The sequence below is a fragment of the Leucopleurus acutus genome (genome assembly GCF_964270905.1).
Source record: "Leucopleurus acutus genome assembly, chromosome: 4".
In the NCBI taxonomy this organism is placed as follows: Eukaryota; Metazoa; Chordata; class Mammalia; order Artiodactyla; family Delphinidae; genus Leucopleurus; species Leucopleurus acutus.
The window spans coordinates 20,339,821-20,411,909 of record NC_139146.1 but is presented as its reverse complement, the minus strand read 5'-3'; the positions used below and the strand labels follow the sequence as shown (position 1 = coordinate 20,411,909).

The 72,089-nt window shown below is 38.4% G+C and overlaps 2 protein-coding genes across 5 annotated transcripts; both read right to left on the bottom strand.

The window, feature by feature from the left end:
- Positions 1-1,168: 1,168 nt before the first annotated feature.
- On the bottom strand, positions 1,169-1,468 carry LOC309961029 (NADH dehydrogenase [ubiquinone] 1 subunit C1, mitochondrial-like; the record flags this gene model as incomplete). Its single annotated transcript, XM_082838060.1, has 1 exon — positions 1,169-1,468. The coding sequence occupies one exon, from the start codon at positions 1,466-1,468 to the stop codon at positions 1,238-1,240; it is 231 nt and encodes a 76-aa protein (XP_082694186.1). The 3' UTR covers positions 1,169-1,237.
- Positions 1,469-19,206: 17,738 nt separating this feature from the next.
- On the bottom strand, positions 19,207-54,986 carry TNIP3 (TNFAIP3 interacting protein 3). Of its 4 annotated transcripts, none has more exons than XM_082838222.1 (12): positions 54,737-54,986; positions 51,227-51,307; positions 49,236-49,301; positions 47,711-47,818; positions 45,536-45,664; positions 40,908-41,027; positions 37,891-38,016; positions 33,775-33,825; positions 32,544-32,657; positions 29,592-29,652; positions 20,665-20,760; positions 19,207-20,469 (listed from the first exon to the last, which is right to left on the bottom strand). In XM_082838222.1, the coding sequence occupies exons 1-12, from the start codon at positions 54,770-54,772 to the stop codon at positions 20,438-20,440; spliced, it is 1,020 nt and encodes a 339-aa protein (XP_082694348.1). In that variant the 5' UTR covers positions 54,773-54,986; the 3' UTR covers positions 19,207-20,437. The 4 variants fall into 4 exon arrangements, with proteins under 4 accessions (XP_082694348.1, XP_082694349.1, XP_082694351.1 ...); XM_082838223.1 differs by having other exon boundaries at positions 32,544-32,642; XM_082838225.1 differs by lacking the exon at positions 20,665-20,760.
- Positions 54,987-72,089: the final 17,103 nt, after the last annotated feature.

The window sequence follows — 72,089 nt, the reverse complement described above, 5'->3', positions numbered from 1 at the left end:
GCATGGGATAGACTTCCTGGTGATGTCCACAGGCAGGTCTGGGAGCCCATAAGCATCTTAACTCAAAAGAGCCACCACTGAGATTCAGCTGCAACTCACGCGTGCGTCATTTAAACACGCTTAGATTGAGTGGCTTATCTGGCCCCAAATAAATCACTGAAATAATTGGAAGCAGAAAGAGCTTTTGTACACTGTCCTTCTTTCTTTGATCACTGGACTCATCTCTTCAATGAACAGGTTTCACCCAACAAAATGATACGTGGTTTGGAACTACTGTGGAATAAGCTCAGATTGGTGAACCAACAGCCCTGTTGGTTCCGAAAATAAAATTGTGCAGGCACTGAATAAGTATCACAGGAAAACATTACCAAGTCTTATTAGGAATACTGTTGGAAGTAGCTGTGATGGGAGGGTGGGGCCCAGTTCCTTTAAGAGGAAGGTTGGGACTATTGAGTTCGCTCTCAGCTCCTCTCATTAAAAGGGACTTAAATGAAGACTCCTGACTGTGAAGGGGAGGCCAGCCAGGCTGGGTGAAGGAGGAGGCTTCTGCTAACAAGCCTGGTATGGGGCCTTACACAGAAAATCAGCACAATTGACATCTTTTGTTGTTTCTATGTGGACTGATGTGTGGGAGAGAAGGCCCTGTTGGGTTAGTTAGGGATATCCTTTTTGAGGGAGCCCTGGAAAAGGAGCCAGATGGTGAAATAAAGACTAGCTGAGATCAATGTGACAGAGCCTTCGCAGCACCTTTAGTTATGGCTCTGTTATACTGGGAAAAAACAGTTGTTCCCCTTCTAGTTACATGCTTTGCTTCTGTGGTGTGAGTGTCTTGAATGTGCTCTATAAATGCAAGACGCCAAGACCAATATAGAGTGTTGTTTTAAACTGTACACACAAAGGCTCCTCAGTTAGACCTCTTCCCATGGTGTAAGTATTTTGATGGTTGCCATTTTGCACTCTGCCCATGGGGTAGAGCCAGGTAACCGTAAATCCCAGATGGGCTGATCAGCAAAGACTCACTCTAACCCACTTCAGTCAAGCAGCTCATGTTCTTTTAAGCACTTCTTCTTCTTTTTTTTAATACAGAAGTATTTTTTAATTTAATTATGTGAAACACAAAATGCTGACTTGACATATATTCACACGTAACTCTTTCTCTCACGTTTACAGCTCAACAGATTGGTGAATCCAGAGGAACTGCTATAAACACTATATACTGTATCGGTATTTCAAAAGTTTATTCCAACCCATTTCTTCTTTTATACTCTAAAACATCTTCATTATGCTGTTGGATGAGACAGATCCACAAGAAGACGGAGGTGCCCAAGGTCAGTCCAACCTTCAGCCAGTCAGGCCTGCCAAGTGGCGATTCCCGAATGTAGAACTTTGACCGCGCTGAAAAGCTGCTCGGGAGCCTGGCCGAGGCCACCAGCTTGGACAAAGGGCGCAACAAGGCGGACGGCACCATCTTGCCGGGCTGGGCTCCGCCTCCTCCAGCCCCGCCGCTCCCGGGGGTCGGTGTCCAGCCGAGCGCACCCTGGCGGGCGGAGGTGCAGAACTGCGGGCGCTGACCCCCTCTTTGAAGCACTTCTGACACGCTCAGCACCCTTATGTCCTCAGCGCTTGTGAGTATTTGGGCTTTCCCAACAAGGAGGATGACCTGGTCCCTACAGTTTATTCCCTACTGCTTGGCCTTCGGACAGTGTGCTCACCGTAAATGAATCCAAGGAAAAGATCGGATTCAAGATCAGATTCAAAGTTAAGTGGAATTTGATTTGATAAGGAAATATATTTACCTCTTAAATGTTAGATTCATATGCATTAGAGCAAATTAAAATTAACTTTAATATTACTAATATTAATAATAATGTTCAACACTACCATGTTTAATGCCATGGTGGTAATGTAGTTACTGAGGCTTTGCTGAAACATGACAACTGCTAATAACTGCTGCTTTTTGAATGCCTACTATGTGCCAGGGGATTTATGTACATTATTAGTCTTCCAAAAACTCTGTCAGATGTGTAAACCTTGTAATTAAGATATAGGGACTCTGGCAAAAAAAAAAAAAGAAAAAAAAAGCCCAAGTAAATTGCTTAAGATTGCCCAAGTAGTAAGTGGGAGAGATGGGCTCTAACTTAGGTCTGTCTGACTCCAAATCCCATGAGTTTCCACAACAATGTGTTATCATTTTGGTGTTTTTCTCTAAGAAGAAGGAAAATTATTTTAATATATTTGGAAACAATATTATCTTTTTATTTTAAGATTTTGCAAGGCAGAATAGGAACATAATCTATCATAAAAGTACGTTTGGTATCGCAAACTCCAGGAAAATAATGGACGCCTTTCTAAAGGATGCAGCAATTCTCCCCCACTGATTTCGCATAGCATTCATCTACAGAATTTAACTTTTTCTAGATTCCTGGAGGAAAAATCCCTCCTTACATGATAAAATTAAAGGCATATTCATAACCAAAAATTCCTCTAAGCAGAATTGAATTTTAAAACTTCCAGCAAAAAGAGACTGACGTCTCAGCAGAAGGTAAATAAAGATACTTTCTGCATCTTCTACATTAATTGACACTCATTTTAAAATATACTAATTAGTTGATGGACAGTGAACTAAGGAATTTTCACCTTCTAGTAAATTATGTGAAGTAGTGGCACCTACAGACAATGTACGATATTGCAGTCTAGCATCATTAGAAAGAAATTCTAAAGACTTTAATATAGGAAGAACCTGTTTTGTCAGGTTTTAATTTATATTTATTTATTTTAAAATTTATTTATTTTTTACTTTTTAAAATTTTTGGCTGCGTTGGGTCTTTGTTGCCGTGTGCGGGCTTTCTCTGGTTGCAGCGAGGGGGGCTACCCTTCGTTGTGGTGCGCAGGCTTCTCATTGCAGTGGCTTCTCTTGTGGCGGAGCACGGGCTCTAGGCACACAGGCTTCAGTAGTTGTGGCATGCGGGCTCAGTAGTTGTGGCACGCGAGCTCTAGAGCACAGGCTCAGTAGTTGCAGCAGACAGGCTTACTTACTCTGTGGCATGTGCGATCTTCCTGTGCCAGGGCTTCAACCCGTGTTCCCTGCACTGGCAGGCAGATTCTTAACCACTGCACCACCAGGGAAGCCCCTGTTTTGTCAGGTTTTTAAAATTACAGAATGCATCTTCCTGGAAAAATACACTATGTCTGGAGTATAAGTAGTTACAGAATATGCACGGCACATTTTTCTGACATCTCAATTTTATTCGACATTTATATATGAAAATAAATGTTTATTGTGACTTAGATGGCACAATTAGCCTGATTTTTTTTTTTTATCTATGATGAAAATCTTCCAAAAGTGTCTCTGTTTCAAACGCATTCATTTTCGTCTTGCTATTAGAGGTTCTTCAGTGGAAAACTTTTAGAAATATTGGATCTAGCTCATTCCCTTTGTTTGAAAGATGAGAAAAGTCATGTGCCAGCTTGTGTCTAGGCTCAGAGAAAAGTTCAGGGAAGACAGACTTACAGACTCTTATTCTTCATTCTTTCCATCTGAATTTACCACAGGGTCCCCGTTTGTATGGTAGATAGTCAATCCAAATAGAAAAAAAATGTTCACTTTGGGGAATCACAAACACGTGGTCAAAAGAATTTGGGGAACGTGAGAAGTTCTATAACCTCGGAATCACTGAAAATTGGTAGCAATGCTACAATAAAAATCTCCCATGGGAGAAATTCTGCAAGTTCTCAAAGGACTGTGAGTGACGTCGAGCAACTCCAACAGCAAGCACGTCTTCTTGCTGATCGTCAGTCTCTTTTTGCTGGAAGTTTTAAAATTCAATTCTGCTTAGAGGAATTTTTGGTTATGAATATGCCTTTAATTTTATCATGTAAGACAGCAATTAAATTACCAGCATTAGCTTTATAGCACAGTTAACATTCTGAAACACATCTATTCCATATAATGAAAGATACTCAAATTTAGGCCAAATTTTTAAGTTCAAAGAATAGCTTTAAAATAAGACTGACAATGAGTGTTTATTGTTTGATGTGCAGCTAGTTAGATATCCAGATTTTTGGGGTCATACATGTCTTTGTGTTCTACTTTGCTTTATCAGAAAGCAAAAGGACTTAGATGTGGCTAACAGTAGACAGATAACTTCAAAATTTCCAAATGATACTTCAAAATGAAATCATAGACTGAGGTTGGCAAAAATAAGAACTGAAAATGTGTAAGGATCATTACTACAGCTGATAGCCAAGCCAGGCTCACATGGTTGCAAATTAGCTGTTACCATATTGCTGAAGAGGCACGCATTTGGCTTTTAGTCAAAGCGACGTGGTCAACATGGAAACATTGTTGCGCGTAGCTAGTGTTTCAGATGTAGGGAGCCTCCAGGGTTTGTTAATTCAGCAACTTAAGAAAGCCGTTAAATACCCAGAATTACTCTTTTTCTTCTATCAGCCTTGCCATCTGGGATAGGCCCTTTCATGCTCGCAAAATGATTCTATCTGCAAACTTTACATCTTCACACATCAATGTCCAGAGGAAAAACAAACTCAAGAGCCCTCTCTCACATGTCTTTCTTAAGAGCTTAGATAGAATCTTTCTCCAGGAGTTATTCCAACAGATTTCCACTCATGCCTTATTAGATTGGGATCAGGTATCTCTTTCCAGCTCAATCTCAAAATGGAAAGGGAAATTGAACTACTGTGTTATGATTGGTTGAAGGCAATCAGGATTCTTGGGGCTGTGACTGGGGCAGGACTAATCTTTCCTGAGCCCTGATACCTGCATCAAATATGGGTTCTACAGAAGGAAAAAGGGCTCTTGGCAAAAAACCAAGTGTCTCCTACACAGCACATCATAAAGCAACAGAAATTAACATCCCCAAGGATCGATGGGCAGAAACTTTTAGCATGTAAGGTACCTTGATATAAAATAGAATGTATAGGGACTTCCCTGGTGGTGCAGTGGTTAAGAATCTGCTTGCCAATGCAGGAGACATGGGTTTGAGCCCTGGTCCGGGAATATCCCATATGCCATGGAGCAACTAAGCCCGTGTGCCACAGCTACTGAGCTTGTGCTCTAGAGCCCGTGAGCCACAACTACTGAGCCCGCATGCTGCAACTACTAAAGCCCCTGCACCTAGAGCCCGAGCTCTGCGACAAGAGAAGCCACTGCAATGAGAAGCCCACACACTGTAACGAAGAGTAGTAGCAGTGGCAACTAGAGAAAGCCCGTGCACAGCAACGAAGACCCAACACGGTCAAAAAATAAATTAATAAATAAATTAATTTAAAAAAATAGAATGTATAAGTGAAAGATATGCTTAGAGGACTTAAAGAAAGGAAAACACATTAGGTCGGTGTTTCCATCTATCCCTTCTGCTATCTGGGAATTTTATCTCTGACTCCTAATCACCAAAGGCAAAGGCAGACTACATCTTAAGGCTACTTTTCTCAGCTAGTATGTATACAAAGTACAAGAAGGATAATGACTTGTCTTGCAAAATACTGGGACAGCAAAAGGGTTTTGGTCCGGCTGCCTCTTTCCCTAGCACAACTCCATGGGTTCTTTGGGCTTACACACACACACAAATTCATAAAGGCTGTTTCTAGCATTGCTGAGTGCCTGATCTTGGGTTGTGGCATCCTGTGGGAGAAGGGGCACAGGAGATGAAAAGGAAGGTGTTTGTTCTCAGGAAGAATTCAATGTGAGGGTCCTGTCAAACAATGTAGATTATGTAGATAATATAATGGAAGTTTATGTTGATAATTTCATTTACAGTGCATATTCTTATCATGTTCTACATTATGGTTACAGAGTAGATTATAGGATTTTTTTCCTCAAACAAGATTGAAAAGTTCAAAGGGATGTTATTTTAATAAATCTCTGAGCCAGAATCACATAACAGTATCATTTGAAGAAGAATTCTTAACCTTCTCTGTGGAAACTTGAAAAACATTAAAGAAAGGCAAGCCTCAAGACTTTCTACTAAAGAAAACTGGTTATAAACATTTTTTAGCATAAAAGAAAATTGTACTTGGATATCCTATCTAATAGCGATTAATGTCCTAAAATTATATTTAGCTAAACCATATTTAGCTGTACTAAAGAAAGCTCAGGCTCTTTTCAGATCTAATATGATTCCAAGAATTCTAAGATTTTATGTATTACTTAATGTTGTTGTTCTTTTTGTTACTGAGTATTTGAAAACTACACAGATTCATACATTTAACAACTATTTATTCAGTAACTCATACACGCCAGGCACTGTTCGGAGTGCTTGGGATACATTTGTGAACAAAAGTAGACAAAAGATTGAAGCCCTTGTGAGCTAATATTCTAGTGAGGAAAAGAGAGACCACGAATGATAAACGTAACAGATTAACAGATATACTATGATAGAAGGTAATAAGTGCAATGGGGGAATACAGAGCAGGGTGAGAAAATCTAGAGCATAAGAGACATTGCCTCTTTTTTTATGTTTTTTTAAAATTAATTTTTATTGGAGTATAGTTGCTTTACAATGTTGTGTTAGCTTCTACTTCACAGCAGACGTTGCCTTTTTAAATGAGGTGGATAGGGTAGACCTCATGGTGAAAGATGTATGTATATCTTATAAAGTATGTGTATATATAATATAATATGTATTTACATGAGTACATAAATACAAGCTACGTTAAAATTAAATATTAACTATATGTATGTTTCTACACTGAAAGTCTATTAATATATTTCCCACTAATTTAAAATTTGCGATTAATTCAAACACTACATTGGTTAAAAATTTACCTTTGTGTTTTCCATGAAGAGCTTTTAATAGCATAAAATGACTTCAAAGAATGTTTTTATAATATTTTTTGTTTTTCTTGATTCTAACAGCTTGCTTATTTTAGGAAATTCAGAATATTAAAAAGAAAGAAAACAAAAATCACCCATAATCCCACTGCTCATAGATAAATACTAATATTTTAGAAAAATTCCTCCCTTTCTTCATACCTGTCCTTTTTCCTCTTTCCTCCCTCCCTCTCCCCTTCCTCCTTCACTTCCTTCCTTCCAATCTTCCTTTTATCCACCTAGATAGAATTAAAAATAATTATATAAATGCATAGGTTTTTTTTTTTTTTTTTAATTGAGGCTATGCATAGGTCTTCAATCCCTTATCTGAAAACTCTGGAATCAAAATGTGCTTGAGAATTGATTGGGTATAAAAAGGTAATTTTATATAAACTGTACATTACATAATATCCCTAGTGTGGTCTGGGGCAGGACCCTGCAATCAAATACATTAATAGTGAAATGTTTGTTCATAATACATGAGATTAATAAAGACCATAAACAGCCTCATATGAGTTACAGTCATATTTTGCTATTAATTGACTCACAGTTCATCACAAATAGTCTCTTGTTTTTCTGAGCTTATTAGATTTCAGAATTGCAGATAATGAATTGTGAACCTAAGCACATTTTTTTAAATGGTGTCGTTTCTTAAAGTTATATTTTAGAAAAAATTTAGAAATTTTTTTAAAAAAAGAACTTTTTTAAAAGTTATGTTAACATTCTATCATGTTAAGGTTTTATAAACAATTTTGATAGTGACAAAATAGCTTACATATTAAAAATGTATTAAATATATTTTAAGCATGTTAGCCAATTGTTCACCATATTTGATGTATATGTTTTTCTAGTTTATCTATTAATGTTGTTTTTAAAAATATTTACAGATATTACATGTATCAATAAATACCACATATGATACTTGTGGTGTCATCATACTCATGGCTGCATCTGTAGACCAAATCTGTAGATTCTTTTTTGTTTGTTTCACCTTAGGGTTCACTTTAATGAAGTGAATAGTGTTGCACATTCTATGGGTCTGGACAAAAGTATGATGACATATATCAATCATAATGTCAAAGTATTTTCACTGCTCATAAAAACTTCTGGAATCTGTATTCCTCTCCCCTCTCCCCCCAAACTACTGACAACCACTGATCTTTTTATTGTTTCCACAGCTTTGCCTTTTCCAGAATGGCATATAGAATCTATTTTTCTTTTTTCTTCTCCTTGAAAAGAGAGCTTCAAAGCCTTTATGTCTATAAGACCACTCATGGCCCGCCCATGCGTGGACTGGACAGGCTCCAGGTGGCAAACTCCCCCACTAAATACTGTAGCTTTTCTTCCAATATTGAGCCCTGTCCCACTGGTCCTGCCCAGCAGCCACGTGGAGGACGTGTGTTGGGTATTTGTTGGGTATATTGTGCCCCTTGTCACAATGAGCCCAGATTCCTGTCAAGTGTGTTGTAAACAGACGAGCCATTTCTTCACGCTCCCTACTCTGAGCACACCCCTATAAGATGTTTTCAGTTATGTCTTTCTTTTAAGATTTTATATTTTCCTTTTTACCCCTCAATCCATCTAGAATAAACTCTTCAGCTACAATGTAACTTCTAAACAAAAACATTTTAAAGATACATTATAGCTATATAGATATTATAGATATATAGTTTATATATATATAGATATATATAAACATGAGCATTTGCACATGGTATAAGATTTTGACAGGTACTTTCTGAGGATCCTCTCTGACTTTTGGGAGCCATCTGGCTCAGAGAGCTGCTCTCAACCACGTGGAAGGTTTAGGATTAGAGCCCTGACCCTGTCAGTAGGGACCACGTGGTCCAACACTGCAGGTGCTGGGTCAGTATGAGGAAGGTTCTTAGTCAAGAATTATCTTCAAAAAATCAAAGACAGTGATATCCAAGTGGATGAAAAAGTGAAGAAAGAAAAGCAGCTTTTTTCTTAAGAAAGTTCGTGAAGAGTGGAAAAAGAAAACCCAGTGATTTCAGTGAATGCCAGTATAGCAGAAGAGAGGCAGCCTCTTTCTGCACGAGCTAACAGGATGCTAGTCAAGAACACAGAGAAATGTCTTAGACCGTGAACTGTGTGCGAAGATTCAGAAACTCCAGAAAAGAACTTGATGATTCTTATTCCATAAAGAGCCATAACAGATGGCCTTTCTCAGAAAAGTGTTCTCTGCTGGCCTGGTTGATAATCGTAATGTGGTTTTGTAGTGGCTACTAATTAACCAAAGATGACCTCAATGCTTCAGACATTGACACTTAAGTATAAAGGAACTTCTGGCCGTAATGTTCCTGCGGTTCCCAGTGAAGAGAAGCTGATTGGTTTTGCTCCTGGAGTGTCAGATGATGGATGTTCTTTGATGTCGTCCTTTCTCCATTACACTAATAAACCCTCAGCCTTTCCTCTTTCTGCCAACTGCCTCCTTCCCCTTACAAAAGCTTAGTAATATCAGAAGATTGTGATGAGGTCAATTTAGATGAGAATGGGAGAATAATTTTTTAAAGTTTACCACACTCTGAGTTCTGCTTCTTATTCTAGCAATCCTCAATCCAAGAACATGTAAATGCCACACTGGCTTGACTGTTGCTAACTTTTACAAGCTGCAATGTAACATCCTTCGCAATCAGTTTGGACTTCGCTTATAAAGAATTTGAAATGTACTCAGGTGGTATGTTTATTGGTGCCAAAAAACTTTCAGAAAGTCATCAGAAGAAAAAAAATTTTATCAGAACTTTAGTTTTTCTTTTATTGTTAATTTTTTGTTGGATTATTGTCCATCAGACTATTTAATTCTGTACTTAATATATATATATATATATATAAAATTTAACATATATATCATATATAAATTGTTTTTACATATTATCTATAAAGGGAAAACACCTGGCATATATGTTTCTTGCCATTAATTTCCTTTTTTACTTAAACAAATAGCTTCAGGTGTATCTTTGGCGTATCTGTACTTCCAGTTTTTGAAATAATCTAATTAGGAACTAGGAGGCATATTCTATTGAAACTAATCGACAATCTGATTGTCTTTTGGAAACTGGAGTTGTCTTGCAGACATGAACATCAAGAGTGTGCCTGAAGCTGGAATATTGCCATTTTGGATCTCCAAAATGGCTCTATATAAAGTGACATATGTAAGTTCAGCTTGCAAACTAGGCTATAACATAAAAAGTCCTCATTCTGCAAATTGCTAACCCCATATCCACACCTGTGATTTAGCTTCTCCTTGAGTGATATGATTTGTTTTTCTAAAGAAGGTAAATGTGAAAACTGGAATCTGAGTTTAACTTGAAATTCCTCAGAACTGCAAGATAGAATAAAAATTATGAAAAGAATTTTGTGTAATAGCCAAAATGTAAAATGCTCTTAGGTTTTAAAAGTAAACACTTCTGGCTCATGTAGCCCTTGGCTTTGAACTGTGGCCTATATATAATGAAACTAATAACTTTCAGATTTTTAAACAGAAAGATAAACTCTCAGGGAGGCGGGCTCTTTGCATGGGACCATTGCTACATTCTAACTAACCCTAGATATGGGAGCACTTTAATGTATTTTTTAAAATGAAAATATATACTACTAAGAAATAAGGTATTTATAATCACTTTACCATAAATTAAGACATTATAAAGCCATTTATATAAAATGTAATGTAATTTAATTTTTGTGTATTATTTATACAAGGATACCCCTGAAAGATGACGAAAAGATAAATGAAAAATGAAAGTATAACGCCAAAAAAATGACAAGTGTTTCTCCATTATCTCCTTGTATGTCAAGTTGTCCAGCATTGGTTGGTATTCCCTCTACAGTTCCTTTGTAGACCAACTGATTTTTTTAGTTTAGAAACTTGTATGAGAATTTTTTTAAGTTTATGATTATTATTTTTGTAATACAAATAGTTTTTTCAGAGTGTGTCTGTATAGTCTTTATTTTAGTTCATTCTGTCTGGATCAAGATGAGCTCTTTTAATTTGCATGCTTTGATCCATTTTCAGTTGCTTTCAAATTGAACATTGTTATCACTCCTTGTTGGGTTTTCCTGGGGCTTACATCTTGATTGGTCTGCCCCTCTGTCTATCACCATCGACCTGGAACGTCCCACCCATTCTTCCCATCGTCTGCAGCTGTGTCTTCCTCAACTGGGTCTATACCACCCACCCTATGGGTGTGCTGTACTTCCTTTCCTGTACTTCTAGCCTGTCACAGCCACTGAAGTTAACCCTATGTCTTTGAGTGGTATGTGATAGGATAACCCTTTCTGTGTTTGAGCCACTCTTTTAATAAGCATAATATATCTAAACTTAACAGAGAATAATCACTTTTTATGCTTTTGTCTTGCAGAGATAATCTTTGGATGGCATCTGATTTTTGTGTTAATTCTATTTATGGTATCTTTATCAACATGACTTAAATTCTCCACAAGCTGGGAACAGTTCACAGAGTGAGTTTCCTAACTTGCAATTTCACATGAAAAGATCTGAGAACTCCTACAGTAAAAGCTGGGTTGGACAAAGCATTTCTTACGTTTATGAGGAAATCCTTTCCTGCACAGCTCCTATTTTTCCTCCTATCAAGCACATTTTGGGAAATGTTACCCAAGAGAAATTTCTTTAACTGTCACAGTAAGCAAAGGGAGCTAACATATGATGAAAACCACCCAACTGCCAAACATCACATATTTGATATCATTTAACTTTTTACAAAAATCTGAGATTGTTTTCTTGTCATTTTTCAGTTATGAGAACTGAGGTTTATTAACATCAGACACACTTGCTCACATTCATACCTGTGCAATCAGGGCCAGAATCTGTACCTGACTCCAAATCCCGGGCTCTTCCTACAAAATTTTCTACAAAACTTACTCATTCATTACATTCTTATTTGATAGAAGTGAATCTCTTGAAGATCTCAGATAAAAGCTCTTAAATTATCTCAACTATTCCTATTGGGAAAAAAACTCCTATTTTTACCTGATGATTTTTTCATTTTACTGGAAAGCAATCAGTGGAGGGTGAAGGCAATAGATGCTAAATAATTTGGTAATGAAGCAAGAATTAATGTCTAAAGGTAAATTAAAAGTTTGCTAAACATTGTTAGTGGTAATTTCTTTTGAAAAACATATGACAAACTGGAAAAAAATTAAATTTATGAATATAAATATAAATTTATGTCAGAAACATTGGCCTACCACTTCCTTATATTAAAAAAATTCATTTTAACTTTGTTCATAAAGTTTCTTAGTGATTAATCTATGTCCTGGGATTAACTTTAATGTTTTATGGGGAAGATAGATTTCTGCCATACTGTTGGAACCTATTGAACTAGGAGTAATAATAAATTAAAGAAAAAATTAAAGGCTAGTTTTTCTTTTGGGGAAAATGGATCTACATTTTGCTAATTAATTAAATAATACATTTTGATAAAAAACTGACAAAGTTTTGCTAGAATATTTGAATATTATAATAGTTTGCTCACTTTAAATTGCCAAATTTTGACCGATTGCCTCCTGTGATTTATAGAAGGAAGATAATACTTCTAGAGACATTGAAAGACCGAGGAATAGGTTGGAAATTAAAAGGAGATTCAATCTCCCCTGGCTTCAATTCATTCTCCCCACAGCTGCTAGAATACTTTTCCTTAGACATTAGAAAGAATAGGAACTGCCTCTCTTTGGTATCACCCACGCATCATGCCACACAAGGTACAGCTTTATGCAAATAAAAGAAATTTCCAATAAAATGACAATGACAAATAATAATCCCAAATAGATAATTGATCAAGATGAGAGTTACGATATGTGTAGAATTGGCCAAATGTCCAAAAATGTATTGGTTTACAAGAAATTTTTAAGCCATCAGAAATTTTACCTTAACTTCTTATTGAGGAGCTGCTCTGTATTTGAATTCACATTTTGCTGCAGATTAATCTGAAGTTTATAATGCTAGAGTTTAACTTTGCTGGAAAGTAACACCACCATCTCACTGATTTTTAAAGCAGAACTCATTTGGTATAGTTCTTTCACAAAGGAATTCTATTACCTATGATTTATTTATTAACAACGTATTAAAATGTAGATCATCAGTTACATGCAAGTAGGCACTTCATTGAAAGAAATAAGGAAATTAGACGTGGGCTTTGGTGGTTTTATTTCACTGGAACTTTTCCCAAAGTTGCTTCATGAAAATATTTTCTTAAGGAGCTTTGTCAGGTTTTGGAGGAGATTCAAATGAATAATTGTATTTTATTTTTATTATGAAGTTTTCCACTTTAAAATATATTTGCGTGTGCTGTGCAATGATCCACGGTAATATTTTGTCAGACTTGCAAGCATAGCATTTGAATTGTTTAACTCATCTGATTATATTGGATCTGATTGTATTATTATAAAGCTACCATCAGTCCTACTTTCCATTTTCAGAGCTATAATAAAGAAAAAAATGTGTATATTGTATGTGTACATATATTCTTCACAAGACCCTTGACCTAAACTCTGAGCTTTAACTACCACATTTGTGATTAAGATTCATTTGTTTCAAACTAGAGACACTTAACTCTGACTGACTTAAACAACTGATTGGAGAGATACTGGGTTACTCACATGAGTAAGAGGGAAGTTGTAGAACATGGTCAATCTTAAGGGGCCAAGGTAGCAACCACGATCCCCTCAAGGCACTCTGTTGCCTTGAAGTTCAAATTCCAGCAAGGGAAAGTCCAACCGGCCTGGTTTGGATCACATGGTTGTCCCTTGCCTAGGAGAGGACAGGACACTTTAGATCAAACTAGGTCCAGTGGGGAAAAAGATAATTTTCCTAAAGGATATTAAGGTGCTATTCCGAAAAGAAGATGGAATGGATGTTTGGAAATCAAGAAAGCAACAGTCTCTCAAATACCTTTAATAAAGTATTATGCTAGAGTAACTTTGCTCAGAGAACCAGGAAATCTTATGTGTATTTTTTATCATTCTTTTGAGTATGCACATGCAAAGATATATAAGGAATAATATTGCCTAATAATTGACCTTAAAGCATATAATTGATAAGAGGTATTGAGCTATGTCTAAGATTGAGTTAATTGGAAGTATCCCATTTTATAAATGAGGTAGTTACCATATATGTAACCCAAGTTTTACCTCCGAGCTTGTATAGATAGAGAAATTTGTTACAGCATTTAGAAAACTGGTGATTTTATTCACATATATCTGTTGGGAGAGAATCCTCCTGTGGGATATCCCATTTCTTTACATCTCGCAAGCAGAGACACTGATTGCCTTAGTTCTGGATTATCTTTTCAAAGATATTTTTCAGGGGCTTCCCTGGTGGCGCAGTGGTTAAGAATCCACTTGCCAATGCAAGGAACACAGGTTTGAGCTCTGGTCCAGGAAGATCCCACATGCTGCGGAGCAACTAAGCCTGTGTGCCACAACTACTGAGCCTGCACTCTAGAGCCCGCGAGCCACAACTACTGAGCCCGTGTGCCACAACTACTGAAGCCTACGCGCCTACAGCCCGTGCTCTGCAACAAGAGAAGCCACCGCAATGAGAAGCCCGTGCACCGCAATGAAGAGTAGCCCCCGCTCACGGCAACTAGAGAAAGCCCGCATGCAGCAATGAAGACCCAACACAGCCAAAAATTTAAAAAAAAATATATATATATATATATTTTTTTTTTCAGAAGATAGAGGAAGTATCTCCTTCTGGAGTAGGTGGCAGACAGGTTTGCTGCCCAATATAATAAAGATAATGTCTCTTTCCAAAGCAACAGTCAGGCAGGATTACTGCCCATCATAAAAGGCTTGGGTTCTCTAAATTTAGGGTTCCTTTCCTGTAATGTGGCCACTGCCTGTGTAGGTGTCACCTGGCCCTCTTCACTTTGCCCTGTGGGAATCAGGCTCAGATAACGGGCACAAGGAAATGCTGATACTGTGGCTACTGCTATTGCTGGGAGTAATGAAGTCTTCTGTCTCTGACCCAGGAATCTTGTGTCTTCTGCTAGCATTCCTGAAACTATGGCAGCTGACTTATGTATTTCAGACTTTTACAGCTCTTGACAATAGCAGCCTTTATCAACATTGACATTTTTCTTTATAGATATTGAAACCAAGGAATTTATTGAGTCCCTACCATGTACCAGCCACTGTGTTAAGCTCTTCATATACATAATTTAATCCTTAAATAATCCCATAAATTGATAACTATTTTCTTCATTTTGTGCCTTAGCACTTAGAGAATTCATTAGAATTCTTTTCAGAGAGAGCCTTGCCATTTGTCTGTCTGTCTGTTTGTTTTGGTGACACAATACATTGATAATACTCTTGGGTAGAGGGTAATACCTCAAGGACACATTTGAAAAATAAATGACTGTCATTATATTTATGACAAAGGGGTAAATGTTTGTTGCTACTGAAAGAAGGGAAAGAGTTGGAAGTTAGAGAAAATGTCAAAGACTGAATACTAAGTGGAAAAAGGCAGAAGAGAGAGTAAAAATAAAAATAACAAGGCAATAAAGCTGTGGTAGAGGGCAAGGCAGGGTACACAAATACTAGATGGGAGCCTGTAGTGGGATGCTAGGAATGCAATCCCCGTGATCCCACAAATATTTAGGACGGACTGTACAAACCGTGAGAAACTCATTTCAGGGATTAGATTACTTGCAGATCCGCTGGAAGGTTCCGAATTTCACATCCAGGTTTACATCCAGGGTGACATGAGGTTTGGAGGTCATGGTGAGATGGCAAAACAGAGATGGCAAAACAGAGATGGCAAGCCAGAAGTCCTTGACGCCCCCAAATTCTATGTGGGATACTATTCAAGGAAAACCTGATGCTCATAGAGGTTGAGTATTTTGGTCAAACTCCCAGAGTTATTGTGCTGCGTGGCAGAGGTTTTAAAAACCGGACATTTTCATTATGTTTAAGTAGAGAATCGCAGAAGTACAGCCAAGAAGGTTTTTTTCACTTAATTTATGTGGAACCCAAATATCAAAGCAATGAACATAACCAAGCTGGTGCAAATGATTTTCCATGCTTGATTCAGATATTTTGAGTATGTCGGCTATCTCCTGCGTGGTATAACAATGATTGCTCTCAAGTAATGTCTTGATTTGATCGCTAGCAACTTCAACTGTTCTACCCGACCGTGGAGCATCGATCAGCTAGAAATCTCCAGCACGAAACGTCGCAGACCACTTTAGACATGTTTGATCAGTCACAGCACCTTCTCCATACACTGCACAAATCTTTTTTTGTGTTTCAGTTGCATTTTTACCTTTCTCGAAATAGTAAAGCATAATATGCCGAAAATGTTGCTTTGCTGCTGTTTCAAAGGTCTCTGGTTTATGGGACTAGATGAATGACAATTCTGTAGATGAAAATAGGAAATAGACAGAGTGGGTTTAGAAGGGACGATGGCATCCATCACAGTTTGGGACACACTGAGCTCTTTATTAGGAATCAGGAGAGGGGTCTGGATTAAGTAAAAGGAATCTGGAGACCCCCGTGTAAGTTACCACATCTGAGAGAACTTGAGATCATACTGTTTACATTCATGCTAGCATCCATCTTGCCTTTTTGAAACTTCCATTACTTAAAAGGAACATGAGAAAAGTCTGAGAAAAGGAAACAGAAGGGAAAGACATGTTTTTGGTTGGCATTCAGGAGTGGTCAGGAAGCAGGAAGACATTAGGGTCTCCAGCCAGGAACAGAGAGAAAGAACCTATGGAAGTTAAACAGAATCAAAGGAGGAGAGGCTTAAGTCTCATTCTTTACATGCTAAATCCTGCTCAATGCTGTAACCCCTCGTGAGAAATGTGGAGTATCATCTCAGCCTAGGCCGGACCCTGCGATATCGCACATGTGTTCCCTCAGCCCCCCCTTCCCAGGGCGGATGGAAATGGCCCGAGTGTGGCAAATGCACGCGAAGCGACACACTGAGCAGCTTCCCCAGCACAAAGCCAGCCTCTCGGCCTGCAGAGGCGTCTCCAGGTGGAGGGGGCCTCGTGCTTGCCAGACGCCTCTGTGTTGGCTGATGCGGCCGCTGACGGCCGCAGAGGGGGAGAGGGAGAAGGGAGCTGTGCGGTTCCCCCGAAGATGTGCAAATGCTCCCCCCAGTCAAGGGGAGACTCAGGGAAATCAGCTCATATGATGATTCTCCCAACAAACTAATTCTCAGGAATAGGTTAAGAGCATTGGGAAGCCCTCGGGTTGGGTTTAGTTTACCAAAGCAGTACTTCGTGAGCCTCATATATTGTGCTCCCCCTTCTGCTGCTGGAGTGGAATAAAGTGGAAGAAGAGCAGAGAGAAATTATCTTACCTTCTGAGCGCAGGACACAAAGTGGTGAAACTCACGCATTTCCACGAACGTTAAATTCCCCTCCTATTACTCAGCAATTATTGGCAAGTTAATTGGTTCTAGATCTCAACATTATCACTTCCTGTAGGAGGCTTAAGATAGAGTTTGTCAATATTCTTGGCAATATATTACACACACACCAGCATTTGAGGCAAAATGGAAAGCTATAACTTTATTATGCAAAATTTTCAATTTGAATATATCTACCCAGCCACAAATGGAGAAACTAGAGTCCCACAGTGCTGCCTGGAAAGCTGGGGAGGCAGAGGTGGGGCGTGTGTGTGTGGAGGTGCCTGGTGTGTGTGCGTGTGTGTATAGCATGTGTGTGCTGGTAAAACTTTCCTTTTCTATGGAATCACAAAGGCTGGAGGTATAACTGTTTCCCCCTAACACCTTTTTCCCTTGGAGCAAAGACTGATGAAAGTGAAGAGGTAGTTATATAAGATGGAAACTAGGCAAGAGAAACTATTTCTAAAATTATTGAAAAGTAAGGATTAGAGCAAACATTTTCTTTTCTTTTGAGCTTGTACCTGGAGCTTAAGCAATTTTAAGCCAGCAAAAGGATCATAGTGTGGCTGCAACAGCAGTGCAACTGATTCTATATCTGCCTAGGATTTAACATCCTGCAGGTGCCCAGGATGATTAGAAGAAAGTGACAGAAATGAAATGGGGCAAAGGGACCCTCAAGTTGGGGAGAATAATGGCTGCTAAATGACTCTGTCCTCCCCTCCAAATATGCACTCAACCAAAATTAGTGCATAGACAAAGAATCAGTGTGAGATGCTTTGAGCTGCCTGGACATTTTTGAAAATAAGTGAGTGTTTAAAGAATAATTGTTAAATTGAATCATTGAATTGGGAGATACATGTCTTTTAGATTCAATTCTAGCAGTGTCTGAGCTACATGAAAAAGTATCAATACATGAAAGCAACCAATCAGGCCCACACTTCTACCTTTAATGCATTTTAACGTTAAATGTACATTTTCCTTTTTCTTTGTAGGAGCTTAAATGAGATACTTCCCTTAACCCGGGGGTAACATAAATTCTATAAAATATATAGTATTTTTTATCAAAATACTTTCTCCTAGAAGTATGCTCTTATAACTTCAAATTGATGAAGACCCAAAGAACCATAAAACAAGTGGAACTTGCTGGAATAATTTAGGAAGCAGAATTATAGCATGCATAGAACTGGGCGGCCAGCCCTGAGGCAGTTTTGAATCCTGGCTCTGCCATTTTCTTGCCATGGGACTTGGATTAATCACCTGTAACAACGGGATAATTTTACCTCTCTTGCTGGGTGATAGAGCTCAATAAATAAACTAAGGAAAATCATCTGAAGTTAGTCCATGCTTAATAATATTAGAAATTTAGTCTGAAATATTAAAAAAAAATAAAATAAAAATAAAAAAAAATATCATTTTTGTTGATAAGGAAAATGGGGTTAAAAAAAAATCTATGCTAGTGAGCGTTACAGGCTGGCCTCACTCCCAGACCCCTAACTAGACTACAAGGAAGGTTTTCTTCTGACATCACATCACAACCATGACAAAGTGAATACATCTTTCTCTTCATGTGATACCTTCAAGTCAAAGATTGAATTCTCCATGACCTTTGAAAACTTAAAATATGCCTGGCCTTACATTTCCAAAGTGACAGAGACCACCGTGTGGTGTGACTTCCTATCTTTTCAAAGGGATAGAGCTATTCCTCACACAGTTTCTACAAACTGTGTGTGATAATGAAGCAAGTGCCACAGCACAGGGGTGTGACCTTTATAATGAGCTGAGACAGAGACGTCCCCAAATGATCCTGGGAGAGGGTCACAAGAGGGACTGGCTGACTTGCAGGCCGGGGATGTGGAAACCTGTCTTCTTGGAACTACAGTAGTACTCTGAGCAAGGGGTCCTCTTTGCACATTTGCAGTCACCCACCGGGAGTTGAAATGAAATTAGGTCTCGCCTAAACTGGATTTTCTCCCAATACATTAGCATTTGTACAATCTTGACAATGTTTGGCCGTTTGCTAATTAGTAGTAGGATGACTTCAGTAATAGTAATGGTATGATTAAATCATGTTTTACTGCTGTTGAATTGACCTATAACAAGGCTACCAAGGGGTACTTCTTATATATACGTTCAATTTTTATTCTGGTGAGCACACCTCAGTTGGCAAACTTAATCCACTACTAGAAGTTGGATTACAATGACTTTTTCACTAATTCAAGGAAATGGAAATTTAAAAAAATACACCAAAATGTTATGATGCAACTATTGTTTTTCTGATTCACTTATACTGAAGTATTGGCCAAGAATGATTTGTCTCTTTAATCAGTTGTAGAAAAAACAAACTTTAGTGAATTAACGTAAGAAAAGGATAATTCTTTCTCAAGAATTATCAAGAATTAAATAGTCAAAGATTGAGGTTGAAAGTATTTAACTGCTTAGTAAGGCTCTTTCATCTTCCTATTACACAAAGCTTCAAGTATTTCCAGAAATTGAAAAAACAAAAACGATTGAACTGGAATTAAGCAAAATAACTTTTGGAAGTTGGAGCTAGATAGTCTCAGCTCTTATCTCTGGATTGTTTATTGGACTGCAGCTTCAGTTGACGCTCCTGGTTTTCTTTAGTTACTTCTAGAAGTACAGATATCCGTGAATCTCACACTCCTGCTTTATACCTCCTCGCAAAGATGATCTCCAGTTGGTCCTAGTAGAATCCTTATTAAATGGATGAATACTTTTAAACCTGCTTAATCTTTAGACATCTGTCATGTCACTGTATAGTTTAGTTGCAATAAAATTTGGATACATTCATTTTCCGTTTTAATTGGTTTGAGAAGACAGAGTTACGTTTTTTGTTAATAATTACGCAAATGCACAGGAAGAAAAACACAGATTTAACTGCAAATCGATGTGTCTCTGAACTACTTCTCTAAGTATATATGTACGCAGCAAAGCCATCACCATCACATTAGGATTTTCTCATTTCGAGGAAGCTGGAAGTTGTGATAGGTTGTATAATTTTGGCCCCTAGGACTTGATCCGGATCTCAGCTGTCACAGCCTTGTCCTCCATCCGTGCCAAAGGGAAACATTACCAGGTATGAGTAGTGGAGGAGGTGATGTGCAGGTGTGGCAGACACAAGCCACAGTAAAAGGAGGAACGAGGGCCCTCAGCCGAGCTCTCCCTCGGCCTGTGTGCTCCTCCAACAGCGTGTGCTTCTACGCATTGGCTTTCTTTTCTGAGGAGAAACCTATGAAAAACAGCAGGAAAATGTTTCAGATTGAAAATTAAGAATTCATTTCTCTTCTTCTGGCTTAGGGCTAACGTAAGCTTCGAGGCTGGCGAGAAAAGAAGTATTTTATTCATGAGCACCCACAAGTTGACACTGAGAAACCAAGAGGCAGCAAATGGAAGGTTATTATTTTCAGGACTGACACATGCTTACCGTTTCGTGAAATCACTTGTGGCCTCGTCCTGATCGTGCCTGACAAGGATACACTACTTCTCATCCTTGCTGTCATTTCGGTGGCTCTGGCGTTTGCTTATGAAAGTGAGTCATACGTGTTACTCTTTGGTTCAGTACTCATCCCACAGAGAGAAAACTGCCAAATGAAGTACTTTAAAAATACGATACTGGGTGTGTTCTTGCCGAAGCCATAGAAAAGATCACAGTGCTTACGATGTGAGAGTGTGTCATGAAAACCAATATGAAAAATTTGGAATATTTTAGTAAGACCAGGATAAAATGCCACAAATAAGTGCCATAGGGAAAACAAAATCAAAGAAGTCTACTCATGGCAACAGAAAAAAAATTGCATAAATGCCAAGAAATAAGGTGTTTCCCTGATTCATGATAACGTTTTAGTATATGTTAAATGTTTTATACTTGCTGCCCTGCATTTGGTATTTCAAAGATATGCTAAACTAACATTTTAGTAACAGGAAGATAAAAGGTTACTTTTTCAGGTTGAAAAAATATTCTTCTGAGAACTGCGGCCATTATATAAAAAGGTATCTACTGGAAACAAAATGAAAAGACAAGCTACTGAATGGGAGTAAATACTTGCGAATGATGTGACCGATAAGGGGTTAATATCTAACATATATAAATAGCTCACACAACTCAATATCAAAACAAACAAACAAACAACCCAATTAAAAATGGGCATGAGACCTGAACAGACATTTTTCCAAAGAAGACAGTCATTTGACCAATAGGCACATGAAAAGATGCTCAACATCATTGATCATCAAAGAAATGAAAATCAAAACCACAATGAGGTATTAGCTCACACCTGCCAGAATGGCTATCAACAAAAGGACCACAAATAACAAATATTGGCAAGGATGTGGAGAAATGGTAACCCTTGGACACTGTTGGTGGGAGTGTAAATTGGTGTTGTCACTGTGGAAAACAGTATGGAGTTTCGTCAAAAAAACTAAAAATAGAACTACCATATGATCCAGCAATTCCACTCCTGGGTACGTATCTGAAGAAAACAAAAGCACTAATTCAAAAAGATATATGTACTCCAATGTTCATAGCAGCATTGTTTACAATAGCCAAGATATGGAAGCAACCTCAGGGTTCATCAACAGATGAATGGATAAGGAAGATGTGGGATATATATATATATATATAAAAATATATACTATATGCATTATATATATCCATTACATGTATAATGGATATATATAATATATATAATACATAATACATATATAACGGAATATTACTCAGCCATAAAAGAGAATGAAATTTTGCCACTTGCAACAACATAGATGGACTTGGAGGGTATTATGTGAGATAAGTCAGACAGAGAAAGATAAATACTGTATGATATCACTTATATGTAGAATCTAAAAAATACAACAAACTAGGGAATATAATAAAACAGAAACAGACTCACAGATATAGAGAACAAACCAGTGGTTACCAGTGGGGAGAGGGAATGGAGAGGGACAAGAAAGGGGCAGGGGATTAAGAGGTACAAAGTACCATGCATAAAATAAATAAGCTACAAGGCTTTATTGTACAGCACAGGAAATATAGCCAATATTTTATAATGAATGGATGAGTATGTTATAATGAACTATGAGGAGAGTATAACCTTCAAAAATTGTGAATCACTATGTTGTACACCTGAAACTTACATAATATTGTAAATCAACTATACCTCAATAAAAAAAGAAAAAAATACTTAATGCCTTTTTGGAAAGTTATATTAAACGTAATAAGTATCTTACTTTCTCAGAAATGTTAGCTACAGTTTCTACAGGAACTTAGCCGCATAACATTCTTAAGATATTTGTGGTGTACGTTTTTGAAATCACATGCAATTTATGGCACAGAGTTACAATTTATGGCAAAGAATTCATTTACAATATATACCTGAACTTTTGGTGTATTTTAAAGACAGACTAGACATGATTATGCACTAAACTGAGAAAATATAAAAATATAGGTAAAAATGTGTTTAGATGGGAATGTAACTTTATAATAATTTTTTAAAGTCTGGAAGCATTCCTTAATTTGATTAAAAAGTTTTTGCATTTCCAAAAAGAAAAGATATCTAATATGGTGAGAACATAAATTTGAATCCAGAAGCATGATCTACTGGTCTAACCAATCCTGAAGTTTAGAATTAATCCATTAATTAATGATGCCTACCTCTAGGTATTTTAAAACATTAAGAAAAATTAGTTCCTGTGTAGTTTTTACAGCACTCTTGTGAAATAGGTATAGAGGCAAGGGCTACTACCCACAAGTTTTAGATGAAGAGCAGCTATGGCCCATGAGATAATCCATGGCAGAATGGAAATCTGAACAAAGGCAAATACAGGTCTTGAGTTCCTAGAATGGAAGGCAGAGTGTCCTTATATAGTGAAGTTGGTTAGAGACTTCTGTTGTGAGACTTGGCTCTGCAGTTATGGGGGCAGGATAAGAGAAACACCACAAGGGAATGTGGGTCCTCACCTGCTAGGAAGAATTGGCTTTGCCTTATTGCTTGGTGAAGGACTCTACCCGCTAATTGGGTAAGTAATTATCTATTAATGGTGTTGGTTACACTGTAGGTTTCCATGTTCACAGGAGCACAGGTTAAGTAGCCTGATGCCAAAGTGATCTGAATAGACCCCAGAGATCTTGGTGACAGAAGCCATGTCTCAACTCTACATCAAGTATTAGCTGAATCTAAAGTACAGTTGGTGGTTAAGAGTGGAGGGGGTATCAGCGCCGCAGAGGGGTTTTGAAAGGATTGAGGGGACTCTGCTCTCTACATGCCCACTAACCTCTTAGAATGTGAACGCTTAGGCATGAACAGTAAGGAAACCTAGGTAAGTAGACTTTCTTCCCAGTTGGGATGCAGAAAAATAAAATATATACCTTGCTTTCCTTCCCTATGGATTTTTATCTTCCATTTAATAGAATTACTACAATTTCATTTACCTGGTGGAATTGTGACTAGTCTAGACTTACTGTGTGCATTTTTCTCATCTAGGATCGATCTATCTATCTTCTGTATCTATTCATACAAAATGCTAAATAGAATGTTTAGTCTTTGCTTATAAAATCAGTGTTTGACTAGGAATATATTTACCATCTGTATTTTCATATGTTCCTGTACATGTAAATATACTTTTGCACTTTATTATTCTTTTAGCAAAATTATTTAGTTTACTGATAAGCTGACCTTAAGAGCATTAAAGGTGAGGTGGCATTTCTCCTGTAATTCTTTTCAAACAATCTAGAAACAGGCATAAAATTATCTGCCTCTACGTTTCAATTAATTTCCTTTATTAAGACAGTAATGTATTTGATAAAAGAAAAATATTGTAATATTTTATCCATCTGTATTGAAAATTATACAAAGTACGGTCTTTAAGTTTCTTCTGTTTCTTACATTTCTTAAATACTTTTTACTATTTACACTGGTCCCTTTATCTCTTCATACTATTAGGAACTGGAAAAAATCCAACGAATCCAAGCCATCTACCAATGTAAAATTACCTGTAATGTTTAAATAAAGACAGTTATAAAAAGACACACCCTGGGGGCTTCCCTGGTGGCGCAGCGGTTGGGAATCCGCCTGCCGATGCAGGGGACACGTGTCCCGGTCCGGGAGGATCCCGCCTGCTGCTGAGCGGCTGGGCCCATGAGCCATGGCCGTTGAGCCTGTGCGTCCGGAGCCTGCGCTCCGCAATGGGAGAGGCCACAGCGGTGAGAGGCCCGCGTACCGCAAAAAAAAAAAAAAAAAAGACACACCCTGAGACATAAAGATTCTGGTTTTCAGGACAGGACTATTAGAATGTATTTAAATAGAATAAATGCAAAGTATGACACTATTACATTTTACTTAATGCAGAGCATGGGGTGGTCCACATTGCTTAGTGGTTACAGTGTGGGCTTTGGAGCTAGACTGTGTGAGCTTGTCTGTGTCCCAGCCAATAACCAGCCATGTCCAACCACGTGGGGTTGGACAAGTTACATGATCTCTCTGCTTCTCAGTTTTCACCTTTACAAAACAGGGACAACGGCAGTCCTCGTTTCACAGGGCTGCTGTAAGGTTTTGACGAGATAATAAATAGAAGGCCCCTAAAATAGTTTCTGGCATACAGTTAGTGTTATTGGGGGAACCGTGTCCCCCCCAAAAGATATGTTTAAGTCCTTGCCCCTGGTACCTGTGAACGTGTCCTTATTTGGGAACAGGGGCTTTGCAGACATAATCAGGTTAATATGAGGTTACACTGGATTAGCCTAATCCAATATGACTGGTGTCCTTATAAGAAGAGGAAAATTTAGACACAGACACAGAGGGAAGATAGCCACGTGAAGAGAGAGGCAGAGATTGGCCTTACGCTGCCGTGGCCAAGGAACATCTGGGGCTACTAGAGGCTGAAAGAGGCAAGGAAGGACCCTCCCCTACAGGCTCTGAAGGCAGCACGACCGTCCCAACACCTTGATTTCAGACTTCCAGCCTCCAGAGCTGTGAGAGCATAAATTTTTGCTGTTTTCAGCCACCTAGTTTGTGGTACTTTGTTATGGTAGCTCTAGGAAATGAATTCAGGCAGTATTCAATTAATTCTTTATTATTAGACATCGGTAAAGGCCAATTATAATGGTTGGGCTTTGATCTTCTATATTGTAAAGAAATAATGATGTTTGCTCACAACACAATCTTGCGTGCCTACATTTCATGCCATTCCAAATATGTAAGAATTGAGGTCCAGCTCATTAGACAAAGTTCAGCTCTATACCATATGAAAATTTTGGAAGGTACAGAAGTGATCGGCATACAATAGAGTCAGAAAACATAGCCTTTTGACATTTCAAAAAGGAGGAAACAAACAACATGCTTTCAAGGTTATACTAACTCTGCTGTGCCGTAATTGTTCTGGAAACATGGAAGTCATTTTGCATCTCATTCTGATAACAGATAAAATGAGATTAAAAGTTCTTTGTAAAATCACATGTTTAAACAGAAACTGTAACCCGTTGACATCTGGGGACGTCATGTAGATGTTGCATTTTCTACATCATGTAGAAAAATGCCATTATTTAATGCTATGCAGAGAGAAAGCCAGGAAAGTCTCAAAGCCTTGAAAACCTTTATTCAAATCTTGAGGTTCTGAAAGAAGATTTGATTTTCAGTGTGTCCCCAAAGCACTCTAAAATAACCACAGACAGTGGCTGAGAGCAAGGCTGGAAATCAGTTGGCCTGAAGACTGTCCCATGTTGTACTCAGTACCAACTGACCTTAATCCTCGGCCAGGGAGCCCTTCACTGGGTCCCCACTCTTCAGAGGACCCTGCTCTGGCCCTCCTCCAGTCAGACTCCCTCTCATCATGTGGGTCTACCTTCCTTTAGAACAAGCTCCTGGCACCCACAAGCAGACCCCCAGATTCTTTGCCAGGTGACCCCGGGTCTGCTTCCAGGCCCCATGTGGTCTTCTTCCCCAGGCCCGAAGCCAAGGGGTGCCGTTTGTAGGGTAGTGAGGGGTATATGAAGTTGGGATGTGCCTGCTGGCTGTCCTCAACTTCACACTCAAGACCCCTCCCAGCGGGTAGGTGGGAGGGAAGGGGGTGGGCCATGGCTCAGGTCTTCCTGTGCCACTGCTTTCTGGCACAGAACTCGTTGGAATCTGAGTGTTCTAAATTTGACGCTGGCCTTCCAGTTATATTTATCAATAGGAGGATAGACTATACTTTAATAGCTTCTAAGCCTGATCCATAATGTTTAAATATTTACAAATAAAGTATGCAGCTTTCCTTGTGTTCTTGTCGCAGACCCTGGGAATGTCAGAGGAGGCTCTAGCGGTAGCATAGACGTTTAATCACCCACTTTGTACCCACTGTCCCTTTTAAAAATCACAAGGCTGCCGCTCTATGTGTAGACATTGGAGCCACTATTTCAGGTTAAATTATAATAAGAGGAATAATTATAAAGGAAGATACTAAGATAAAAATATCCTACATATATTGGGGTCAGAAAAATAAATTTGTCAGGAGTAATAGGAAATTAATAAAAACGGAGAACTAGGACAATCTAGGAAGCATATGTACTAATTAATATTAATTTAAATATCCACAGTTTAAAAAGGATCCTTTTTATTTAAATATAAATAAAATATTTTAAGTATTATATGAATAAAACGTATAGCAGTTTTCAGAAATAGCTTGTTTATAGATTATCAGAAACAGAGTCTAATTTTTCCACTCATTTTTCTTTCCATTGCTTGCATTTTGGTATTTCTAGTCCAAAACACAGGCTATATTGACTAGCAGTATATTCTTGAATAGTGGAGAATAAATGTATTGGTCATATGATGAGACAATAAAAATATCTTTACAATAAAAGCTCTTTAAACCCATATTTTTTTAACAATCAATACTACACAATTATTTTTAAGAACTCTGAGCAATTGTGTTGGATCGACAAAGCAAAAGGAGCTTTCCAATTAAATAAAACAAAAAATAACAAGATTCACTACCGAAATTAAATAATGGCACGTGGGATGTTTGTGACAAGGGTGATTTCAGAGCTTCTGCCAAGTGTCATGACCTGGCTTGAGCTTTGAAACAGCATCAGCTTTGGAAGCTAGAAAAGGGGCAGCAGGAATTCCAAGCAGGTAGATTTTAAAGTAAGGAGGTTTCTTTCTATAATAGTCCCCTAGTCATGATCAGCCCTCTTCCCTGTAGACAAGCCACAGTCAGCTGCAGAGCAGTGCTGGTACGGAGGACAGGTTTCAAATGGTAATATAACCCTTCAGTTTCCACCAGGACTGCCCAAGCAAGATTTACCTCATAACACATTTATTATGCACTTATTCTTACATAGTACTGTGTCTTTTACCTGTGATATTCTAAGTGTCAAATGAGAAGCACAGATAATATATGCTATGAGTTCTTAGGAAGAAGAGATTATTGAGGGTTAGATACTAGACCTATAATTATCCAAGTTAAGACCCCCATTGTCACTTTTATATCTACCATTTTAGAGAGTTTTAATATAGTAAGAGAGGTAGCTTTTCAAGGGCACTACAGGATATGATTCAAGCACAGCTTTTGAGGTGTTATATACCTGGAATCTAATCCCAGGGTTAAATCTTCCTAACTCTGTGATTTAGGCATGCTACTTAAATTCTCCAAGCCTCAGTTTCCTCATCTGTAAAATGGTATAATAATAAAACTTACTTTATATCTGTAGACACTGTCACACAACATGTTTATACATCACAGAGCTCTTATATCTCTTCCCAAGTAGACAAAAATCAGTGGGTCTCACACACTGACTATAAAATTATATTTTTGCATGTTATTTAGTTTTTGAAGATCATCACAATTCAGTCCTATTTTATATAATCATTAGTTTCTATTACTTTGGTCCAGGACGAATACTATAGTGATATATAAATGGCTTTATGATATTATCGACTTCTCTACTGCATAATTGTATTTTCTAGTGATTAAACTCCAACTCAGGAGAAAATATCTTTAATATTCATTCCAGACCAATATAATATAAAATGGGAAAATATAATTGGATGGCAACTCAGCTAATGTATTTCAGAAACACAGACATTATGCAACAATCATTATGGTTAGTAGTATGCCTTTCTATTAAAAGCTCTCCTTTAGGACTGGAACCCAAGAACTTCATTAAAACCAATGGTTATATTAGTAGTAGAAAGAAAAGAAAAAAGAAAGTCCTACAGTTTTCTGATAAATACCTAGACATTTTATTATAGAGTTCTCACTTTTTATCTTTCTTCTCCATAATGCTACTGTGAGCTATGGCCTTTGCCACTCTCAGTGCTGCTGTGTACAGCTGTCCAGGTTGTGTGCTGCACAACTGTAGGAGGCTCCATTTACGCAGACTACCATGAAAAGTCCTTGGACTTGTGAAGTTCCCAACTGGAAAATTACATATGGTATCCCCGGCTCTCTACTTCCACTCCATAATGGATTCCTTGTACTAAACACTAGAATTCTGTGACCTCAGATCTGAACTAAATGAGATAACATTCCAAGTATGGCCTGAAACTGGAGCATGGCTCCTCTTCAGCTTTTGTAGATAGATTCCAATCTCTGGAAATTAACAACTTAGAGTCACAGGTATGTGTCATATGGAATGTTAAACATGCAGCAGACATTGCTGACTTCTGATTATATGTGATGAAAACAGAAGAGGGGTTATAATTATAGCCCAGTTTATTCAGCCCACTCCTGGGTGGCCTCATGAGACCAGAGAAACAAGCAGTAGAAAGTATAGCATATGCTGCAAAGAAAGAAGAGAATGGTAAACCAAAGAAAAATAAGGTAAAAGAGTACTCTTAGTTGTGAGTACTTGGTAGGTGACTTTTCCATTTTTCTCAGCATACTTAGAAGTGGGCGTTGTGGGCAACTCTGGCCTAAACTTGGAGCCTGACACTTAGTCATTAGGGAACACAGCTCTGAGCCTTTGGTTTCCTCTGTCTGTCTGCCAGTGACATTTAAAACATCTGTCTAGCAAACTCAACCTGGAATAGTGGATGTGCATCTGTCTTTTGCAGCAGAATCACAGAACTTTGTTGTTGTTGTTATAATGCAGCTCTGCTGGAAGTTCTCATTTCTAACCCCGGATGGAATACTGACTCTGAGATGGAATAGGAACAGATGCCAGAACTGAGATCCATGCATTTCTGCATTCGAACATTTTCTTTTTCTAAAGGAGTTCAATTTAACCCCAGGTGCATCACATTAGAGTTGTGTATGCAACTCAACTTTATAGTGGGTCCTCCCCGAGTATGAGTGAATGTATGTCGAGTAAACATCCCCAAAAGAGCCCATTAAAATGTAAACATGAAAGAATGCTCAATACAGCTGCGGTCTTACCATTCGCCTTGTCCTGCACATCTGGCGGAAACAGGTCGGGAGCATACCACTGACAGTCTGGCTGTGTGGAACAATAAAACATTATTATAGCAACACGGGCTTCAAACCAAACATAGTGGTGTGTTAAAAATATAACTACCCTATGTGGCTTTTGTTACGCAGGCAACACAAAAGGGGTTTCTATCCAGACCTGTGGCCAATCTTGCTCACCCCTCTTATCTCCCTCATCACTATTACCATCTCCCTACCCCCCTCCTAAATCCACTCTGTGTTCCGCCAGAATGTCTACTACTTTGCGATTGTGGCTTTTTTTTTTTTTTTAAACCAGATGTGTTTTGGATATGTGCAGAAGTATAAAGACTTTTGTAAAACTTACTATAGCCCGTAAATAAAACAAAAGAATTTATCATCAACAATACTCTTTATAAAACCCTCGCACAGGAGGCAACAGGAAGACCAAGACAACAACGTACAAGTTTAATGTTTTCTGGTGGCTCAAGGAAGAAATCTAAGCCATTACATGAGGACATGGCTTATAGAGGCTCAGGATGGTAAAGGAGTGAAAATCTTTCCCTTTGTACTGTTCCTCTGCAGAAACTATTCTAAATTGCTTAGTTTAGACTAGAAAGTCAGTGAGAAGAGAGGGTAGACTTGGATTTTTCTCTTGGGATTTTTTTCCTAGATTTACACCAATTAAGAACAGCTAGACATTGAACATCAGGAAACCTGTTAAACAAATTGCATTGAAATAAATCATAAACTATAGACCTGAATTTCAAAATACAGTTCCAAGGCCAGAATCTTTGTATTTAACCACTTAGAACAGAGGAATCTCAGCTTTCCCTGCCAAGGAGGTTGGTCTGTCTTCCTGCTCCAGATGCTTGTTCCTGCTTCCTCTACCTTCTCCCCAAGACCCAGAGAAGACAGGCCCTTTGTTCTATTATCCAATTACCACCTGAAAATAACTCAGGAGAATTTTCTCTAACAACGAGCCAATAGGGGGCATTTTACAGGGCTGCCAGACCACTGAAAGTAGCCTAAGAGTTCAATTATCTAAGATGCTAAGAAATGCTGCATTTGGTACTGCCTGACCCCACTTTACCCTCATTCAGACACCTAGGCTCCTGGCTCTTTTTGGTCCACAAAAAGCTAGAAGAGGAAATGAGCTCACCTCGTTTTTCATCTCCTCGTTTATTTTTAGATGTCTCAAATAACACATAGGATAAGTGACGTGAGCCTCAGTTTTATATTCCAGGACAGTTGCCAAAAGAAGGTGAATATACCATAATTTTACAAACACTATCGCATGTGCTTTAATTCAGGCTTAGAAATAAGCATGAGACATGAAATATTCTTTTAAAATGAACTCTGGGAGTTTCTGTAATTTCTCTCCTTATACTGAGATTTTGTTTAAGTGAATACTGATTGAAAATGTAGTCGTTACACGGCGTGGAATCTTGTTTCAAATACAGATGTTTATTTGGTGATAATTTTAAGTGATCTGGACTGCCTTATCTCTTGTAATTGATAGAAAAGGTTTGATGAGCTTTTATAGTAGGTGAACTTCTGCCTTTTTTCCACAAATGAAGATTTGAAGAAAACAGTCATTTTTACTTGTAGGCAAACTTGATTGAGTCCTTGGATTTATAGTTAACCTTCCACGAGAGTACTTCCCCCAATTCCCTAACCTGCAGACAACTAAATTCCTTAGTAAATTTCTATCTCTTTGTTTCCCACAATATTAATTTCCTTCTACATTCTGAAAAAAATACAGAATGATAGCTGTGTTTGGAGATTCCCAGAAATGTTTCTAGTGAAAAGTAAAAAGTAAGCAAACAGGTAAAGAAAAAAGAAAATGGAGGAGGGAGAGCAGACAGAAGAAGAAACCAACGACAACACAAAAAGAACCAAATTCTCAGCTGTATGCTGTGTCACACCAGGGTCAACTAAGAGATGCTCATTAAATTCTGACATCCTTCCTTCCACCACCCAAAGAGTCATTATCTCTTCCCTTGGGAAAGGGCTTCTGAGTCACACTCAAATACAAAAGTGTGAGAAGTTTCAGGCAACTAAGAGAACTATGTACTCCTTAAGTGCCCTGCTAGGAAAATCCTGCTAGGATTTAAAATCTCAGATTCTTTGCCTAATTAGAAACACAGTTAATAATAACTAAGGGGGAGGAGGTTGTCTGAGCCAATCCAAAATGCAGAAAAATGCATGATCTATTTCCTGTATGAAGATTCTGTCTATGTAGGCAAAAATAGAGAGTAGAGACAAACTTCCAGACCATGGGGGATGGTGGGTGGAACACTGTTATTGAGGAGGAAAGGGAGGGTGCTCTGGGTCTGACTTATTCAGGTTGACTGTCCAAAGCAATTTCACTCACAACTAACGGCTCCACTGTTCACTTCATTTTGCTTGGGTAGACACAGCCATAGAGAGCAACTTAAGTGGGTCACTTTTTCTTGGATCCTTTAAGAAGATGCTTTCAACTGGAAAATGTCAAAAACTATTTTGCACAGATGTAGCACTATTCATAGTAGTTGAATATAAGTCTACAACTGAAAAAGGTATCACCCAGACTGTTTTGCTATATTCACTTTGCTTTTCTTTATACACGGAAATGTCTTTTCGGTAGAGTCAGGTATGTCATCAAAAATGACCCATATAAAGTGTTATATGTTTGTTCCTGGAATTTTAGCTCAATTCGATACCTTTCAGTTAATGTATTCCTATCTATATGTCCTATGGATACAGTGACCCAAAGCTAATTATAATGTACATAGACCACTGTAACTCTGCAAATTAGAGGCTGAGATAAATAGAGGCTCTTTATGTAGACAGTATCATGTGCCAAAATTCCTGAGACAGACATCATTTCTACCAAAAGAGAATATTAGCACTTATTAGAGATATAAGCACTTATTTGTTGCAATGAGAGCTCTTACTTACTGGGTACTTCTGTAGATCCTGCACAGCCCCAGGGCCTGTCGGTAGGCGTGGATCCCGTAGGTGGAAATTCCAGCCATAGTTACTGGTTAGGAAATACATCTGAGGAGAACAATGCTGTTGGTTCATGGGAAGTGGGTGAAATTGGGGAATCGCACTGACACTTGTTTTATACAACCACAAAGTTTGGTTAAAATCTTAAGGTTTAGCCTAAATCTGGCATAATACAAATTCAAGATAGGAGGCCTGTCCATGCAGACTCTGGACTGATACAGATGAAGCTCACAGGCCAAATTTTACTGAAGGTGAAGCTGTAGCTACTTTTCCATGTTGAAGAAATTAGAAACACTTGAAAATGCATGTAGAGTTAACTTTGTGTCTCTGAGTTATCTTCACAGAGTCCTTGCTTAAGAAGAACCAGCCTTTAAGCCATAAAATAAATTTTCTTCAACTGCAGCCAGAGACACTGATGACATAACTAAAGTCCAGAGAGGAAATTAGGAATTAAGAGAAACAATATTCATTCCTTAAGGCTACTAGCGAACCAGTGGACTAGAATGCTCCAATACCCAAGAAGATACTCTACTTTCTCAAAAGAAGGCAAAAGTCTTTGACGTAGTTTTCCACTGTTGTGGAAGCAACTGCAAGAAATACCAAGGAAATATATTTCCCAGGTGTTTGTGAGTCTATGAAGAAATCTCTGTTTGCATGAACACACACCGAAGCTTGTGCTACTGTAAAAACATGTTCTGTAACATGTGCTTTTCATGAGTGTTAGGGTTGAGAGGCCTTGGTGGTACCTAAGCATTAACTCTCCACTGACATTTTAGTTGACAATGAAAAGCATGAGTTGTCCTAGGCCATCTGTACCAGAGTTTGAAAATGCCTTCAATTGGGACCATGAGGACCTGCTGTATTTGGGAATAAATGTGTAAAACTTAAAGTTGGAATTTCAAACACGACAAGAGGTTGGGCTTCCCTGGTGGCACAGTGGTTGAGAGTCCGCCTGCCGATGCAGCGGACACGGGTTCGTGCCCCGGTCCGGGAGGATCCCACATGCCGCGGAGCGGCTGGGTCCGTGAGCCATGGCCGCTGAGCCTGCGCGTCCGGAGCCTGTGCCCCTCAACGGGAGAGGCCACAACAGTGAGAGGCTCGTGTACCGCAAAAAAAAAAAAAAAAAAAAAAAAAAAACACGACAAGAGGGCTGGTGAATTTCAGTTAAGGATCAACATACCTGTTTTAATTGCCTTTCTAGTTTTTCTTTCTCCATCTGACCAGCTTTTATCTGTGGACAAAACAAAGGCATTTGTATATCAGAAAGAGCTCAAATGTTCTAAAGCTACTCTTGGCCCAGAGGGCAGTGATCTACTCAGAAATCAAGGGGGTGAAGCACTGATAACAGTCATGCCAACGAAAATAGCTGAGTTTGGGATTTTTCAGACAGGCACTGGTTCTATCTTGAAATTCCCAAATGAAGTTTGGAAAGTTGGATAGTTTAAAATTGTTATTCCAATTTGTTGGGGCCATTATAATTCTCGGTTTTAGGTTGATGTATTCAGCTCTAGCTATAAATATAGATATAGACATAGATATGGATATAGAAACAGCTTCTACTGCTTATTGAATGTAATTGGAATTGGTCAATTGTACAGTCAAAGGCTTCCACAATAAATTTTAAAAGTTGCATATGCACTTAATACATGCCAGTCAGTGATCTAAGTGCTTTACACTTAATAACTCACATTCAATCTTCCCAATACCCCTATGTGATACTTAACATTATTACTCCTGTTTTACAGACGAGGTCACTAAGGCATGAGATGCTGAGTAACTTGTTCAAAGGCACACTGCTACACTTCATGCTTCTCACTATTTGAGGCCCAACCTCATCCAGCAGAGTCACCTATGCTGGGTTCCCCCAACATCTGACACATCTAGGGAAAGCTGGTTTTCTTTGGACTCTTTAGTAATGCTATTGTCATCCCTATATCCCTATAAAGCAAGGTCAAATGTCCCCTATTGTATGATACCTTTCCAAGTCCTACCTATCAGAATTATTCTCTCCTTTGGTCCTCCCATATAGATAGCATTTTACATTTACTATATGACTTTTTATAGTCTAATGTGTACTATGTACAGTCAGTTCTCATGATTCATGGTAGTTATGCTCTATAAAGTCACTGTGAACACTGAAGTAGCAAACACTGCACCATTCTCCCAGGGAAATGCAGGCTTAGGTTCCTACCAGCTTCTGGTCATGCCATTTTTGTAAATCAATCAATACATAATTTTGTTTTATGTGTGTTCTTTTAAAGACACCTCATTTAATAAATATTATAGATCCATTAACATGGAACTCATGGCCAATAGCGCTATATTCATCCCTGAATGAAGCTTATCTGACACATGCCTTTTCTCCATTAGGCACATCACAGCCTTCCTGTGCTCAGGAACACTGGACAGCACTTCAGCACTATGCTTGGGGGCCATTTTAAAAAAATGAAATCACCAGGGGCTTCCCTGGTGGTGCAGTGGTTAAGAATCCACCTGCCAATGCAGGAGACACGGGTTCGAGCCCTGGTCCGGGAAGATCCCACATGCCGCGGAGCAACTAAGCCCATGGGCCACAACTACTGAGCCTGTGCTCTAGAGCACATGCTCTGCAACAAGAGAAGCCACCACAATGAGAAGGCCGTGCACCACACCGAAGAGTAGACCCCGCTCGCCACAACTAGAGAAAGCCCGCATGCAGCAACGAAGACCCAACGCAGCCAAAATTAAAATAGAATAAATTTATTTAAAAAAAGTGAAATCACCACCAAAAAGCACAAATATGTGAAAAATGTGGCACTATATAGACCATGAAAAGGACACTTTTTACAGTATGAGATCTGAAAGAAGAAGACAGCATCAACTGTTGGACCTCCACTGGGAACAAGTGTGTCAGGAAGCTCAAGTATTTTGCTGCTCTGTACAAGTTCACAAGTGACCTTAAAGGTGGCACAAGAATTGATTTTGGGGTGACAAATATATTTTAGTGAGTAGGCAAATTCACAAAAATGGAATCTGCAAAAATGATGAGGACAGACTATATATGTCCCCCTCATTATCTTGTGAGTCTTTTAATAGAATGGATCATTTTTTAGTTCCCTCACAGCATATAGCAGAATGCCTTGCAGAAAGAAAGCATCAAAATTAGATTATGAGGCACTGAATGTGGCAGGCTAATTATACAACTAAATGAAACTATTAAAAATTCTCCCTTCCAACAGATTATTTATGAAATACCTGTGAGCCATTACTTGAACTAGATGTTTCTGCATAGATTGTTTTTCACTTAACCCTGAGAACAACTTTGTGAAGTCATGAGGTAGGTATCATTATCTATATTTTACAGGTGAGAATGCTAAGAGAGGTTAAGCAAACTATTTTTAGAGGCAGAGGTTTTAGAGTTATAAGAAACATTTTAGAGATCATCTACTCCAACGTTGTCATTTTACAGATGAAGAGAAGAAAGGTTGAATATTTGCTCAAGGTCCTCACTGATTGTCAAAGCAGGCATGACCGTCGGGCTTTTATCCTTAAATATCTCCTAAGTATCTTTCACTTCACCACACTGACTGTTTTACCAGTCACTGCCTTAAAATGTCCTTCGTGATAGGAAGAATAAACTCTGGTATGTAAGCAACTAGTGGCAGATCGATTTGACCTAAAAATTCCTTTGGTCAAGTGGTCCGTTTGGACCACTGGTAATACGCTACTCAAATAAGGTAATGCCTATTCTAACATGGCATTTAATCTGCTGTTAATACATTTAACATAGATTGTTAAACCATCTATTACATCCGGTGAATTCTGTCTTCCTTTCACCTGAGTAAATGAGACTTTTGAAGAATGAATGCTTGGATTATCATTATAAAGAAAATTTTGATAGTTTTAGCGTATCACTAGGATCCTCCCCTAGTTCATAAGCAGTTATACTGTACTGTAATTAGACAATACATTTATTTTTTGATATCAATCAAAAATTACAGATAACACGGGAATGAAAATTACTGTGAATTATAGTCTATAATGTAACTATCTGGTTGTGTGTTTCTGGCTGTACTACAGCCTTTATAAAGGCAAGAACATTGCCAGTCTAGACAAATATTTATCATCAATCTGAATTTAATGTAGTAGAATGAATAAAATTAAAATACGGCAGGAACTAAAATGATTTGTGCAGTGACAACTTCAAAAAAATTAAGGCAGCTTTGCATGTAAGGCATACAAATTGAGACAGTGATTTTCTCACCAAGAACGATCAGAACATTTTCTCACCCACTGTTGTAAAAGTATGTTGCATGAATTATTTTCAGAAAAAGCATTGTATTATATTTTTACCGTTATTTTATTCCTTCCAGTTTCTTAGAAAGGAAATGGTTCTGCCAAATAATTCTCCATGTAAAACTAGGGATTTAAAGTTAATCCTTAAAAAAGATGTCAGAGAAGAAACTAAATTTAACTCACAATCTACTTTGTATTAGGAAGAAGGCGATGACAAAGAGTTTAAAATCTCTTCTAAGACTAAGAATCTTAAAGCTACAGAGCTGTCACAGCCTGTCCCACAACAATTCCTTATTTATTGAAAAACACTGCATAATTTTGCAAATTAAAAATTTCATGGTTCATTGTTTTTTCTTAAGCCAAATTTGTGTTAGCTACATTTCCCTCATTAACATCAATATTTACCCATCATGGCAACTTCCCGAGTCTATGTTTAATAAATTCTATTGTACCTAATTTTAGTGTGCTTACATTTAATATTCTATTCTAATAAAGTGGCTAACATTATCTGGCTTCCTTGAGAGCACTCCAGTTACTTTAAATCTGGGAAACCACTGAACAAAATTCTTGGTTTCACTAGGTATATAAATGACATTTAGTATGGATGTTTTTAGAAGACAGGAACATTCCAACATAGCCCTTCAAAGAAAATGATAAGAATTTAGAAACAACTTCACTGTACTAGAGTGTTTTGGCTTTGAATTTGAGTGCTAGGTAGTTCCAACTCCCATTCTACCAAGATAAATATTATGAGAAAAAGATCAAAAGAATTGGATTTTATAAAAGACTTCGGAATCCAATTTCTTGGAAAACTCCTTAATATACTTAAGATGAAAGAAATCTCTAGTCATTTTCATCTCTTTACAAGATTGTTTAAGAATGACTTCATCCCAGGTGCTAATCTCTCAAAAAAGAAAAAAAAAATCCAACAGCAATTAACAGAAGCCAAAATGTCTAGATTTTTAAATGAGAAAATAAAAATAAAATACATACGTGCTGGCAAAGATTATTGGACTTATACCTGAGAATTCAGCCTGTTCAACTGGGTTTGAGAAGTTTGATTAATTTGCTGTAGCTCCTCTTTTTCTTGACTAAGTCTTTCTCGGTCTGATCGCTCCTTTTTGAAGTCTTCTTCGTATATTTGCACCTAGGAAATATTAACTTACTGTTACTGCTAGCTTCCTTTTCTCTTAAGCCATTTAAATGAGTTCCGGAGAGGTGCTATCTGGGTTTGTCCAATCTGAGACATTCCGTCCTCTTTTCATGAATATTTCTTTATGGTGGGGCTCTATCTTGATACATATGACTATAATTTTACCTTTCACTTTGTTTATAATGGCAGTTCTCAACTTTTTTCTCCTTGAGCATACATCAGAAATTCGTAAGTAAAGTAATAACATGGATATTTTGAAAATAATTCCCCTCCCCGATTTTTTATTGCATATTCCATTGTTGTGATGAAGCCTTGCTCCTCCCACCCCATCAGTGTTAAGTTTCACTGTTTTGGAGCAAATCATCCATCTCTAAAACAGGGCTTTGATGTATAAATACTGCTTGAAGTTCTGAAAGACAGTTTACTGACAATAGCTGCTAAGTGAAGCCACTAAATACTGACATGCCAAAGTTTCTAAATATAAATTATAAGTTTAGCACAAGATAGAAATGAAAGGCTCATGTATGTGGGAGAGCAAAGCATGTTTATTGAAAGATATTCACCAGAGTTGGCCTTTATAAGTAATTGTGGGAGTATATCATAAAAAAGAGTAACATTCTAGTGGAATGCCTCTCAAGAGGTACTCCAAATATTCCAGAAAAGTAATCAAAACAAACCCCCCCCAAACCAGATTTAGTTATTGTTGTTTTAATTGGCGTAGTGTTGGCTGATGGCTTGGAGACTAGAATGTGGAGTTATGAAAACAAATGAAGCTTAAGAAATGAAGCAAAGGATTTCCTCTAAAACCAGATTTAAACTACGACTTACACGGGAACCTAGTAGCTAGATTTCGTCTATTAAAGTTAATGCACATTGCACCACCATCAGCAACAGTGCAACAAATTTTAACTACAGGATTATCAATTTTAAGTCAATAATAATAGAACAAAATGTAATAGGCAAGGGGGGGGGAATTAAATATTTTACATGGATCTAGATGCAGACAGACATATTTAATTTCAAGGCTTTATTCACCAGAAGGTTGCAAGGGAACTATACCCAGCCAATCTGATATTTTGTTTTGGGGTGGTTTTTTTTTTTTTTTTTTAGTTGAGAGCTGAGGTTCAAATCCAGACAGTTAAACCAATGCTCTGTAAATAATTACCAGAGGCATCTGAAGTGGGAGAAGTCCTTCTGATTAGAACAGATGGACGCTCTTTATCAAACACAACACTGATAGCGATTTCAGCACTTAGATGGCCAAGATTCGAGCTCAGTTTCTTTGTGAATTTAAATCTTTTAGGGTTTCACGAGCACTTGGTGATGTAATGATTGTGGGTACCCAATTAGAAATGTGCACAGTTAAAATGTGAATGCCGAAAGCTAGCATAAGGGCCACACAGAAACGAAGGAGACGGATTCTGGTCTACTCTTGGGGTTTATGAGAAGAAGAATACCTGCCATTGTCTGTATCAAATACGAATTAAACCTTTACTGTAAACACGTGTAAGAGCAACTCTCTCGCATGTGGTGTACATTATACGGGAGCACTGAAGATGACTCAGGTGTCTGAACGTAAGCAGTACCTTTTTCAGAGGAATCCTGGCTAGAGCCAGTGGTACTCTAGGGGATGAGAATTTGGCAGTTTTAACACTCTGATTATGCACTTATTCTTTCCATGGGTCTATTTTCAAGCTCTATATTTGATCCTGAATGTAATGAAGCAGATTATTTCAAACTGAGTTGATAGAAGAGAAAATCCAACTTTATGTCAAATGCTCTGAATTTTTTAGATTTATAGATAGGTTACTTCCTATGAAGTAATAACAATAAAGTAAACAACAACAACAATATCACAATTGCTCTATTCTTCCTTGTATTGCATCAGGAATCCTTGTAATTGGCACTTGCTCAGAGCAAAACAGCCAACAAGTCACACCCAGGGGCATCAGAAAATAATACTTCCCGGCTCTTTGTTCTATGTCACCCTATCCCCTGCCCCTGCCATTGCTAACATATTTCTGACAATGTGTGCTTCTGGGATTGGAATGCCTATATTTCCTGTACTTATCAATATCACTATGAACTGTTCCAGCCCTTTGCTTATATTAGTTTATTTAACCTCTTACAGGAAGAGATGTGATATGCATGGGTGGCTCCTCAGCTAAGCCAGCTCCAGCTGGGTGAATTAAAATTAGCCTCCAGTAGTTTAGGCAGTGCTATATCCCCACAGCCCTGTGTTGCTGGTGCATGCAGAAGCTTAGAGAGAGTATCCTTTACTCTTGCTGTGCACTTGGAAACAGTGAGTGAAGCTGGGTGAGTTAGGCGGAGGAAACCATTGTACATCAGGAAATTCCTAGGTAGTGCCATCTGTATGCAGGGATAGATGAACAGACCTGGCTCTTCAGTGACTATGACCAGTGCAGAGTATTCCCTTTAAAACTGCCCTCATTGTTCAAAAGCCCAGAGGTCTGCAGCTACAGAATAATAGCCCGGCTGCTACCATTTTCTGAAAAGGTCCAGAGTTTGGGTTAATAGTGTCTGCAAAATAAATCATGTCTACGTGAAACCCTCTAGACCCAGTGCTAATAGAATTTCACTAAAAGGTTAATTAGCATGCCCCCTTTTTAAGTGTATAATCTTGGGCGAGCCACTTAATCCATCTGAAACTCAATTTTCTCTTTTTTTTTTCTCTTTTTTTTCTCTAGAGTTGGACTAGCTGATCTATATTTTCCCATAAAGCTTTAAAATTAGGTAATTCTAATTAAAATACATGCAAAAACCTTTGACATGTTTTGAATAGGAGGACTTCCGGAAATGGCTAAAGCAGCATGAACAATGGGGCCTAAGTTCTCCACATGACCGCTCCACTTTCAACTTCTCACCTGCTGTTTGAGAACTTCCATTTCTGTTCTCATCTCCTCACGGCTGCACTCCATTTCAGACTTCCGCAAACAATCCTCAGGAGATGAAGAACACTCCATTTTCAAGGCATCCTGAAGAGCCTGTGTTATAAGATAAGCACACTGTTGACCTGAGAGTTGCCACATCATATGAATTTCTCTACAATTCCTACAGTCATCTCAAGTGCACTCATAAGGTAGGATTTCATTTTTAATGCTACCTTCATCACTGAGTAACTTTCTTCATATATGCATTTTTTTTTTCCAGAATCTCCATCTTTTCTCCATGATGGTGCTTATGTTATTCAACTCTCATTGTTACTTGAGAAGGCTTTGGTGTTAGAGATCCTTCCACCTAGCCAACCATGAGCGGAAAACAGATACACAGCCTTTCTCTAGAGTCTGCTTCAGTCAAATATATGCTCCATCAATAAGGCTCGAACTTCAGGGAGCATCAGAATCACCTGGAGAGGTAGCAAACATGCCCATGCCTGGGCATTGCCTCCAAGGATCCTGAATCAGTATATCTGGAAGCAGGGCCTGAGAATCTGCATTCCTCAAAAGCTGCCGTTCCTGCTCTCAGATGACATTTAAAAAAATATATCTTCATTGAAGCATAATTGCTTTACAACGGTGTGTTAGTTTCTGCTTATAACAAAGTGAATCAGCTACACATATACATATATCCCCATCAGATGACATTTTGAATGATATATTTCTGCTATATAACCATGTCCCTTACAGGAGAGAGGGAAACTCACATAAATGGGAACCCAGGCAGTTTCATTATCCATTGTTGTACGGTTCTGCTCTGTACTCCTTTAGCATGACATGCCTTGGCCTAGACACAGTCATAATTATTCTCCGATAAAACACCCACTAACCCACTAGAGGGTGGAGAGAGTGCTCTGCTTTCTTGACATGCAGTACAACTTGGTGTTTTCACCGCGGGGTGAGGAAGTGAAGCAAATAAGAGACACTTAGATTTGCCAACCAGATCATCATCCTTACTCATAATTCCATGGCACTCTTACATATACTATACTTTTTCAGATTATATGAAAGACACTGTCTCTATTCTGAAGACTTTGGGCTCATGACGAGTTAAACAGAACGGCCGCCAATAACTGTGACAGAACATACCTCATCCTGTTGTGGTTTCAGAGCCCACACACAATGTGACTACTTGCTCATTACCAAGTGAGGCCTCTATACAAATAGAAAGGTTCGCTTCCAAAGCCCCAAGGCTTTACTGCCTCTGTATTTCTTTAGTAGCTTCGATGGTGTTCATTTGATGATTCTATTAGTAACTCACTTCCCTGCGTTACTACACAATATGGTCATAAGGATAGAAAAGAAAAGCAAATTTAAGGTCTTAAATAGGCATAGTTAAGATTACAAGTTTCCTAATAGAATGTCTTATAGTCTAGCCTGATGTAAATATCATTTTTCAGGAAGTTGTAAGAAAAACAAGAACTTTTTTCTTCCTCCAAGAATTATTAGACAACAGAAGTTGTTTAATAATTTATGTTTTGTTAGAATTTATTGCTAAGCTACATAGTTCTAGGAATTATCATAATAGTTATATTTTTAAAACATGTGTCACTAGTAATAGAATCTAGGGTGGGGTAAACCAAGTGAGTCAAGATAATCAAATATGCTGGTTCTATATCCTACAGCTATGACTAGACTACTTTTGTAGGTTTTGTAATATCTGAATTTTCTGATCTACCTTTCATGCTATTCAGACTTCTAGAAATTTTGCAAATGAGTCATAAACGAAAGGCGAGTCTAGTAGACATTTATTCCATCTTGGGGTTTTCCAACTTCCTTGAACAAACACCTGTAACCTACTCTAGAGCAGCAGTTTACCATAAGCACAGATATACTAAACAGATCTACCCATCTCACAATGGCAAGATGTCAGACACATCAGTTTTGCCCATGGGTGGCCCTGGTTGACTAGCCTCAGGTAATTTCTCTCACTTTGATCAAACATCTGGCTTCTCTGTCAAGAACCTGATGAAAACAATGCCCTTAGGTATCTCCCTCAAAGCAAATAAGTAAAATTCAGTACACATAGTTGTGTGAACTTCTGAAAACCGTATGTTAATTGCTAAGGTGACATGCTACCAATTTCTGCTGAGACCGGGTCAGCAGGCAGTGGGTTTGTGCAAGCGGGGTGGACCCCAAATTTCCACACTGTAATGAATGGTGCACACAATTAGCTACCCAAATCATCATTTTGAGTAACTTCTATTTATTACAGTGGTAAAAGAGAACAGAAGAAAAATCTATACTGTAAAATAATAATTTCTTACATTTCATTAGACACTAATACTAAATGAGAAAAAACCTAAATGAGAAAAAAATCTCTTTATAGCTCATCACTTTCTATCTATGTTTTTAAAGTGACAGTTGAAGGTATAGATGTGTGAGATGAAATCTTTTCTGGCTTGAAGCACCTTTTATTTTTTCTTACTACTCATAAGTAATGTGTTACGCCTATTAAAACATGAATCTCAGGGCCAAAATTGGCTACTGAACATATTATGTACCAGCAAATTACATTAATTAGTTACTTCATCCATTCATCCAGTCAACAAATATTTAAGAACATACTATGAGCAAGGCCCTGTTCTAGGCACTTGGAATGTAGCAGTGAACAAAATAGAGAAACTCAGGGCCCCATTATGACTGTTGTCTTTGTAAGTCCCTTCCTCCAAATAAATATGTAGTAAAATTATATATTATAATTGCATTCTTACAAAGATGAATATGTTAATATGAAAATATATTTTCAACCTCATACTTTAGTTTTTTTCCTCTGACTTTAAGAGAAATTAAGCATATTAATGGGCCACTATAAGTATTGTGGGCCCTCAATACTGTGTCCACCTTGCCTAGGAGAGAAATCTGCCCTGCAAATATCCTGCCCACATGGAGCTTACAATCAAGACTGGGAGACAGGAAACAATTAAGATAATAAATATGAAACATTATGCATATACTAGAATGCAATGAATTCCAAGGAAATATTAAAACAGGAAATATTAGAAGTGGAGTATGTAATTTTAATTAAGATAACCAGAAAAATCCTCTTTGAGAAGATGACAAGCTCTGAATTTTACTCAAATTAATTTTTCTCATTGAGATTTTATGATTATAATCATGATTTTTAAAGTTTTTTACTAATTAAAAAAGATTTTCTATAAACACATCTACACAAAAATGAAGGTTATACATGGGTTTGAGTAAAAAACAGAGTTCTCGGCTGTTTTAATTTCTACAGGCTTTATATCCTTGTGCCTACATTTATAGAAATAGAGAACAGAAGAAAACTGATAAGTAATAACATATCAAAAATGGGAGAGATTTCAAATATAATCTCAATTAATGTCAGTTCCTCTAATTCATTTGCGAACGATTTCCAGCAGTGATTAAGACAGAAAATTCATTTGCCCTGAACTTGTATCTCTGAACATTGTTTTTCTCTCTTAAACGACAGAGAAGTACATGGTTTACGAAGTCAATCTCCAATTTCTCATTTTCTCCTGAATAATAACTTGCCCCATAAACAGATCAAACATAGCATCACATTTGTAAAGCACCCTATCAACCACACAGGCATATAGTTAACGCTTTGGGGCTATTTAAGTTACCCCTCTGAACACTACTTAACTACAAGATGGCACACGGTCCCAAAGGCAAGCACTGAGGACGTGTTTAAGGCCAGTCAACCACCTGCTCTCTTTTTAGAAGATAATTTCTGTTACTTTGGTCAAGAAATATCTAGCTTGAGAGATGACTATCTCAACTCAACCATGTATTACTACGTATTACTACGGTCCACATACGATGTGGCTCTTGGAAAAGTCAACAGCAAAGGATTTAATTTTTTTCCCTGAACAAGTCAGCAATCCCTCCCCCCAAGAAAATTAAGGTTTAGTCCATTAAAACAACACACACACACACACACACACACACACACACACACACACTCACTTACATGTCGTCCTTTTGCAGCAATTCACAGGTAGCTCCTTTGAATATTTGTTGGAGCAAAGGCATTAAATCACCAGCATTTTCTTAATAGACCTACACACTACTCCCCAACCCCCCATTAAAGGTGAGTTTTAGGCTTGTTCTCAGGAAGGCCGCCATCTCATTTTTGGATTTGGCATTTAGTTTGCTTCCATATAGTCTGTATTACACTCAGGAGCTCCACAGTCATGATTTTAAAGAGCAGCCTGTTTTCCTCAGGAAACTTTCGCGGTTGACCAAGAGATAATGCTACTATTCGCAAACACCCACTTGCTTTATGTGGTTCTTTGATCTACCAAAAAAAAAAGTTCTTACTCTCTTCTATACTTTCTCCTTATCTCTTTCTTTAATGACAATTCTTTGCAGAGACATGAATTCCCCCCAAAATTCTTAGCCAAGTATGGCTGAACGAAGCAGATAGGAGTGATTTATGCAATTACAGAGACCTCCTTGCAAGCCCCCGAGACTGAGCCGCATTGCAGCGTGGATTTTGCTGTGAGCCTCAGCCCAGAAAGTGCTCTTTATACAGAAATCTCTCATCTCTCCAGCTTCACCTGGACTGATACCTTATTGAGGCGTTTTATTTCACATTCAAAGTGTTGCTTCTTCTGGCTTGCGAGAGCAATTTTTTCTTTCAAAAGCGTATTCTCTCTCTTCAATTCATGTAATTCTTCATTTAGGCTCTCCTTTTCCTTCTGAAGTAGAAAGCAAGAAAACAAATTCAAAATCAATAAAATTCAGATGAGATGATATTGTAGGAATACTTCTGAAATAAAAAACAAACAAAAAACAGGACCTGCTAGATTTTCACTTAACATTCCATTTGAGCAATAATCTCTGGGTGGAGGTCAGGATTAGGATAGAAGAAATCTTTATGTTATCCTTACTGCTACTATGTTTTGCGAACCCAGAACAAGCTATCAAAATCCCCACTCCTCACTTTCAAGGGTCAAATGGGTCTGCAGAAAAAGCTACTTGCTCTTACAAGGTGATGAAAGAGTGACTCACTAAAAATAACTGAAAGTTCTAATATGCAAAGTGTCATTGCAACAAAAAATACCAAATATCTCAAAGCCCAATCCTGCATCATTCAGGACTGGTGAGAGACAAAGAAGAGGATAAAAGATAAAACCTCAGGCAATAAGACATTTCACCACAGATAATTATTCAGAGCACTGTATTGTTCTGATGATTACTTTTAAAAGGTAGAGATGAGCTAGTCCAACTGCCATCACTCCTCCACTTTTCAGATCACCTTCAAGGAATCCAGTGTTTTAAGTAACTGAAGCAAGGTCGGTGGCTTAGACAATAACAGGATTCAGACAACATCTGCCTCCTATCTCTTAATTTTATATTCTGGACAGTAAACTTTTTGTGGAGTGAATTGAATTTTTAACGAGACTGCAGTTTTAACCCAGTAAAATAAACATTCTGAAATTTAGGTAAATCAAGATGAGGAAATAGCTAAGATATACGTTAAAGTATATTATTTTAATAGCTAATATTTCCCATCACAATGATTAAAGAAATCTACTTTAGGTGAGTCGTTTTCTTTAAAAGTGAGAACACTTCTCTTTGCCTTTGTTTAAACAGAATAGGTCCATGTGTACACAGAAAATTTAGCAATCTTTTTCTAACTCAGCATAGTTTAAGAGAAAATTATTTCCACAAGAAAATGGTCCCAACTGCATAGGGAAGAAGTTACCATGATTCCTGTGCTGCATGTAAATGGCACCGAAAGGGACTCTTACGTGGCAGAAAGGGAGTTGCTAAGCAAGGAAGGGAACCTGAACTGATGATGTCTGCACTGATTGGTGACATTGCCTTAAGATTTATGCATGCTTTAAAATACAGCTGCTGCATCACAATATTAGTCACAAGACTTCACCTGAGAAAATCTACCCTTCTCGTTCTTTCCTAACATGCCTGAAAAAAATGAGAGGCCATTAGAGCTCAAGGGCCTCCTCCCATTTTCTACAAATCCATGTAGTCCCATAACTAAAAGTAAAACCGGGAATCTATTTTAAGAGAGGCCATCACCTCAATGGCCACCTTCTAGTTCTCAGGAGGGTTAAAGGGGCCTTCCAATCTGGAGACTGGGCTCAAGTCCTATTTTTCCATGTGCTACATTATTGACATTAAGTCATCTAAGCCCTACGTCTCAGCCTTCTCATCTTTAAAACGGCAAAAATAAGAGTTTCCTCACAGGTGGGCTGACGATGTTAAATGAGACGATGAGGGTGAGATACTTTTCAAAAATGTTATATTTTTAAGATGACAAAGGTAATACTTATGTGTAAAGCTCTCTGTAAGCTGAAAAGCAGCTGTAGAAATACAAGGAATTGTCATATTATCAACGCTGGTAATAAAAATGATTAGTATGAGTAAAAGCAAAAACGCAAAATGAATTTTCTCCTAGGCTGCAACGTCCGAGAAAGATACCCCAAAGCCCTGGCTCAGTTCTGCCCGCGGGTGGAGCCGGGCAAATTAAGGTCTGCCTGTTTGCGAGACACTGAAGGAAGTGAGCCGGCCCCTCCCGCCCTCTGATTCTAGAGAAGTGGCCCCTATTTTTGGCTCTGGGGACTTGCGTAACCCGTACACCCTTGCCCATCGGTCACCGCTCTGCAGAGGGTTGATTTGAATAAACGGTTGGTTCTCAACCGTCTGGAGGCAGGGGCCCCCCCCTTCCCCCTACCGCGCGCTCCTGGGGGCAGGGAGGTCGCTCCCCGAGCCCCGCCCACCTCCTCGCGCTGCTGCAGGTCGCTCTCCCTCTGGCTCTGCTGCAGCTCCTTCTCCAGCGTGCCTAGGAAGCTTTCTGCGGTGTCCAGTTTCGTTTTCAGCTCTGCGACCTGAGGAAGTGGTTCACAGACAGCTGCAGACACCTCGCCTGAAGCCCACAACCCCCTGGATTTATTCCCAGCCTAAGCACCCGGGGACAGAGCTGGCTCAGTCTTGGGCATCCCCTAGGGAGTGGCTCTTCTTCCCACCGCCCCAAACCAAGATCGGGTCTTTTGCTTTTAAAAAGAAGTTTCCTCTACAAGAGAAAAAAGCAAACACCAAAACGGCCTCCAGCCTCCTTTCTCTAGACCACACCACTTTCGAGGAAATAAACCCGTAGACCTTAAGGGAGCCTTCTAGGCTTGTCATTCTATTCTCAGGTCGCAAGGTGTGCCTCATCTGATCTGAAAAGGACAGCGAAGGATAGGGGATAAGTGAATATACCTACCTTGCCGAAAAACAGACGTGACCTTTAACTCATCAGTAACCTGCAGCATTTGACCTGCTACTAAATGCCAAATTAGTCGTCTGAGTGACAAGGGTCCAGAAAAGCCTTAGGGACAGGCGCTTCATCAAAGATGGGAACTGTGACCATTGTTAACCCTGGGTCTTCATGCAGCTGCAAGCCGTTCAGGAAGGCAGCTTAAACAATTTTCTCTGGGATCATGTGCTTTAAAATTTGGAGATCCCAAAGCTGTCCAGACCGAATATTATAAGGTGGCTTGACCATGGCTTGGTGTAGTGAAACGTTACCCTGCTCTTTCCAAATTTAATACTCTGAGTATCAAAATGAGGAAGAAAAGAGCAATACTAATGTACTTCTCATGTGTGGTCAAGTTTCTTGACTCTGAATTATTTTGGGGAGTTTACCTTCTCTTTGCTCTCTTTTAGAACATGGAATGGTTTTAAATTATAAACTGACTTTTACCCTTTAAAATATATTTCCTCCAAAAAAAATTCTTTCTCACCAAAGCAAAAGTTTCTTGACAGAGAACATGCTTTGGAGAGGAGAAGGGATTCCCCACTTCCCCTCACACGCTGTTAACACTGCTTGTCTCTTTTTCTGTGGAAAACAGCTTATGCTATAAAGAATTAGAGAAGTAGCCTTGCACAAAAAAGTATGAACTTTAAGCCATTTCTCTCCTCACATATAACCTTGTGTTTTTATGGCTGCTAGTAACAAAGCCGAGGCCAGGATACTGTGTGAGCTATGATAAATGTGGGCAAGAGCTCTAGAGACGGCACTGGGGGCTATATTTAGTACCTTTCTTCTGCCATGCTTAAGACAATTCACTGACACGTTCCTTCGTTCATTAATCTTCAGTACCAAGAGGCCAATAATGCACTCAGCACCCTCCCCTTCATCATTTTACAACAGACAGCTGGCTACCCACAAATCTCCTGTAGTTGAAATCAATGAGAATCTTCACATACTTGTCTCCCCGAGATTACCGATTTAAAGCAAATACCAAACAGAGAGGTGTTTACCTTTCTTTCATATAACTCTTTCATGCTTCTAAATTGCTGATCCCATTGCTGGTTAACTTCCAGGAGCTGAAATTATTAAAGTTTGGTAAAGCAACAAAGGATTTTGCCCATTTAGAAATTTAGCCAAAGTGAAATCACTTCTCGAGGGTACTAAGGTTTTGGAAGCCATGGGTGAAGACAATATTCCTTCCACCAAGTTCTGGTAGACCTGGGATAAGTTAATTGAACACATTCGCCTTTCATAATTGGTTCACATATGAAAAACTATTAAGCCTTAGGTATATCTTGACTAATCAGCTGAACAGTTTATTAGCAACTTCTAACTTTGTTTAGTTATTTGAATTTTCATCTTCTTGTTTAATCTAACCAGAATCTGATAAAAAATTGTAAGTATTAATGGTTTTATGTAAGATTTATTAATATTTGAAGGGCCTTTTTTCAAACCTTTCCATATTTTTTATGTGCTTCTATTGATTATTAAAATGAAATATTTCTTCTAGCTTTTTAAAGGCAGAATTTATATTAAAAATTTCCAAGTTCGGGCTTCTCTGGTGGCACAGTGGTTGAGAGTCCGCCTGCTGATGCAGGGGACACGGGTTCATGCCCCGGTCTGGGAAGATCCCACATGCCGCGGAGCGGCTGGGCCCGTGAGCCATGGCCGCTGAGCCTGCGCGTCCGGAGCCTGTGCTCCGCAACGGGAGAGGCCACAACAGTGAGAGGCCCGCGTACCACAAAAAAAAAAAAAAAAATTCCAAGTTCAATTAACTGATAATCATTTGCTTGCAATACTGTGTTTTTTTAAAAAAAAAAGTCAGTACATGATTTGTATTATATACTCAGCTAATGGATAATATCACCTTTTTGGAAGCATAGGTTTTTCAGGGAAAAATAGTTTTTGTCATAAGACAATATTTAGAAACAATTTAGGCTGCAAACAATTTGAAAGTTTTAAAACTGTGTGCCAAATAGATGAAAGAAAAAACACTAAGACCTGTTTTCAGTTTTCTTTTAAGGGAAGTCTACAACTTTCCACATTAAGAGAAATTCCAACACCTATAAATATGGGACAGACATGGAGAAGACTGTCGCAATGACTAAAATGTAGCAAGACTTTCTCTTAATTACAAAACAAAATATCTAATCCAGAGCGGCAGTTGCTAGGTAACTCTTATGCTGGAAATAGATATGACTATTTAGTATAAGACTATATAATATTATTATGTAAAGATCCCTGATCTGTTGTTATTTTAGGGACTAACATTTCTATGCTATGGTAACATTACTCTGCTATAGTTCAGTAATTTTCCAGAAGGGCACACTATTTTATGCAGTATCAAAGAAGGGTAGAGGAAACCATAGAAGAAAACATGAAGGCTGTAGCACAGAAAATGATTTCGAAAAGGAATTACAAAATTGACAACAGAGTGCCAGAACTGTCAAGGAGAATAAAGAGGTTCTCTGTCAAGGAGAATAAAGAGGTTCTAATATTCATTAAACTCAGAAAAACGGAACTCAAAATAATATCCATCACATTCCCAATGACATTTTAAAACAAATTTCTTTTATGATAAAGCTCCTTAACCCCTGTTGGTCAGATGTCCAACTCATGAAGTCATAGCACCTAATCAGTGATACAATAAAGCCTCTGACAGTTTGAGTTTCAAGGTGTGTCAAGTGCCGAGCATGAAGGGCACAGATGATAAGCTCACCTAGCCCGTGCGGAGGAAATGTCTAAGTTTTGAAAAAAATTAAGATTATAATTATTGGATTTATGGCTTTGTCATTTTTATTCATTTGCACAAGCACTGAGAGACCGAGTAAGAGATATGTAGGTGAATAAGAAAGAAGTATTCGCTCTCAAAATAATGCAGTCCAATATCCTTAAGATAAATACTGTGACCCAATAACAAAAATAAAAGGCACTAGATGCCTATTTTATTCTCAGCATTAATCCATGGCACATGTTGCTTCAACTAATATTTCAAAATTACCTCTTTTCTCTGTTTTTCCAGGCACCTTATCTTTTGTTCAAGGAAATTTGTTAAGTTCTTTCTTCTCGATGATTGAGTCCACTTAAAAAAAAAAAAGAAGAAAAAGAGTGAAACAGAATAGTCTATAAACAGGAGAAATGCTTCTCTTCACAAACTCTCATGTTGTAATTCATAAAAATATTTTAGCAATAATAATGCTCACACCATAGTCCTTCATAGAGACCTGTTGATGAAAAAGCTTTATATTTTAGACTCTTTTATATGAATTAAGTACCAAAATAATTCTCTAATAAATTACGAATGTATCTATATAATGGGCAAGTAAGAAATTAGGATTTTATGAATTTGGATTTCAACCCTTTTCCAAAAAACTGAAAATTCAGAGTATAATGTATATAGAAATCAGGTAAGTTTCATGGATATATGTTAGGTATGTACCTGGTAAACATTTCTAAAAAATCATTTTTGTAGACAAACCCATGATCTGAAGAGTGGCTCTGGCAAAAGTCAGAGAAGTGATAGAACCACCAAGAAAAAAAGACCAACACACTACAGTTAAATGGCAACAAATTGATTCTGAGACAATAATACAATAAATTAACTACCTCAGTGACCATCATTATGATTATGTTATAGAGGTGGGCATAGATTATCTGGTATTTTGTAATTTTAACCAGCCCTTTGTATAAAGCTACTAGGTGACAAACTTAGATTAATAATAAATCATTGGTATGGTGAAAAATTAACCACCTTTCTTTTCAGTTTTTTTTAAAAAAATATTATTCATTTAAAGAAAGCACAAAAGCTCTGGAAACTGCCTGCCATCTGTCTAAATCGACCATCAACAAAGTTCTCTTAAGTACTGTTTTCTCTGTTTTAACTCAATAGTCTTAAAACCATCGCATGGCTGAGTCATACAAGTAATACAATGAATGGAGTAATGAGGGTCGTCCCTAAATCTGCTATTCAGTTTCAGGCTCAATAGCTATTGTGGACCACGAAATTGCTTAAGGGTATTCATGAACAATGAAGAAATATTTTCAAAACATGTTGGCCTTTGCCACAAACGTTACAGGAAATGCCGTTTTGCAATCATCACAGGATTTTAAGGACTTTTTTCATTAGAAATGATTTATAAAACTATTTTCTATCTTTTCTCTACTTATCTTTGTCTCACAATGTTTTAGGATTCGAGGGTATTTTATACCTCTATAGATGCTGTTCTTAGTTTTCTTAGCTACTTCCTATTCAGATCCATGTGTAACTAAGACTGCATTTAAAAAGAGACATTCTTCCGTAGGTCAACACAATCAGAATGATTATACCTGCTTCTGACCTCAAGGTGGTTTAGCCCAGTGCCAGAAGTGACATCAATTTCCAGGTGACAAGTATGTTGGGTCCTGCAATTGAGATTTCCCTCTTTTAGGAAGACTTCCAAGGGACTGGACTTATTCTGGATCAGCACAGACTAAATATTAGGCATCTTTGATTTGGAGAATGCTGTGAGCCAACCCTACTTAGTGTGTCCTGGGCTCTGTGAAGCAGAGGTTTGGTGAGACTGGATTCTAGACCAGTGGTTCTCACCACTGGAGCGCATCAGAATCACCCTGGGAGCTTGCTAAACATAAGGCACCCTGAACACTGATCAGAATTTCTGAAAGGGAGCCATAGCACCTCTACCTTCTTTTTCATAGATTACTTTTTAAAGCAGTTCTAGGTTCACAGAAAAATTGAGTGGAGAGTATAGAGATTTCCCGCATACCTATTGCCCCAACAAATGGGTAGCCTGCCCCATTACTGGCATCCCCCATCAGAGTGGTATATTTGTTAATAGATGAGCCTACATTGACACATCATTATCACCCAAATCCACAGTTTACATTAGGCTTCCCTCTTGCTGTTGTACATTCTATGGATTTAGACAAATGTGTAATGACCTGTATCTATCATCTGTAGTATCATGGAGAATAGTTTCACTGTCTTAAACATCCTCTGTGCTCCACCTACTTATCCCACCTCTATTTTTAATAAATATCACTGATTATCATGAGTTACACTAAAGTTCAAGGTTTTTCCATTCCATACCATGCTTCGGAATATGAATTTTAGGTCCTCAAAAAGTCTTTTTTCTCTTTGTGATATAGACCAAAAAAATAAAAAATAAAAATCTGTGACCAACAAATATTTGTATGACCCTACTTTCTGGGAATCTAGATTAAGAGTAATCAGATAGCATACATTTTTTTCCATATATTATTTTCTCTGGAAAAAAATTATGAAATATTTTGACCCTTGATTTTCTTATAAATGAGTTATTTTTAATTTTTATTTATTTATTTTTTGCGGTACGCGGGCCTCTCACTGCTGTAGCCTCTCCCGTTGCGGAGCACAGGCTCTGGACGCGCAGGCTCAGCGGCCATGGCTCACGGGCCCAGCTGCTCCACGACATGTGGGATCCTCCTGGACCGGGGCACGAACCCGTGTCCCCTGCATCGGCAGGCGGACTCTCAACCACTGCGCCACCAGGGAAGCCCTGAGTTATTTTTAAATAACTTTATAAAAATCATTTATAAAATGATTTAGTAGAGATATTAAATCTGCAAGACAGAGAAAGCACAGCAATAGGTATGGCTTATAAGTCATAAATGTATCACTACGGATTTCTCTGAGGATTAATCAACATTTTGCCACCATTCATATGTCTTAGGTGTGCATTAAAATGAAAGAAAATCAATTAAATACAAAGTTTTGGGGAAACTTTTCACTTGTTTTTGCTGTGCTTCCCTGTTGCTAATAAAGGCATAGAAAGAATTTTAGTCACTGGTCCTTCTAAGGGCTCATTTAAAGAACATTTATTCCCTATAAAATGTAATCTGTGTTCAAAGTATTTGGACCTTGATTTCTCATTTACCCTAATACCCAGACCAACTTCTAAAAGATCCAAGTTCTGAGACTGCTAAATTAAATACCTAAATGTACCAAAAAGTCTCAGAGTCCTATTTTATCTTAGTTATCTCTAAAAAAATCTTTAAGAAAGCACTTTCATTCATTCATTCAATTAGTAAGTATCTGTTGCAGTAACCAGTAACAGAACAATGACTGTGGTATTAATTACATATATAGAAGTATTTCACCATAGATACTCTATTGCTATAATAGCTTTTATTTCTAACCACACAGATATAATATTCTTTTTACATTTTACATTAAACCAAATTCCTTGAAATCAAGAGCAAAATATGAAACACAGAATCGAAAAGCTGACAGGACAAGATTTTATTTCTCACTTTGTAAAAGAAGAAATGTAGCTCAGAGGTGTCAAAGGAAATGTAACCAGTCACCTAGATATTTTTCCTTTGTTGAATAACATCCTTGAAATATATAGAGCAGATCTTAGTTAAAGAAAGCAAACTAGCCATTTCTACTTTTATTAATCATTGCATAACTCGCCATTAGCAATGCTGTCGATGATATATGTGGTCAATTCATCCCCTAGAAATGCGTTCTTACCTCTGCATGCTCAGTAGAAGTTTCTGTACCACTCATTCTAGTTGTGCACTGTAGGAAATGTGCCACGGAAGCTGGTTTTTCTGGAGTCTTGGAGAGCAGAAAGAAAAAAGCAAAGAAAATATCTCTGAATGGTGTCTTTTAAAGTCAGAGCAAATATATATATATAATTTTTAAAATACCACACAGTTAACTGATGATAGAAAATAATAGCAACAGTTTTTCACTGAAAATGTACAGAAGTGACTCTGTATGTGAATTATACAGAATAAGGTTAAAAGCACAGCAAGTGTGATTATAACTTTTCTTCTCTTCCAGATAGGGATTTCCCAGGATGTCTCAAGCTGCAGGCTGTGACTAACACGCAAGGCAGATAAGCCTTGCTAATGGTATGTAAATTGCCATTCTGCCCTTACTGGAAGTTTCTCCCACTGGAGGAAGAAGTTACCACAGAAAGCCTAGGCAAGCCAAGTCTTTCCTCAGTAGACAAGCTGCCGTAACTTCACTGTATTTCCAGATCAATTAGGTAACTGTTGACTTTTTGACAGCCCAGTTCCTTGCTTCCCTAAGGGAAGGATTTTCTGGCAATGCCTTATACATGTCAGCTTAGCTGTGCAGAATTTAATGAGTCATACATAATTCTCATGGAACTAAAAAGAAAGTAATTCATTACAAGGTTATCGGGTATTGTTCGTAAAACTAATCTTCTGTATTGGCAGGAAGTTTAAACTTGGTTCTCAAGTTTAAAGTCTCAAGACTGTCTTTTCCATAGGTTGTCCACATTTTCTCCATGATCCCATGGAAGTAAAATCTTTGCACTAACATTTACCTTTAATGAGTTGGCTTGTCGTTTTACAGGGCACTGAGATAATGGAGCACGTGATAAGTAGGGAATTATACTCCAATAAAGATGTTAAAAAAAAAAAAAAGCACGGAAAGCAGATGTTTGGAGCTACACAGATGGGCCGTGATAGAGCAGAAGACCTCATTCTTGACTTGGAGGGGAGGGAACAGAAGAAAAGGCAACAATATAGAAAGGAAAGAATGTGTTGCTGAAAGGAGAAAAGGAAGAATTTAGTCAATCACTTAATTTACGTTTTTCTTTAGACCTCCCTATTTGATATCCACATATATGTAGGATAAATCCTAAAACTCCTGAAATTCAGATTCTTTAAAAGGGAATGAACAGGTGGCTAAGATTTGGCCCTCCTTTTTCTCCTTTAGATCTTCTACCCGTCTCTTCTTGGGCTCCAGCCGAACTGAATTCCCTCTGCTTCCTGAACTGGTCACGCCCCCTGACATCTGTGGCTCTCTCCACCTGGAGTGTGTGTGTGTGTGTGTGTGTGTGTGTGTGTGTTTACTTTTTTCTCTCTCCACCTGGAGTGTGTGTGTGTGTGTGTGTGTTTACTTTCTTCTGGTTTCTTGGTCTGTTTGGGGGGTACACCTGAGTGAAACAGAATGATATTTCCTTAAGGCAATATCTAAAAGTACAAGTGGGAATGAAATTGTTCACAGTTCTAAAGGTAAAACTTATGACTCACATATGATTTGACTTTAGGGAATATAAGCAGGGATTTCCTGGAGACTGATACTTCATTAACAGTAAAATCCACTCATCAGAAAAGAATAAAAAAGACAATAACATAAAAATATATTTTTTCCCTCCCAATCCCTGCCGCAAACACACACACACACACACACAACATAATTATACAAGGTTCAAGGTTCCCTTCAGCCTTATTTGTGTATTTGGTAATAATAACCCAGTGGACCTGTTAACACTGACCTAAAGAAGTGGTTAGAAAGCACATTTTCTGGCCAGGCACTGTCGTCGTTGGGTCCCCTCTGTATGGGCCTCCTGTTGCACATTCATCGTTGTAGCCCATCATGATGTGAGTGATTCTACTGAATGGAAATCCTGTATCTTTGCATTTTTTATTATAATTTTTTCCCTCTTTTTCTGCTATGGCAGTTTAACAACAAACAGATTTTCTATTAGCTCCAGAGAGCCATGTGGTGATTTATGAATAAACAATAACTCTTCTGGAGTGTCCCAAGTTCGGTTTGAGAAAAAGGGAATTTGCATTAGTACTGTCCTAGGAATAAACTGGATATTTTCTGTTACATATGCCCTCTTCACCTCACCTCCATCCCTTTCACATATGCTGTATACTTTAAGAGTCTGGCTTTTAGTCAAGCTTTGTTTCATGAGAAGTCTCACTAGCTGCAATAACCTTCAGAGAAATGGACATGTCACTCCATGTTTCCAAAGTGATTTTGAAGAGTCCTCATTTCTCATGTGACTAAAATAATCTCCAGAGGAAAATAACTAACAGAGGGAAATATGGTGAAGTAAAGGACCAAGGAACTACCGGTCAGTGGTCTGTAACTATCATTCCGGTTGATGATAATTCTCTCAAAATTAGTTCAAGAGAGATCATCACATTTCTACACATGCTTGGAGGGATTCTTTGGCAGGTAAAATAAACACGGCTTTTTCTTTAATATCCATTTAGAATGGGGGTTAAAAAACCTCCTTTGCTTCCTGAATCTATTTGCATAGATTTTTAAGTGAATGTGCTATCTAGGTAGGAGAGAGAGTACGTGGTGGTGACTAAACATCTGACTCTAGAGTCCAGTCATCTGGATTCATATCTCAGCTCTACCTTCACTGCTTGTAAATCTGGGGATGATGCTTAAGGCCCCCAAGTCTCAACTTCCACATTTGTAAACTAGGGATAGTAGAGGTGTCTTCTTCCTGGGGTTGCTGTCTGTGATAGTACATAGAAGAGCTTAGATGTTAATAATAATATGACCTTAAAGATAAGGACCATCAATCATTTACACATCACTTACTATGCACATGGCACTAAGTGGATTCCAAAGGAAAATAAACAAAAGTAACAAAAGTTCCTACTTCTAATGAAATTTACATATTATAAACAAACAAACAAATAAATAGAGAGAGAGAGAGAGAGAGAGAGAGAGAGACATGACTGTAAGAATTCAGAGAGCTCATTCAGAGCTTTAATCATTATTGCAGGAGTTGGAATATCTGCTGGGCCTTGAAGGCTGGACAGGATTTTCATAGATAGTGAGAACTGAGATATATTATTGTAAGGGGAGCAACTTAAATGAAACAGAGATGGACAAGCCTAAATATGAAGGATTATAGCAAGCACAGTGTAACTAGAGGGGGGCTCATGTGGTCTATCTAAAGTCGATTTAGATCAAATTGTGAAAGGCTTTTAATTTCAGACTAAGAAATTTTAAGTCTATTGCATAGGCCATGGGGCACTTCTAAAGACCCTTGAGGAAAGGAATTATATGATCAAAGTGGCTTTTTAGTAAAAATAAACCTGGATATGCACATTATGTACTAAATGGGTTAGACTGACAACTGCAATACCACTTAATAGATATTATCAAAAGTAATATTCAAAATACTTAACATCTCGTGGTAATCAAAATATTTAATAATCAGCTCACCTGGGGCACTCAGAATGAACCACACCTCTGAACTCCAGACACCTATATTAATTGCCTACTCACCATACCTGTTTGTTTGCTTAATAGGTACCTCCTTATCCACTTATATAAAAGCTATTTCTTGATCTTCACTCACAAGACTCGTCTTCCCCATCACAATGACAAATTTCATGCTCTGGACTAAGAACTTTGGAGTCATCCTTGACTCCTCTTTTTCCTCACAGCTTATACCCAATCTAACTGAACATTTTTTAGGCTCTCTATAAACATACACAGAGGGCTTCCCTGGTGGCGCAGTGGTTGAGAGTCCGCCTGCCGATGCAGCGGACACGGGTTCAAGCCCCGGTCCGGGAAGATCCCACATGCCGCGGAGCGGCTGGGCCCGTGAACCATGGCCGCTGAGCCTGCGCGTCCGGAGCCTGTGCTCCATAACGGGAGAGGCCACAACAGTGAGAGGCCCGCGTACCGCAAAAAAAAACAAAAAACAAAAAACAAATAAACAAAAAAAAACATACACAGAAAGGAGAGCAGCATGTTGCCACTAGAGACTTCCCAGTTTAAGGAGAGAGTGAAATAAACGTGCAATTTTATAAATTTTCAAAATGGAAACTTTAATGATTACTTCCTGATTTTATTCACGTGAAAATTCTTAAGAGAGCATCCAGTAGTTACTGACATCTGTCTCTGTGTCAAATCCTAGTTCCATCCTTTACTAGATATGTGAGCTTGGGCAAGAGGCTTAGCATCTTTGCATTGATCAAGCCACCATCATCTCCTACCTGGATTACTGCAATACTATTGCAATGTTCCTTGCTTCCCCTCTGGCTCCTTTCCCATCTATTCTCAGCCCAGTAGCCACTGTGGGTCTTTAAAATACGTCATTTCATGTCACTCCTCTGCTCAAAACCTTTCAATGGTTTCCCATCTCAGAGTGAAAGCAAAACTCTTTATAGTGGCCCACAGGGTACTAGATACTCTAGCCTGTGCCCCTCTGACCTCTTTCTCAGTATCCTCCTGTTTGTTCACTCTGCTCTATGTCCTGGACACACTGCTGGTCCATGAACCTCTCGTGTGCACTCCCTGTTCTGTCCGCCCAGAACTATCTTTCTCCTAGATAACCTCATGGCTCATCCCACCCTCCACGCCAAATGGGTAATTGCTTCAATGTCATCTCTTTATTAAGATCTTACCTACCCCCCCTCCATTTAAAATTACTCTCCATCCCAGTGCTTTCCTGCTATATTTTTTCCACAGCACTGTGTATCATACCCTATATATTTTTCTTCTTTGTTCTTTGCCTCCCACCATTAGAGCTTAAACTCCATGACAGCAGTTGTTGTCTGCTGTGTTCATTCTGTATTTCTCGAACCTAAAATAGTGCCAATTATGTTAGTGCCTATGCAAGTACACACAGTGCTCAGACACACGTAAAGCCTCCTCCTTACCCAAAACTAAATCTGTAATGTTGCTGAGTCATGTATCTTCTCAAGAGGTTGTAGAAGATCTCAAGATCAGAAAAGTCAACTTCTTGGCCTCCAAACTAGTAAATTACCTCTCTTTCATACCCCAAACCTGGATTTGGACTAGAAGAGCCCCATGAGAGGCGTGTCCCAAATTCCAGAGCCTCAAGGGGGATACAGGCTGTGTCCCTCCAGGTTGGCGCTTTGAAGCACTTCTTCCATGCAGTACATACATGTCTGCTTCCACTGCACACTTTTAGTTTTTAGTGCATTGCAGATACATCACAGGGCAAATTGGGCTTTGTTGACTCTTCTCTAGTCTTTAGGAAACTGCAGAATTTATGAAACTTCCATGTCTAAAGATTTCTCAGCGCTGCCCAAAGTAGTAAACTAGCTGACACAGCCTGACCACCAGCCCCTTTGAAGTCTCCCCTGGTTTTCCAGAGCAGTTAGTTACCTCCTCCTTTGTGATCCAGGGCACTTTGTGAAGCATCAATTCCTGCACTTACTGTAAAACTGTCATTAATTTTATGTACCTTTCTCTCCCAAGGCTGTAAGTTTCTTGAAGGTAGGGTCGATATTTATCATTTCAGCCTTGGGAACTGACATAGTACCTTCAGAGGACAGAGTAGTGACATACACACTGAAAAAAAATAAACCTGATTATGTATAAATTTTCAGTAGGAAATCATAGTACACTTCTATATCTCAGAACACAGCCCAGAGGAGAATGACCACAGGGATAAACAAAGTTATATGTTTTGTCTCCAAATCAGAAAGGATCAAGTAGGGGTATCCATTTTAAAAAGCTGTTCTGTTTGAATGTATTTTCTTTTTATTCATTTTATAGGTAAATATTTCACCCTTTTTTATTTTGGTTACATGATCAATATTGTTTTGTCTCCATACAAAACCTCCTTAAATTTTTTTCTCCTAATTCTAGTTAATATTTAATAAATAAATAATATAAATGATTATACATGTTATGAGGGAATTTTTAAAAGGTATAAATGTGGTCTTTAATAATATCTCCTACATTTGTACCGTGCTTTATTATATCTTATAAGTTAACCTCTTGAAGTATTAACTGGTGATTCCCCCAAACACATATGGTTCTTTGTTTCATGTAAGTAATCCTTTCTTTGTTCAGTAAGAGATATCTTTCGTCTCAGGGCTGAGTAAGTTTGTCATTGAATGCAAAGGGAAAAACAGTCCCTGTTCAGCCTTTGAACTTCGAAATAGACTCTTCAAACTCTAGAGACCATCCTGAAAACCAAAGCTTTGAATTTTAAGAGCTAGTATTTCTGAAAGTAATATATTTTAAAAAAATTTTTTAAAGATTAATTCCTTTTGTGAAATTATTTTGAAATGCTTCAAAAAGTAACGTGGATTGATGGATGAAACATGCAGTGGGTAGATGGATAGATATATGATAAACAAGTAGAGTGAAGTTTTAATAGTAAAATCTATGGGTGTACACCATAAAATTCTTTCAACTTGGCTATATATTTGAAATTTTCATAACAAAATGTTTGAGAAAAATCAGAATCAAGCCGTAAAATCTTACACCATAAACAACTGACAGAAAAGAGGGTAGATGAAGAGATGGTATAACCTATTCCTTACCTCTTCCACACTCCCTACACCATCCCACCCAGAGAAGAGTAAAAGAAGTATATGGCCCTGAGGGAAAATGAGAAAAGAATCAGGGGAAAAGAGCCCTGAATGTTGTGAGTCCTCTTGGGGAAAATGAGTCCAACTCTTCTAGGGACTCATCCATCATCTCCTGAGAAGGATGTAACAGTGGTTAACTAGGATTTTGTGTATTTAAGAATGCTTTGCTGTAAAATTGAGGAAAATGCAGTATTTATCACATGGATCTGAGGATAGGAGATGAGAAGAGGGACCTGGAAGCTTCAGTGATTGCCAGTGAAGCAATGAGCCAATGAAAAGAGCATAAGGAACAGATTACACCAGTGCTAATTGCAGTGTAAGATGATGGATTATTGCAACCTGGTGTCTTCACCCTGAAGTTGCCAGAAAAACATAGGACTTCCAGATAAATTTGAGTGTTAGATGCACAATAACCTTTTTTGTAAAAGTATGTCCAATACAATATTTTGATGTTTATCTGAAATTCAAACTTAAGTGGGCATCCTGTTTTTTTTTTTTTTTGCTGTACGCAGGCCTCTCACTGTTGTGGCCTCTCCCATTGCAGAGCACAGGCTCTGGACGCGCAGGCTCAGCAGCCATGGCTCACGGGCCCAGCCGCTCCGCGGCATGTGGGGTCCTCCCGGACCGGGGCATGAACCCGTGTCCCCTGCATCGGCAGGCGGACTCTCAACCACTGTGCCACCAGGGAAGCCCCATCCTGTATTTTTATTTGCCACATCTGGCAACTCTACTCCACCTGCATTTTCCCACAAAATCTCCATCACAGACTGTAGGTGCTGCTGTAGGGAGAAGAAGACAGAGGAGAGAATCCCTGCATAAGACTGCACTGAAAATATAAATTGCCTGAGAAAACGCTGAAGTGGCTGAGATTTCCTGAAGTCAACTGGATTAAATTATCTTCTAAAAGACAGGATAGGGGTCCTAGATTGAAACTAAATTCAGCTTAAAAAAGGGAGAAAATTACAATTTAGCACATGTGAGTTCTGTGGTTTGCAAACGTTTATCTGCTTCAATTTGAACTTCATAACAGTCCCACGCAGCCGTCAGGAGAGGCATCTTTGATGTAAAGAAGGATTAAATTGAGGTTCAGAGTTGAGAAGTGACTTGCCCATGGTCATTACATGATGAGTGGGTGGCTGAACCCATACCAGACCTCAGTCCTGGCTTATTCCCCACAAAGAACCTTTTACCTATGCGAGGAGACATGCATAACATAGCTAAAGATTATTGGACAAAACATAATTTACTTTGTTTGATACAGGAGCCTGAGCCGTTAAGAAATATAATTCAGAAAAGTTTCAAGGGAGTTGAGCTTTCTTGAGGGCTACATATGAACTGGCTTGACCTTCAAGATCATATCCAAACAAACTCTTACCAGTTCCCATCACTACTTGCCTAGAGATTAATTTCTACTGCCAATAACTGGTGGTCAGAAAAGAGAAATTTAGCCTTCGAAAATTGTAATCCTGCATCTGAAGTTGTCAATGTTCTCTTCTCTGCCAGACTTTAATCCCTGATCACTCGGTATCTTTGCAAATCCCTTTATTTTCCTCTTGTACCTAGCTTACATGTGTTGACTTCACCTTCATTCATGTACTCATTCTTATAATAAATATTTATTGATTATGGACTGCGTATTGGACATGAGATAAGTACTAGATGAGCGAAACAGACATGTCTTTCATGTATTTTCTGGTTTTTGAAAATAAAATCTGAAGATTAGAGGGATCATTCCATTGATAATGAAATCCTTTCTGCATCATTTCATAATCACCAAGCGATTAGCCTGGAGACCTCAGGTTAACGAGACTACTTTCTTCCTGAGACAATACATCTCAACATATCATAGCTTTAGATACTTTTTTTTTTTTTCTTTTTTTGTGGTACACGGGCCTCTCACTGTTGTGGCCTCTCCCATTGCGGAGCACAGGCTCCGGACGCGCAGGCTCAGCGGCCATGGCTCACGGGCCCAGCCGCTCCGCGGCATGGGGGAATCCTCCTGGACTGGGGCACGAACCTGTGTCCCTTGCACACTGTGCCACCAGGGAAGCCCCCTAGATACTATTTTTAAATAGCAAAAATTATAGTTACATATAGTAATTAAGAAAGGGCATGTACATATATAGATGACGTGGGAATAATGGGAGCCTACTGTGATGACTTGTGGAAACACAAGTGATCAAATAGTGTACATTGGGACTGTTTTGTCTGAAAATGAGCCTGACTCAAAGAAAATCTCTCAATATGAGAGCTTGAAAATATTGTAAATATTTACTAGCTGATCTTACTGATTTAAGGAACATTTACTTTAAAAAACTAAATCTTCCTTACTGGAGAAAAAAATAAAAGGAATAAATTATCCCACTTTTTGCTACCTAACCCAGAATCCCATAGGAAAAGATATTTATATACTTTGTGGGTCCAGCCTCACTCCCCTCACAAGTACAAAAGAAGGTAAAAAGAGTCTTAAGATGCATTTCATCTAGATGGTAGACATTAGAATACTATGAACCTTCTTCAGTGAGAGCTGAAAGTGCCCATTTCGCTAGTATTTTCCCCACGCCCATTAAAGAAATTGTTTCTAACCAAACTAGAAATAGGAAGGCTTGCTTGAGAAAAAAGGTTTCTTGAGGCATTAGATTCCAAAACCCATCTTAGGTTTGGAAGTCCTTACGAGAGATCCACATTCTGTCACAAAGCTAAACAGACCAAGAATATAAAGAATACATATTTGCTAAACAACTCTTATGAACGTGTTTATTCGTGGTATCTCCCAAGCCAAGAATTTAGCTTCCTTAATAGTGTCACAAATTTACAAATCTCTGAACCCAGAGGCTGACGTTACTCTTCCTTCTGCATAATAAGAAAGACATATCTAAAGTTGTTTTCAAGTGTAATTGCTGAAGTCATATAAGTCTAGGAGAGGGCAACGATTCCAAAAGTAAGGATAATACTTTTAGCTCCAAAAGTCTGTTTGCTAGAAGCCCTGACACTCCGAATTCATTTTCTTCTCTTTGCAGCCTCTTGGATGCCTTATGTTCGTTTATTCCGTTAAAATTATAAAATGTATTATAATTTCCACCCAGATGTCACCCTTCACTTCAAGACTTGGTGGCTTCCTCCACTAACACCCCCTCGTGTTGGCATGCTGCTCTCCTGGCCACCGAAGCAGCCTGCATTGGAGCTTCCAGGATCACTATGTTCAGAGGCAGATGGAATCGTCTTGCACCTACTGCTCACATCTCCAAAGGACAACCTGCATCTTCCAGTGTTCTCTAAATCCCTCTCTTGTGGAACTTGGGGCAAATCCTCCCAGCGATGGAAGAGAAAACCTTTGAGTAAGAAAGTGTCCTACTCAAAAGTGTCTCTTACTTATTAACCAAGAGGAGCTTGAGCTTATCACCTCACTTCTATCCAATAGACAGCCATCTGCCCAACAATGGACGCCTCTCAAGTGTTAGGGAGAGTTTCTGTCTCCCTTCTTTTATAAGAGTTTTAATTGTGTCTTAGAGTTCGATTTTAGCTTACAAACTTGTGTGTCTGTTTTCCTGTGGTGCCTGGTGTTATACCTTATTATAAAATAGAGTTCAAGGTGGACAGACACAGCAAGATCTCCTTATCTGGACATATACCTGATATTCATGCATAGTGGAAGCTTTTAAAATCTTTGTAATGAATGGAGGAATAATATGTCATAGATAAGGCATGGTGATATTTAGGGAAACACAACATGGTCTCTTTATCCACTCATCTGTTTAGTTTTGAGATTTGATTATACTTTTAGAACTATAAGACTAAAAACTACTAGCTGAACTTAGAGATAAGAGAAAGATACATAGCTCATTTAAATTTCACCCAGGTTGCCAACTGTGAGCTTCAAACACCACAAAGTGCAGCAGCTGAGTTGAGACAGGCCTTCTTGTTGCCTAAGAACTTGCTGTTTTTCCAGCCAGCTATTCCAACATTTCCCAGGGAACAGTAAACTGGTCCTCACACAAAAATGCAACATTTTTTCCTAACAAAGAAAGGATTGAAATACTCCATGATTACCACAACTGAATCAGCTATATGTATACGTATATCCCCTCGTGCTTACGTCTCCCTCCCACCCTCCCTATCCCACTCCTCTAGGTGGTCACAAAGCACCACCGAGCTGATCTCCCTGTGCTATGCAGCTGCTTCCCGCTAGCTATCTATTTTACATTTGGTAGTGTATATATGTCAATGCTATTCTCTCACTTCGTCCCAGCTTGAGACGTCCTAGCTTACCCTTCCCCCTCCCTGTGACCCCAAGTCCATTCTCTATGTCTGCGTCCTTATTCCTGCCCTGCCCCTGGGTTCATCAGAACGGTTTTTTTTTTTTTTTTGATTCCCTATATATGTGTTAGCATATGGTATTTGGCTTTCTCTTTCTGACTTACTTCACTCAGTATGACAGACTCTAGGTCCATCCACCTCACTACAAATAACTCACTTTCATTTCTTTTTATGGCCGAGTAATATTCCATTGTATATATGTGCCACATCTTCTTTATCCATTCATCTGTCAATGGACACTTAGGTTGCTTCCATGTCCTGGCTATTGTAAATCATGCTGCAATGAACACTGTGGTACATGTATCTTTTTGAATTATGGTTTTCTGAGGGTATATGCCCAGTAGTGGGATTGCTGGGTCGTATGGTTGTCCTATTTTTAGATTTTTAAGGAACCTCCATATGGCTCTCCATAGTGGCTGTATCAATTTACATTCCCACCAGCAGTGCAAGAGTGTTCCCTTTTCTCTGCATCCTCTCCAGCATTTACCGTTTGTAGATTTTTTGATGATGGCCATTCTGACCGGAGTAAGGTGATACCTCATTGTAGTTTTGATTTGCATTTCTCTAATGATTAGTGATGTTGAGCATCCTTTCATGTGTTTGGTGGCAATCTGTATATCTTTGGAGAAATGTCTATTTCAGTCTTCTGCCCATTTTTAGATTGGGTTCTTTGTTTTTTTGACATAGAGCTGCATGAGCTGCTTGTAAATTTTGGAGATTAATTCTTTGTCAGTTGCTTCCTTTGCAAATATTTTCTCCCATTCTGAGGGTTGTCTTTTCATCTTGTTTATGGTTTCCTTTGCTGTGCAAAAGCTTTTAAGTTTCATTAGGTCCCACTTGTTTATTTTTGTTTTTATTTCCATTTCTCTAGGAGGTGGGTCAAAAAGGATCTTGCTGTGATTTATGTCAAAGAATGTCCTTCCTGTGTTTTCCCCTAGGAGTTTTACAGTGTCTGGCCTTACATTTAGGTCTTTATCCATTTTGAGTTTATTTTTGTGTATGGTGTTAGGAAGTGTTCTAATTTCATTATTTTCCATGCTGCTGTCCAGTTTTCCCGGCACCACTTATTGAAGAGGCTGTCTCTTCTCCATTGTATATTCTTGCCTCCTTTATCAAAGATAAGGTGACCATATGTGCGTGTGTTTATCTCTAGGCTTTTTATCCTGTTCCATTGATCTACATTTCTGTTTTGGTGCCAGTACCATGTTGCCTTGATTACTGTAGCTTTGTAGTATAGTCTGAAGTCAGGGAGCCTGATTCCTCCAGCTCCGTATATCTTTCTCAAGATTGCTTTGGCTATTCGGGGTCTTTTGTGTTTCCATACAAATTGTGAAATTTTTTGTTCTAGTTCTGTGAAAAATGTCATTGTATTTTTTTTTTTTTTTTTTTTTTTGTGGTACACGGGCCTCTCACTGTTGTGGCCTCTCCTGTTATGGAGCACAGGCTCCAGACACGCAGGCTCAGCGGCCATGGCTCACGGGCCCAGCCGCTCCGTGGCATGTGGGATCTTCCCGGACCGGGGCACGAACTCGTGTCCCCTGCATCGGCAGGCAGACTCTCAACCACTGCACCACCAGGGAAGCCCTGCCATTGGTTTTTGATAGGGATTGCATTGAATCTGTAGATTGCTTTGGGCAGTATAGTCATTTTCACAATGTTGATTCTTCCAATCCAAGAACATGGTATGTGTCTCCATCCATTTCTATCGTCTTTAATTTCATTCATCAGTGTCTTATAGTTTTCTGCATACAGGTCTTTTGTCTCCTTAGTTAGGTTTATTCCTAGGTATTTTATTCCTTTTGTTGCAATGGTAAATGGGAGTGTTTCCTTAATTTCTCTTTTAGATTTTTCATCATTAGTGTATAGGAATGCAAGAGATTTCTGTTCATTCATTTTGTATGCTGCTACTTTACGAAATTCATTGATTAGCTCTAGTAGTTTTCTGGTAGCATATTTAGAATTCTCTATGTATAGTATCATGTCATCTGCAAACAGTGACAGCTTTACTTCTTCTTTTCCGATTTGGATTCCTTTTATTTCTTTTTCTTCTCTGTGGCTAAAACTTCCAAAAGTATGTTGAATAATGGTGCCGAGAGTGGGTAACCTTGTTTTGTTCCTGATCTTATAGGAAATGGTTTCAATTTTTCACCATTGTGAACGATGTTGGCTGTGGGGTTGTCATATATGGACTTATATTATGTTAAGTTCCCTCTATGCCTACTTTCTGCAAGTGTTTATCATAAATGGGTGTTGAATTTTGTCGAAAGCTTTTACTGCAACTATTGAGATGATCATATGGTTTTTCTCCTTCAATTTGTCAATATGGTGTATCACATTGATAGATTTACATATATTGAAGAATCCTTGCATTCTTGGGATAAATCCCACTTGATCATGGTGTATGGTCCTTTTACTGTGCAGTTGGATTCTGTTTGCTAGTACTTTGTTGAGGAGTTTTGCATCTATATTTATCAGTGATATTGGCCTGTAGTTTTCTTTTTTTGTGACATCTTTGTCTGGTTTGGTATCAGGGTGATGGTGGCCTCACAGAATGAGTTGGGAGTTGTTCCTCCCTCTGCTCTATTTTGGAAGAGTTTGAGAAGGATAGGTGTTAGCTCTTCTCTAAATGTTTGATAGAATTAGTCTGTGAAGCCATCTGGTCCTGGGCCTTTGTTTGTTGGAAGATTTTTAATCACAGTTTCAATTTCAGTGATTGTGATTGGTCTGTTTATATTTTCTATTTCTTCCTGGTTCAGTCTTGGAAGGTTGTGCTTTTCTAAGAATTTGTCCATTTCTTCCAGGTTGTCCATTTTATTGGCATAGAGTTGCTTGTAGTAATCTCTCATGATCCTCTGTATTTCTGCAGTGTCAGTTGTTACTTCTTTTTCATTTCTAATTCTATTGATTTGAGTCTTCTTTTTTTTCTTGATGAGTCTGGCTAATGGTTTATCAATTTTTTTTTAACTTCTCAACGAACCAGCTTTTACTTTTATTGATCTTTGCTATTGTTTCCTTTATTTTTTTTCATTTATTTCTGATCTGATCTTTATGATTTCTTCTGTTAACTTTGGGGGTTTTTGGTTCTTCTTTCTCTAATTGCTTTAGGTGTAAGGTTAGGTTGTTTATTTGAAATGTTTCTTGTTTCTTGAAGTAGGATTGTATTGCTGTAAACTTCCCTCTTAGGACTGCTTTTGATGCATCACATAGGTTTGGTTTGCCATGTTTCATTGTCATTTGTTTCTAGGTATTTTTTTATTTCCTCTTTTATTTCTTCAGTGATCTCTTGGTCATTAAGTAGTGTATTATTTAGCCTCCATGTATTTGTATTTTTTACAGATATTTTCCTGTAGTTGATATCTAGTCTCATAGCATTGTGGTCGGAAAAGATGCTTGATACGATGTCAATTTTCTTAAATTTACCAAGGCTTGATTTGTGACCCAAGATATGATCTACCCTGGAGAATATTCCATGACCACTTGAGAAGAAAGTGTATTCTGTTGCTTTTGGATGGAATGTCTTATAAATATCAATTAGGTACATCTTGTTCAGTGTGTCATTTAAACCTTGTGTTTCCTTATTTACTTTCATTTTGGATGATCTGTCCATTGGTGAAAATGGGGTGCTAAAGTCCCCTACTATGATTGTGTTACTGTCAATTTCCCCTTTTGTGGCTGTTAGCATTTGTCTTATGTATTGAGGTGCTTCTATATTGGGTGCATAAATAATTACAATTGTTATATCTTCTTCTTGGATGGATCCCTTGATCATTATGTAGTGTCCTTCTTTGTCTCCTATAACGGTCTTTATTTTAAAGTCTATTTTGTCTGATATGAGAATTGCTACTCCAGCTTTCTTTTGATTTCCATTTGCATGGAATATATTTTTCCATCCCCTCACTTTCAGTCTGTATGTGTCCCTAGGTCTGAAGTGAGTCTCTTGTAGACAGTATATATGACTCTTGTTTTTGTGTCCTTTCACCCAGTCTATATCTTTTGGTTGGAGCATTTAGTCCATTTACATTTAAGGTAATTATCAATAGGTATGCTCCTATTACCATTTTCTTAATTGTTTTGTGTTTGTTTTTGTAGGTCTTTTCCTTCTCTTGTGTTTCCTGCCTAGAGAAGTTCCTTTAGCATTTGTTGCAAAGCTGGTTTGGTGGTTCTGAATTCTCTTAACTTTTGCTTGTCTCTAAAGGTTTTAATTTCTCTGTCTAATCTGAATGAGATCCCTGCTGCGTAGAGTAATCTTGGTTGTAGGTTTTTCCCTTTCATCACTTTAAATATGTCCTGTCACTCCCTTCTGGCTTGCAGAGTTTCTGCTGAACTATCAGCTGTTAACCTTATGGGATTTCCCTTGCATGTTAATTGTTGCTTTTCCCTTGCTACTTTTAATATTTTTTCTTTGTATTTAATTTTTGATAGTTTGATTAATATGTGTCTTGGTGTGTTTCTCCTTGGATTTATCCTGTATGGGACTCTCTGCACTTCCTGGACTTGACTGATTATTTCCTTTCCCATATTAAGGAAGTTTTCAACTATAATCTCTTCAAATATTTTCTCAGACCCTGCCTTTTTCTCTTCTTTTTCTGGGACCCCTATAATTCGAATGTTGGTACGTTTAATGTTGTCTCAGAGGTCTCTGAGACTGTCCTCAAGTCTTTTCATTTCTTTTTTCTTTATTCTGCTCTGTGGTAGCTATTTACATTATTTTATTTTCCAGGTCGCTTATCCATTCTTCTGCCTCAGTTATTCTGCTATTGATTCCTTCTAGAGAATTTTTAATTTCATTTATTGTGTTGTTCATCATTGTTTGTTTGCTCTTTACTTCTTCTAGGTCCATGTTAAATGTTTCTTGTATTTTCTCCATTCTATTTCCAAGATTTGGGGCCATCTTTACTATCATTACTCTGAATTGTTTTTCAGGTAGACTGCCTATTTCCTCTTCATTTGTTTGGTCTGGTGAGTTTTTACTTTGCTCCTTCATCTGCTGTGTATTGCTCTGTCTTCTCATTTTGCTTTATTTACTGCGTTTGGGGTCTCTTTTTCGCAGGCTGTTGGTTCATAGTTTCTGTTGTTTTTGGTGTCTGCCCGCAGTGGGTAAGTTTGGCTCAGTGGTTTCTGTAGGTTTCCTGGTGGAGGGGGCTGCTCCCTGTGTTCTGATGGATGAGGCTGGATCTTGCCTTTCTGGTGGGCAGGGCTGAATCTGGCGGTGTGTTTTGGGGTGTCTGTGAACTTAGTGTGATTTTAGGCAGCCTCTCTGCTAATGGATGAGGTTGTGCTCCTGTCTTGCTGGTTGTTTGGCATGGGGTGTCCAGCACTGGAGCTTGCTGGCCATTGGGGGGAGTTGGGTTTTACTGTTGAGATGGAGATCTCTGGGCGAGCTCTCGCCGATTGATACCATGTGGGGCCGGGAGGTCTCTGGTCGTCCAATGTCCTGAAGTCAGCTCTCCCACCTCAGAAGCTCAGGCCTGACACCAGGCTGGAGCACCAAGACCCTGTCAGCCACGTGGCAGAAGATGAGAGATCATGTGGAGGAGAAATGAGGAGACTCAGCCAATATCCAGTACCCACTGCCGCACATCTGAGTGAAGACAACTTGGACCCTCCAGCCACAGCGGAGCCTTCAAGATAACTGCAGATTAAATGATCCCAGGATAAGGACCTCCCAGATTTACAACCATACGACTCAGCAATTCCACTCCTAAGTATTTACCTCGAGGAGGAGGCATGGGTGGAGCTAGCTTCCACAGAACGGTAAGAGACCCGGGTCAAGAGGCATGAAATCAGGGGAAAATCTGAGTTGAGGCTGCGGCGTTGGTGCAGCAGAGGAGCAGCGGTGCCTGCAGCCGCTGAGCAAGCACACGGCTTCACTCTCCTTCACTCACTTTAGTATATTCTTGTGACAACCCATTCTAGAGATGGGAAAACAAGATTTCAATAACCAAAATTTTATTTTGATAAAGAAATAGCTTAACTTTCTAAAAAGGGAAATAAGGAAACGGAAACTAGATCTTTTGTTTTTTTCAACAAATGTGGTTACAAAAAACGTGTGTCAACTTACTGTACTTTCCAAGAAGTTTCATATTACTCTCTGAACATTTCAAAACATTTTCCCAAAGCTTTTTGCCTTGAGAAGAATGTCCAGAGCTAGAATTTTTCTGCAGTTACTGGGAAATCTTCCCTCAGCTGGTACCAAAGTTATTAAAAGCCAATTTCTAGTGCTGTCTCAGTTAAAATCAGAAAAGCAAAGTAGAATTTAAACACAAGACAATGCTCTTAAGCAAATTCAGTTGTGGTATATCTTCTTAAAATTTGGACACTTTTCCTTCCCTTTCCCAAGTGGCACCCTTGTTTCCAAGCATTACTGGAATGTATGTGTTTGTCCAAGAAATACATCTCAAGCCTCCTATCACTTT

Excerpts from the sequence above, each read along its gene's own strand:
- TNIP3 (XM_082838222.1), bottom strand. The coding sequence starts at position 54,772 with ATGAGTGGTACAGAAACTTCTACTGAGCATGCAGAG. Across the intron at positions 20,761-29,591 it reads TGTGCAGGACAAGGCGAATG|CAAACGCCAGAGCCACCGAA; the intron begins GTAAGACCGCAG and ends CACTTTCATAAG. Across the intron at positions 20,470-20,664 it reads ACAAGTGATTTCACGAAACG|GTTTCTCCTCAGAAAAGAAA; the intron begins GTAAGCATGTGT and ends TGTTTTTCATAG.